Source organism: Castanea sativa, chromosome 8, assembly GCF_040712315.1.
Source record: "Castanea sativa cultivar Marrone di Chiusa Pesio chromosome 8, ASM4071231v1".
In the NCBI taxonomy this organism is placed as follows: Eukaryota; Viridiplantae; Streptophyta; class Magnoliopsida; order Fagales; family Fagaceae; genus Castanea; species Castanea sativa.
Genome location: NC_134020.1, coordinates 54,691,110 through 54,746,195, shown reverse-complemented (window position 1 = coordinate 54,746,195; position 55,086 = coordinate 54,691,110). Strand labels below are relative to the sequence as shown.

Sequence of the window (55,086 nt, the reverse complement as noted above, 5' to 3'; positions counted from 1 at the left end):
TATATTTGTTTATACAGTGGGTAGCAAAAAGGAATGACACTCCTCTTTCCGTACATGAGGCTCTTCCCTCTGTAGGAAAACTTTGCAAGCTCACAATTTGAAATCAAATCAATTCAAATTTTAGCATGAATTGCCTATCATCGGAAATTAATACCACCTTAGTGAAGTAATTTCTCCAATTTGTCAATGCATTCACTAATCCAACATTTTCAAATGTCAAAAATACCTCTAATCTAATTAAATAATCTTTATTCTTAAAAAATAAAAATAAAAATAGGGTTAAAATTGTAATTCAACAAAATTAAAAATAAAAAAAAAACTAACAGAAAATTTGTTTGTCCTAAAAATTAGCACACTCTCTATTTAAATATATATCACACACATTTAATACATTTTTTTCCTAAAAACTAACACATACTAAACCAAACTGTTTACTCCATTTCAAATTTTAAATTTTAGTTTCTTAAAAATCCCTTCAGGTGTAACCTCACTAACAATAGATAAATTTAAATTGAAAAATTATATTATAATTAAAAGAAACCTCACCACGTGTGGGGAGCGCATATAATAAGGCTAATATGTATAATAGTTAATCTTTTTCATTTTCTTTTGCTTTTTTGAGAAGAGTATAATAGTTAATCTAAATACGAAAGAGAGTTCTTAATAAATAGAGTGGACAATATAAATTCAAATCCAATTATATTTATCAAAATTATCACATATAACTATAATCAATGAATACTTTACCAATCATATTATTATTATTTTATCTTTAGATTTATAATATTTATAATTGAAAATTTAAATGGTGAGGATGCTATCCCAAAAGAAAGGAAAAGTGTGGGGTTGTGTGCTTATATGATTAAGGAGTGGTGGGCACGCACTTTTTGGGGAGGTGGTGGAGCTGGTTGGTGTGTTCTTCTAGAAATAGGATTTTGCTACTTCCAGTCAGAGGAGAGTTTGGAAATAGCAAGTTCTCAGGAAAAGATCAAATAGGTCAAAGTGGTGACAGTGACGTGTCGTGATGCTCTGGAATTAGTAAAAAAAATAATTATTAGTATTATTTTTTATAATCTCTATCAGTATATATTATAATCCTCGGTTAGTGCATGTTAGGTTTTTGATGACCAAAACGGATTTTTGTCTCTTAATTAGGTATTACTTACGCAATGGTTTTTTGTTTTTTAATTAGCTTATACATAAAGTATTGCTCATGACTTCTAACTTGGTGCATCATCAACATTTAAAAGTAATAAACAAGTATAATCTTATAATGATTACCATTCTCATCATATATTATTATCTTCTTTACTATTTTTACCGTATACTATTATTAATTAAATAAGTGAATTACATTCTATTACGTTAATAATAGTAAAAGTCATGCACATTAAACAATTAGTAACTATTATTATCTTTGATAATGCGGTAAAGTCTAAACCAAAATTAAGTATATTCTTTATACTATAAACGATTATCATGTTTAATATTCTTATGTGTTTGTTTCTATAAAATTTTTTAAAAAAAGCCCTAAACAAGTTTTAACTATTATTATATTTTCTTCTAAAAAAACTATTATAATATCTGATTAAGTGATAAATTCTAAATAAAAATGAGTATAATTTTGAAATGTCATCAATGTTGTCATACTTTATTAAATGAGTGAATTAGATTTTATCACATTAAATATTAACAATGCTAAAAGTTATAAACAATTATTAACTATTATTATATTTGATTATATGGTAGAATTTAAACCAGAAATGAGTACAATCCATATACCATAAAAGGATCATCAATGTTTTATATACTTACCACACATTATTAAATGAGTGGGTTAGATCTTATCACATTAACAATACTAAAAGTTACCATCGCACACCCTTGGTGCAATGATCACTCCACGAGTATAAGTGCTTGTGGAGTGTGGGGGGCAAGGGTTAGGGTTCAAGTCTCTAGGAGGGAGGGAGCTTTACACACATATACACTTAAATTAGGCTAGAATATAATTCTATCTTGTATAAAAAACAATACTGAAAGTTATAAACATATATTAACTATTACTAAATTTTTTTTAAGAAGAAAATCAGCTCATTTTATTGGATAAAAGAAAACCTAACCAAAATCAACTTGGAGAACAGAGTTGATGTGTTGTGGAACATCCTCATCCACACCTAAAAATCACTAACATGTTTAGCAAGCTTATAAGCAATGCTATTACCATGTCTACGAATATGTGATAAATTGAAAAGAAAAAAAAGAAGCCGAATAGAATTTGACCTTGACAATAAGGTGATCATAGGAAGAGAAGGATTCATCTTCGCAGCAAAGAGCTTTGATGATATCTCTGAGTCACCCTCAATCATAATTGATGTAAGATTGAGATCTAGAGCAAAATTGACAATTCGCACAGTAGCCATGGCTTCTACATCAGCAACCGAATGTGGGAATAATTAATTTGTTAATTTAGACTAATTAGTTTCTCAAACACAATTAATATAATATAATAAATTTTAAAGAATTTAAGAATTTCACTTTAAGTTAACTAGAGCCTTAATTATAATGAAACAGTTGCAACTTTGAAAGATCCATATTGTTTTAGGATTGGCAATATTTTTTCTTTCTATGCAAGCAGGGTAGGAAAAAAAATCCTCTTTTTTAATTTTTATTTATTTTAAGGATAAAAAAAACACACATACAGGGATAGAAGGAAGATAATTTTTTTAAAGGATAATATCTATTTTTCCCCTTGGGTAAGGACAAAACTTATCTGTTAATGGAATTAATTACATAATGGATTTTTTGTTTTTTGTTTTTGTTTTTTGTTTTGTGAGCCAAAGGAAATTTTATTTTAGTTACAAATAAATATAATCTTTGACCCACTACATCCTTAAACTTCAATATTAAACACTAAACCCATCTGTCACTAGTATTTGATAATTAAGTCAAATATGGAAATATGGGAACACATGATCTATCAGCTTAAAATAATTTAAAACAAAAATATGCGCAAACGTAATCAAATAATGTATTCATTCACACGATTGTAGAAGACTTTAGGTGAAATGATTTCATACGGTTTTATATAGTTACAATATTGTTATTCATTTTAATTTTTTTTATATTATATGTTATTATAGATTAAAATAAGGCCGACAGAACATAAGTTGAATAATTTTGTATTTGATTTTTTTCTGTCATAAAAATTATTTTAAGGGAACCATTATACATTGGGTCCAAGTTTTCTAGTGAAAAGCTTTGTACAACAACTATTATGTTGGTCTACAAGCTCTCTCATCCTTGCAATTAAATCTTGAAAAATCAATTCAAAATGGTTGCTCAACTAAATAGTAAATAGAAGACAAGAAATCACACTCAAAGAATAATGAATTTAATATGCCGAAAACAAAGACTTGGTTGAAAATCAAAACGTATAAAACTGCTCAAAAAAAACGCGGAGAGAAAAGCTGAAAAATGATCAACACAATAGCTAGATGTGCAAAATTCATGACTAATTTTTCTAAAATTGACAACCAAATGTTAAAAAGTCTGCCCCTAAAACTTAAAAGGCCTTGAAAGATATTTTAGTAAAAGATTTAAGATATTAGTTAATTTTGTACTATATATTGGTCGTTGAAATTTGTTTAACAAAGTTGATACACTTGCTGTGAAACCAATGAAATTTAAGAACCTTGAAGTTGAGAAATGAATGTTATCCAAGGAAAAGAAGAATTTTTGTGACGAAATTTTGGAGAGATCAGTATTTTGACTGGTTCAACATCTCAAAATTAGTTGAACATATTGGGAAGAGGTCTCACAGCCATAAAAGCATCCACCATCTGAAAGAAGAAAAGGAAAGAAAATTATCAATATAACCTACAAATTGAGATGTATAGTCACATCCACCATTAGAGCCTCACAGTCTAATTACATATAAGTATAACCCACAACTAGAAACGTCTATATCAAACACAATAACATTAAAGCATCAATTTATCATACAATGGAGAGAGCTTACCTCATCAGTCACAGCAGCTCGAGCCCTACGATGTCTTTCTACCAGTTTAGTCAAAACTTCAATAAGCCGCTGCTTTACCTCACCCGTAAGCATGCGTCCAGAACCATACTCCTGTAAGAGGACAACACAATTATTCTTCAAAAATAACCTAATGGTCTATTTGGATTGAGGGGGAAGGAGGGAGAGTAGAGTAGAGTAGATTTGACCAAAAATTAGCCTATTTTTAGCCAACTCTGCTCTACTCCCTTCCACTCCCCCTCCTTCCCCCCTCAATCCAAATGGGCCCTAAGCAGAGAAGTAGTTTGTGTAGTTTAGAAATGATTCAAAGATGCAGGCACTTGTATAAAACAGCAAAAAAAAAAAAAAATCATTAGAATAATTTGTAATCAACTAGAAAGAGCAACCTGACCTTTTTAGTGTGTTCAAGCTCAGCATCATCCTCTAGGAAAAAACTTAAGTACTTAATTGGTATATCAACCTGGATAATGACCAAAAGAAATAAAATTCCTCTGTTACTTTTTTTTTTTTTTTGGAGAAGAAACATCAAATAGCTTTATTCATGACTTCACTGCCAAATCGGCAAGAATTACAGTATCAATATCAAGGGGTACATCTTATCCAAGCAAGAAAGCTGGGTGGAGGAATCACATGTCTGGTTGGTTGTGCACTAGAAGGTGCATACTCACAAAGAATTTCTAGCATAAGAAATTAAATTCAGCATTGACCGCTATAATATCATGCTTGAGCACTAAAAGATTAGCAGAATTTCCATATAGCTTTCCCTAGGTAAAATAAATAATAAGAATGCCTAAATTCTGATAATTTGGGAAAAAAGGTAAGAACGGAACACTTAATAGCATGGAATCCATGAACTATAACGGAGAAATCTTTCAGAAACTACATGTCAAGCATAAAGGTTTGCATGACCTTAAAAGAAAATTTCCTTCACATACATCAGCAAAAGGAATGAACAAGAAACGTAGTACCTCAAGATTTGCTCCAAGTTGACGGTGTTTCTCTATTGAATCTTGACCACCAGAGAATGCATATTTGTTTATCTATAGATATAAATGAATGTTACAGTAAATATCATTGATATTAAAAAAAACTAATGACATATGTGCAGATCTATAAACAATATGTGCAGATATTAAAAAAGCAAATTTCCCTCTTCTTCTTTTTTTTTTGGGGGGGGGGGGAGGTCATGTTACAGTAATTAACATTGATATAAAAAATAAAAAAAAAACAAAAAAAAACTAATGACATATGTGCAGATATTAAAAAAGCAAATTTCCTTCTTTTTTTTGGGGGGGGGGGGGGGTTGTGGAGGATAGATAACAAGAAATTTTATGAGGAAAAAAAAAAAAAAGAGATTCCTCACATACATGGTGTATATAAGAGGTTCAACTAAGAATTCCAATCTAACATTCAATAGATTAAGAAAAGAAGAAGAAGCCTTACACTCCTTAATACAGGACTATGTTTAAGACATGTGTCTTATCAGGTGCATAAAATGTAGTTAGGGCAGGTATTATCCTTCTCTATGTTAACAACTGTAGAAATATTCATTATGAAAAGATACTTGTCTGCATCAACAATTAGTCCTCAACGCCACATGTTAACATTAGTATAAAGTCCATGATACCCATAACAGGGATATTGCCAAAAACAACAACACACATATATGCAAATACACACACTTCCAAAAAAATGATTTATCTTCCCCAAAAAGTTTTTTTCTTGAACCTCCAATTACAGATAAGACATTGGCATATGCATTTGATGTTCATCATGGTATGTCCATATGTTGATCTAAAAATTTCCGTATGATGGTCATGTTTAAACCAGGCAACAATGATTTTCAGATGCTAACCTTATTCTTTATGACTTTTTCAGAATCAGTGACATATATGGCAGAATTTGGATCACTAGCTGACATTTTTCCTGTCTCCCCCTGCATTTATCCAGTTTCCAGAAACAATAAGAGATGATTTAGAAATCAATCATAAGCAGCATGAAGCAGACAGAGGCAGAGACCTTAGTCAGGGTGAAATAGAAACCATGCTTAGATGTAAGAAACGAGATTCTAGTAATAGATCTATTGCTAGAAATCAGTCTTCTGATCTTCAAATATTGCATAGTTACAATATTTGTGCAATATTTGAAAACATATAATTTTCATTACAAAATCAATAAACCTGAAAAAGATGGATTGTTTTGTGATAATTTGATAAAAAATTATTGAATAGGCTAATATTCTCAAACACATATTACTAGAAAAGGCAATCAAGAAAACCCTTACAATGAGATCATGAATTCTCAAAAAATTCGAATGTTATGGTTCATATTGAATGCATCATGCCATCTTGAAGAGGACAGAAAATGAACAAACAAATCCAGTCATCATTTTTTTTGTCAGTGAAGTAAGACATGCACTCGATGAGTTTTAAATCCATGACCTCACCCCCCACCTTACTCTTACAAGGGGAGAGATGATGTCATTTGAACTGGAGCTCATTAGCCCATAATCAAATTTTTAGCCCTACACGTTCCAAGATAATCACACTCACCTTCAAGTTTTACATTACTATCATCCCATCAATTATAAATGCATGTGTGATCAAGTAAAGACGCCTTTTTAGCTCAAATTACTTAAGGGGGGTTGGCTTGTGGTCCCAACACAATTAGCCTTTGTGATTATTGGAAATAATTCATTGTAGAATTAACAAACTAAGTGTCTGTTTGGTTGTCTCACAAAAACTGATTGGCCAGATTCCCATTTATTATAGAATTAACCACCAGAAGAGTTAGGAGTTTATTACACAATCATTGCTACAATTCACAAACGGTTTTTTTGCTTGATTGGCCCATATATTAATTATCACTGTATGTTCAACAATATCATATATCTAGGCAGGTGCAAGAGTTAATTAACACTTTAAAAAAAAAAAAAAAGACACCAAATTTATATATGATTCATGTATCTTTGTGATAGTATCTCAAAACATCCATCAGCATCAACAAACAATTGATTTAGCATTGAAATCATCAAAATTGTCCCTCCTATAATCTTTAGCACACAATTGGTTCTATGCCAAATCATATGAATACCTGCAGGGCAGGGAAGAATAATGACTCAATCAATGCAGGCTTGTGATATCCGATTCGAGGTGCAACATCTCGTGTCATTCTAAAATAAGGATCCTGAACAACACAACAAAGAAAGCATACCATAAGAACAGAAAACAGATGCACACATAGTACCCGTTTGGATAGTGCTGAAACTTCATCTGCGTCTACGTTTTTTTTTTTTTTTTTTGAGAAGCACGTTTCTGTGGCTTCTAAGCTGATCCAATAGGTCCTATGCACTGTTCACGGGACCCACAAACCACTTTTTCCAGCAAAACTTTCATTAAAAATGGGTCCCAAGGCACTATTCACACATTTAAGAATTATTGTGCTACAATGTTTTCAGTTTTCAATAAAATAAGCGGTATCCAAACATACTCATAATGTGCAAACATATATAGAATTATCTTAAAAACTATAAAAATATCCAGCCTCACCACAAAATAAAGAGAACAAAACAATCATAATCATATGACATATATGAGACAATTGAATTGAGCAAAACAATAAGATTCTTGTATTAACCTAACTAAATTATCACAGACATAGATCAGATAAAAGTGCATCATCAAGATTCCAATAAACTCTATTATTTTATTCAAATTCAAATTTACAAGCATTTCTAAAAGAGTTATCTTTGTTTATTTTTTATTGACGAGGATAAAGATACTTCATGCATTCTTGTTTGGATTTCTTAAAGGATAAAAAGACATGTTTTAGGATCTCAGGTTTATTCACGCATTTCATTATTGGCGATTATAGGCAGTAGATTCTCTTTGGGAAGGATTCTCGCTGTTGATAATCTTAACAAAAGGAACATAATCTTGGTGGATTAATACTAAATTTATAAATGTAGTGTAGCACCTGTTACTTCAAAGTAATTTGTGTGTATTTTTGTTAGGAAGGATTATTTGGGTTGGGTGGCATAAAAGCAAAACTTTATGTGGAATGATAATCTTAGCAAAAGGAACAGAATCTTGGTGGATTAATACTAGATTTATAAATGTAGTGTAGCACTTGTTACTTCAAAGTAATTTGTGAGTATTTTTATTAGGAAGGATTATTTGGGTGGCATAAAAGCAAAACTTTACATGGAATGATACCACCCATTGCCTTATGTGGATGCTATGACGAGATAGAAATAAATTGAACTTTTACTAGAGTTGGGATGCCTATCTTAAGCTGAAATCTGATGATCCTGCATTTGGGACTGTTACTTATACTTTGCATGTAAACTTCATTGAAAACCTTTGATTGTAATTCTTTAGAGGTTTCTTTTGTATACTTACCATATGCTTAGTTCTCTCCTTTTATCAATAAATTTTTCTTAATATATTACAAACTTATTTATGACAAAATGTACTTAAACATTTAAAGACAGAAACCAAACTATCAAAGTCTAATAATAATTTTCTACGACCATTAATAAAATATTTCTATCCATCATTTGTAGTTCCTTAGATTTTTATCCCTTCAAAAATTCTACTAATAGAAAGAAATATAACAATCCAACTCTTAAGTACTTCTTAAATATCATGGGTAAGATATCTCTTACTCAATTTTTTATTCAAAAAAGGGGGAAAATATTCTTTTTATAGTTTTCTGATCATTTAAACTTTACATTGTAATCTCTAGACAACCTCTTGTACATCTCCCATGTAATAGGGATTCTCCACTTTCCTTTTAAAAAAATTTGCTATTACTTATGTAATTTTTTTTTTAAAAAAAAAGGATTGTTTAACAACTAAAATATTGAATCACAACTTCACAGATACAGCTTTTCAACACGCTAACTTCTGAATAAAATCTACAGTTGGTTTTATATTTATCAATATCAGTCTATCAGACCAAAAGAATATCAAACCTAACTGTGCAACATCTTCAGAGAGTGATGCAGAGTAATTACCATCATCTGAAAGAAACTGTCATGTGGTTTGCAGAGTGGTTATACTGTACATTTAGACAGAACAACTCCTTCCCTTACATATTTTTTTCTCAATTTCCACATAATAAAAAGATGAAGAAAGCTGTTGGAGACAACCTTAACATTTGTAGGATACCAACATAAATCTTGCATTACTGAAGGTCAACTTCAATTTTTGAATACCAAAGTACATATTACAAACATTAGATATATGGCTCTAAATAACTCTCATATGAAGCACAAAATATTTTCATAAGCTTGAAACGAACTAAATGCAAATTTAGACTAAAAATGAAAAATACTAAACTATGATAGGAGTCAACCTGGTCAATTGCACAAGGAATTAAGCAACGGAGATTGTCCTTGCCAGAAAATAGGTGCGGAAATGAACTAGGAAATGAGGGAGCTGCCTGCATTTACACAAATGAAGCATGTTGTATCACTTTCAAGGATATTCCAATGGTCTCTTAACCAGCCATCATAATGTCAAACAGAAATCTAACAACCAATGACAATAACTGTTGCAAAAGTTTTTGCTAAATCCTTTATTATGTTGTACATTTGCTTATGTGATATAACAACAAATAAAAATAGCATAAGCAACTGCTGATGTTCCAAAATTATGCCAAGTTCTTCCTCCACCCCCCCCCCCTTTTTTTTGGTTCTCATAATATATTTATAGTGTTAATTACAAAGGCATTATACGGTGAATGGACAGCTATTCAACTACAACCTATAGACATTTCAGGGCCTAAAGATTTAAATTTTAAACTGTTTCTGAAACTCACAACAAAGTAATGAGGTGAAATATAATAGTCAACAACATGCACATACCATTCACATGTTTTATGTAAACAAAGCAGCAAAGGTCTATTACCTGTACAGGTGGAAAACTATATTTTCCAATATGATCTTCACCGATGAAACCAAAAATTCCTACAACCTGATTACATGTTACACGCTTTGAAATTTCCACCATGTTCCTATAGAATGCACTGCATAAACAAAATATAAAAAACCAGTCTGAGGATTCTAAGTTCTAACTATGCATGTAATATGCATGAGAAAGATTCTTCCCTCACTAGCTTTGAAATGCATACTTGAGGTTTTTTTTTTTGATAAGTAAGAATGATATATATACGAAGGGTTACTCTATGCCTGAAAAAAACACAGAGCAACCGAGGAGCTACAAGAAAAAGAAAACAAAGAGAAACAAAGACAACAAGAAAATTAGAAAAGGAAAAGGGAGCAAAGAAAAGAAGGAAGGGAGTCACTAGACGTGAGTCCCCACGCGCGCGACCAATCAAAGAGAGTCCCACTAAAAAAAACAAGCAACTGTTCCCTAGAGCTATCCAAATCCTCAAAAGTCCTCCGGTTACGCTCCTTCCAAATACACCAAAGGATGCAAAGCGGGACTAAATTCCAGATCTGAGAAGAATGCTTCCCCAACCAATTCCACCAACCAAAGAGCATTTCAGGAATCGATCTAGGCATAACCCAGGCCAAGCCAAAAGTTAGGAAAACAAAGCTCCATAACCGGTAGGCCATTTCACAATGAAGGAGAAGGTGATCTACCGTCTCTCCACTATGACGGCACATAATGCACCAATCCACAAAATCCAATCTCCTCAATCTCAGATTGTCTCCCGTTAGAATCTTATTCCAAGCTACACACCAAACAAAAAAAGAAACTCGCCTTGGGGCCTTTACTCTCCAAATAGCTTTCCAAGGAAAGATAGTAGAAGGAGAATTTCTCAATTTGTTGTAGTACGATCGGATGTCAAAAGCTCCATTAGACTTCAATTTCCATCTCATTCGATCTCCAACATCCATAGGAGGGGTTATAGCACCCAACATACGAAGAAACCGCAGCCCTTCATCCATCTCCCAATCATTAAAAAATCTACTAAACCGAACATTCCAAACTCTTCTATCCTCCGCCCCCTGCCTTTGCAAAGAAGCTTCAACAGAAGCCTCCTTCACAATGGCGATGCCAAACAACCTTGGAAAAGCCAGTTGAAAAGGTTGATCCCCATGCCACCCATCCTGCCAAAACCTCACCCTGTTCCCCAATCCAACCACAAAATGACAATTTTTGCTGAAGTCCTCCCAACCCATGCGGATACTTCTCCACAAACCACACCCGTGAGCTCCCCTACCAAGTTTTGAGGTCCATCCCCCCCAATCTTCCCCATATTTTGAAGCTACAACCCGCCTCCATAGCCGACCCTCTTCCTTTCCAAACCGCCACAACCATTTTCCCAACAAAGCCTTATTAAAGGTAGTGAGTTTCCTAATCCCTAAGCCACCATTGGCTATAGGCGCACAAACTTTGTCCCAACCAACCAAATGAATTTTACTCTCTCCCCAAAGGAAATCCCTTTGCAACTTTTCAATTTTATTAGCCACATGAGTAGGAATAGTGAATAACGAAAGAAAGTAGGTCGGAAGACTAGAAAGCGTACTCTTGAGAAGCATCAAACGACCCCCCTTAGACAAATACAACTTCTTCCACCCAGATAATTTCCGCTTAGTATTTTCCAAAATTGTATTCCAAATTAAAGGGGAATTGTGAGGAGCCCCCAGCGGCATGCCAAGATACAACATAGGTAAAGAACCAACTCTACAGCCCAAGATATCAGCCAGAGCATGCACATCCCCAACCTCCCCTATAGGAACCATTTCGCTCTTATGCACATTGACCTTCAAACCCGTTACCGCCTGAAAACTAAGGAGCAACAACCGAATGTGAAGAATTTGCTCCACATCCGCATCACAAAAGAGGATAGTATCATCTGCAAATAAGAGATGTGAAACACGTTCCCCACCATTCCTCCTGCCCCCAAGATTAAAACCACGAATCAAGCCAGCTCCCTCCATTCTCCTTAACATCCTACTAAGCACCTCCATCAAGATCAAAAACAACATAGGAGATAGCGGATCTCCTTGTCTTAAACCCCTAGAACTACCAAAGAAGTCAGCTGGGGACCCATTAACCAAAACAGAGAACTGAACAGTGGATATACAAGAACGTATCCACTTACACCACTTCGCTCCAAATGCAGGAATAATATAAATTTAAAATTTAAAATATCGCTTCAAGAGGAATGACCATAAAAAATATAATTAATTTCTCAAAATCTAAAGCTCAGCCAAATTTTATAACATATTTTTAAGGTTTTCAATGCATACTTTTAACATTGGTGGAGCACTTAAACAGCAGAAAGATGTGTAAGCTTGTCAAAAACAAAAAATGTTCATTGTGTCGTGAGGTCCATCGTGTCTAATCTAATGTTTTCTTTTTTCAAGGTCAAACTTACAATTATGTATTACTCACCCTCCAACATAATCAAAATCAGAGAAGATGAAGGTTCTCCTGATGTCAAAACCACAAGCAATGATGTCCTTGGCGTTCTCCCTGGCTAGCCTCCTGCTCTCCTCCACCGTCAGATTTTTCCACAAGAACTTCTCATCATCAGTTAGTTGTATAACAAGAGGAACCTTAAAGGCCTCTTGCAAATATCTGCAGCCAAAGTCATGCACACAGACAGATAAAAATTTCTTAATAAGCATAACAAAAATTATGATTTGGTTGATCAGCTCTACAAGATAAAACAAATCCATATATTTACATCATTTTACATGCCTAAACAAGTAAAAACTTGGCAGTAAATTATTCTTCCCTTTGACCTTCAATTGTTAATAACCAAACTGCAGGAGAAGCAGTCAAACTGTTGTTGTTGTTGTTTTTTTTTTTTTATAATAAATTATTATTCATAAGTAGCATTTTTATAGTTTCTTGGAAAACAAACAGAGCAGAAGGAAGGAAAATCAACATACTGAGTGAACATGAAGGGAATCAAATGCCCTAAGTGCAAAGCTTCTGAAGAGGGACCTCTTCCCGTGTATAGATAAAACTTCTCACCCCTCTCATATGCATTCAGAATCTCATTGAAGTCCCTGTAATCCAATCATAAAAATTCCGATTGTACCCTCTATACATATGTATATTTACAAACATAAAAGTTAGAATTGGGCGGTAAGGTAATTCATTAAATGTTGTTTACTAAAATTTCACCGATGATAAAATAAAAAGGGTGATAAGGTACCGGTGGGCAAAGAAGACGCCACGGCGGAGAAACACATGGGCACGTCGAGAGGTGAGACGCTCAACGCGGTCAATGAGGGATGGGTCAAGCCTTTGACAGCCAAACTTCTCAATGAGCTTGTCGTAGTCGATCTTGCCACCGTCCTTGGCCGCCACTTCCCATGGATTCACCACTTGCTCTTGCTCTTGTTCTTGTGGTGTTTCCTTTTCATTTTCTAATGCTCCTCTCTCCACCACTTTACTATCCATCTACTACTCTACCAGAGAAAACCATGAGTGAAAATTTAAGGATCAGTATCAAAGGTCAAGTGGGGTTGGATGATTACATCATAAATAATTAAATAGGTTTTGGGTCAACAGTATGGTCGCCAGTTAAAACGCAAAATCAATTTTTTTTTTTTTTTTTAAAAATTAACTACACATGCTTCCAGTTAAAGAGGCCAAGCCATGGTACACAAGTAGGCAAAGAAAGAAATTTCTGTTTTTGATGGTATTTACTATGTATTTTAATCATGACATGGTATCTTTAATTCTTCGGTTGTGTTTTAATTCAAAGTTTTTTAGCTGTGTAGCAGATTGAATTATTTGCTGCTAATTTGATTTCACAAAAATTGATTCTCCATTCCAAATTTTGTGTCACTTGAGCTGCATTTGTACAAAACTATATACTGTCATGTTCTTAGTTTATACTCTTGAAGTTGTAGTGACCTGAAACATTCAGCTGTATCTGATTTTGGAATTGTTTTGAAACAGCTTATGGCCATGACATTCGGTCGGAAATGTAAAATTTTGGGTATGCTCCAAAAGAACTGGAGTTGCAAAAAAGATCACAGGAAAAAAAGGATCATCAACTTAGGAGAAATGCTGACCAGTTAAGCAAAGACAGCAATTCTGTTTGTGATGGTCATATGTTCAAATGTTGAAAAGTGTACTCTAAATTGATTTTTCCTATTTAAGTGATCTGAGATAAGGTAATGAGTTGTATACTTGTAGTTAAGTTAGTTAAGTGAACTCTGTATAGGATGCAAGGATATGTACTGGTTCTTGCTCATTTATGTAATGAGCTGTATTTAAATTGGTAAAGCAAACTGTGTCAAGGATATGTAACAATAAGTCTTTAGACATAAAAAAAAAAATTCACAACTACCAAGGCAGCAAGTTGTCAATGGTAAGTAAAAAAGTGATGTCCATTATGAACCCAATTAGAACCAGTAAAAACTTGCCATTATGGTTAAATTGTTATGTCTATAGCATTACTTATGCAAAGGTGTTTATGCATGTAATGAAGGTTTGTTAGTAATGAAAACAAATCAAAATCTGCAATATGCACACTGTTCATGATAAAACATAACACATAAACTGCACAAAGCCTAACATAGGCCCAGAATTTTCATTAATGACAAAATAAGCTTTTATATAAAAATATAGCTTGACTCCAAAAGCTAAAAGCATTGCTTCTTGTTGCAAGACCATAACCCAAACTCAAAAAATCAAACCATACCCAAGTCAAGAAATATCAAATCATATCCAAAAAATCAAACCATGATATATTTTAGGCAGCTCGACTCAAACAAAAACAGCATTGAAACCCAAGTTTTTTCATAACATCAAAGCAGATTAGGAAGCAAGACCTGAGAAAGAGGACACAGACGCCGGCGTAGGAGGAGGAAGACGACGCCGGTAGCTCTGCGACGGCGGTGATGGGTTGGGCTCTTCTGGCCGACGGCGGTGATGGGTGCCTCTTATTTAGTGGGGAAGTAGGGTGCCGTTTTGTAATTTTATTTTGTGGGGAAGAAAGGAAAAAAGTTTTTTTTTTTTTTAAAAAGCAAAAATTGGGCTAAACGGTGCGTTTTAAACTTTTAATAAGTGGTAAAAGTAAAGTTACTATCAACAGTGCTTAACAAAAGGATTTTATTGGGATTTTATTGAGCAAAGTGAAAACTATTTTCAGGAATATATTTTCCTAATTTTAGATGTTTGATGACAAATTATTGTTAAAATTTTAGAGGTGGAAACCATTTTCCACCTCACACACAACCCCATCACTGTAACCCACCCAGCCAATCTAATGCAATATTGACTAGACGAACCCATGACATTATCAATGAGTGTATCCCAAATTTGTTTTCTAAATATTTTCACTACCAATCAAACACATGAAAATATTTCGTAATATTTTATGTCAAAGTAAACACAATTATTCAAGGTAGGTAGAATTGAGTTTCTGACTTCTTTTTTTAAATTGAGGTATAAGAAATTAAGAACTCACTAAAATTAAAATGAAAGATGGGTGCAACCTTAATTGAATGTAATAACTGATCTTGAGAGCATTTTAAGATTTTGAGAAGTTTCCTACTCTTCTTAAGAATTCACACATTATTACATTTGCCAAATGAGATGTTGTTAGGTGTAACACTAATGGGGAAGCTCAATATAGAGTCCTAGAAACACTATAACATGATCCACACCGATTTTAATCTATATAACAAAAAGAATGTAAAAAAAAAAAAAATGTCTCCCAAAACAGCAGGATGGCTTATTTTAAATTTGCACGCCATGCTTCCCTCACCTCTGCAGCTACACCAGAGTCAGCGAGTTTGACTTTTGTATCATATATATGTCTATTGGATTTCTTAATTAATTCTAACTTCGTTTGGGATCATACAAAAGCAAGGTTTTCAGACCCGGATCGTTCATTAAACCGTAAAAGTGAGAGGTTCAAGATTTTTTAGGTCGAACCGGGGTCGAACCGTGATGACGTAATAATTAATTTAATAATTAATTGAAGCCTAAATATAGATATTAAATTTATAAAACTAGCAAAATTGACTAATATATCTATATATGTGAGGAAAATTTAATGATTTTCAAGCATATATTTAATAATTAAATAAGAAAGTTAATAAAATAAAATAATAACCATGAAAACATTAAAATTTATGGTCAATTTTTGAGGTAAAGTTGAATATCTTTGAAAGATTTTAATTAAAATTTTGCTTTATTCCTTGTAAGAGATGGATAATTTAATTAAGTAAAATAAAATTGTATTAAGTTGTTTTTTTTTTTTTAAATTGCTAAGGGGTTGGACCATGCGGTCCAACCCCGGTTTTAGGGGTTCACAGAATTGCCACATATGCCTGGTTCTCTATGCTTAAAAAACCGAATTTCTATCCAGTTTTCGGTTTTCATGGTCCGACCTCTCGGTCCGGTCCGAATTTGAAAACCTTGTACAAAAGTTGGATGGCCATGGTGGTCTTGTTAGAATATTTGTTCTAGATTCGTTTGGCTTTATACACTATTTTTTTTTTTTACTTGCAACAAGTGAAAGTAATAAGGAGACCAAAATTTTAGCTCTTTATTTCACCCAAAAAAAAAAATAGCAATATCTAATTTTCAAATACAGTAAAGTTTAAGGATATTTAACGTTCAAATGTACCTTTTACTATTATAACTATTGAATTTAAATAATAAAAAAACAATGGAATTTTTTTTCTTTTTTTTTTTATAGTAAATTACATATTTGATTCCTATCTTATTTACTATTGTAAGGACATTGGGCCCAGTAATTTATGAAGGGTGGCCCAAGAATATCTTTTGGGCTAAAAGCTCAATCCGAGGACATCAAGTGATCTAAGGGTGTGTGAATGTTAACTCATAAAGAAAATACTATGTAAAAAAGCGATAGTGTCTGAATAAATATGTCCGAGGAAGATTGTCTCCTCAGATAATGAAGCCAAGGTAATAGAAGGGAATGTTTAATATCCCCAGGCTATGTTATAGAAATTCTTATGGTTTAGGGAAGACATGGTACACGTGGAGGATAATCGAAAGGGTGATGGAATATCTAAGATAAAGCTGCTATCATCGCCCCCGCATTAAAGACTCCGCAACTGATATGCTGGCCGCATTAATGGAGAAATGAGACCTGAACATGAGGTTTGAAACTTGACCCCTATCTCCAGAAGACTTCAAGGAAAATGGATGGAACAAGTATCTAAGCTAGCGTTATAACCATGAGGTGGAAGATGAGAAGGAGAGAAGGAGGAAGTATAAATGAGAGAAGGGACCTTCGGAAAGGAAAAGCTTTCTTTGGAGAGAAAAGAAAGAATAGTACATGATAAATCTGACTGTCCACAATTGTAATCTATCTTGAGAAGCAGTACTATAAACTATCCTCGGATTGTGTCCGAGGAGGAATTTTCATTCATATTCATATAAACAACTCTCTATTTGTGTCATTGGGCCCAAAGCCCATCTTTCTTTGTTGTTTAAACCACCTTTAGAATCTAGATTTCAAGCCCACTCTCTACAAATTTATTGTAAAAAGACATTTCAAGCCCTTTCCCTTCTAATTGTGGGTCAAGAGCTCGAATTGTGTCCTTACAACCATATTTTATTTCAATGATATATTCATTGCAATTATGTGCTTGTCATTGCAATAGATTGTAAATGAATTAATATCAAATTATTACAATGGTAACTTCGATGCAATAGCTATTAATTTGAAATTTTCGTTGCAATAGATTGCAAAAACAATTTGTATCAATTTATTGCAATGATTCTTTCATTTTAAGTTATTGCAACAATTTTTCCTTATATATTAAAGTTTCTATTGCAATTCAGATTTATGTGACTACATGCATGCAATTTAGATTTTTGTTTGAATTAATATTATAAACTTCATTTGTTTTTGGCAAATAGAGAGCTACCAACAACAAATCAACTTGGTTTGTTGATGCAGAACCAACCCGGACAATCTTCAACAATTGAAAATGAAGTTCAGAGTTTAAAGGATAATATTGGGTGAGTTCCACTTTCTTTGTTTCTAAATTCAAATGGAAAGTGAATAATAAAAAAGTATTTTTTTAATTTTATTTTTTCTTTTATTTCTTGTTCGTATGAATTTGCTTCTGCTAACCTCAAATCAAAACAAAGAGTTTAATGTAATTTTTTTCTTAATTTGCAGGAATTTAGGAACAGCAAAGTTAAGTTGTTTAACTTTGCATGAACTGGAGAAGTTAGAGAGTATTTTTGAAGAAGGACTCTCCAACATTAGAGCTACTTTGGTAAAAAAAAAAAAAATGTAATATGTAAGGAAAAAATTTTAAAAATGCTAAAATGAATTTTATGACATAACATGCTAATATATATATATATATATATATATATATATATATATATATATATATATATGTATGTATGTATGTATGTATGTATGTATGTATGTATGTATGTATAACATAATATTATCTGATTTTCTTATTTTTTCAGTGCCAACAGCTGAAAGTATTGGAGGAATCTGTTGAGTCAGCACGTATATTCATTGTAGTTACATGTTTGTCAATGCAATAGATTGTAAAAGAATTAATATCAAATTATTACAATGGTAACTTCAAAGCAATAGCTATTAATTCGAAATTTTCATTGCAATAGATTGCAAAAACAATTTGTATCAATTTATTGCAACGATTCTTTCATTTTAAGTTATTGCAACAATTTTTCCTTATATATTAAAGCTTCTATTGCAATTCAAATTTATGTGATTACATGCATGCAATTTAGATTTTTGTTTGAATTAAGATTATAAACTTCATTTGTTTTTGGCAAACAGAGAGCTACCAACAACAAATCAATTTGGTTTGTTGATGCATAACCAACCCAGACAATCTTCAACAATTGAAAATGAAGTTCAGAGTATGAAGGATAATATTGGGTGAGTTCCACTTTCCTTGTTTCTAAATTCAAATGGAAAGTGAATAATTAAAAAAGTATTTTTTTTAATTATATTTTTTTCTTTTATTTCTTGTTCATATGAATTTACTTCTGCTAACCTCAAATCATAACAAAGAGTTTAATGTAATTTTTTTTCTTAATTTGCAGGAATTTAGGAACAGCAAAGTTAAGCCGTTTAACTTTGCATGAACTGGAGAAGTTAGAGAGTATTTTTGAAGAAGGACTCTCCAACAGTTAGAGTTGTCATTGTAAAAAAATAATATATATATATATATATATATATATATATATATATATATATATATATATATATATATATTGTGGGGAGTAAAGGGACCTGAGCGAGTATTTGGGCTTTGGGCTTCATTGACAGGTTCCATACCGTTTTTTGTTAAAGGCCTTTAAGATTGTAAGTCGGCCCACAGGGCGAAGGTCCAAGGACTAATCTCCCCTCGGAAAGACCTGCGATGGCCCTGGGATTCGCCAAGAAGATTATAGGCAGTGTTCTGGACGAACTGTTGGTTAAGAGGGGGGTCTAAATACCTTCTAGACGCCATGAAGTGAAAGAAATATCTCAGAAAAAGGCTGCTACCTCCACATTAAAGACCCTGCACCTACCTCCCTGGCCGCATTAATGGGGAAGTGACTCCTGAACAGTAGGATGGACCTTCTGACCACTGTTTAAAGACTTCAGGAAGGTGGTGGAAAGGAGGAGAGAGGATCTAAGGGTAAGATTTGTGTGACACGTGGATAAAGAGGGAAGAAGAAGAAGTATTTAAGGAGGGAAGAGGGTAAAAAAAAAGGGGGGAGAGAGGTAGCTAGATAAGGACTAAGAACTGTAATCTTTGAAAGAAAAAGAGAAATAATACATAAATCGTCATCGGCTTACGTCCGAGGAGGTTCATTTGCCCTACTTGTCTATTGTTTGCAAATACTGTAACATTCTTGCCTGTTCATCAAGCTTCGAACACCATCAAACTAGATTACGAACCCACGCTTTACAAATTTAATTGTTTAAGGCTCATTGGGCCTGAGCCCACGTTTGTTTTTGGGTCCAAGCGCAACTGTGCACTTACATATATATATATATATATATATATATATATATATATATATATATATATATATATATATGTAAGGAAAATTTTTTTAAAATCCTAAAATGAATTTTATGACATAACATGCTAATATATATATGTATGAATATATAACATAATAATATCTTATTTTCTTATTTTTTCAATGCCAACAGCTGAAAGTATTGGAGGAATCTGTTGAGTTAGTACGTAATAGGGTAATATGCTAATCTCTTTTTTTGTTCATTTCAATGTTCATGCTTGTCAAACTTGCTAATATGCTAATAGATGTTCTATATTTTTCGTAGGTGTTGGCTCTAGAGGAGCAGAATCAATTATTAAAATATTCATTAAAACTCCAACAGGAAGAAAAAGAAAAAAAAGACCAGGAGGTATATTATTATTATGTATTTACTTGATGAAATAACTAAATAAACTAAATGCGTATTGTGGGATTTAAATAATTTTTCATTTTTGGGCTGACTCTCATGCTTGGAAAAGTATGTTTAGTGTGTATTGGGCAAGAGAATCTTGATTTACATGTTTGTCATTGCAATAGATTGTAAAAGAATTAATATCAAATTATTACAATGATAACTTCGATGCAATAGGTATTAATTCGAAATTTTCGTTGCAATAGATTGCAAAAACAATTAGTATTAATTTATTGCAACGATTCTTTCATTTTAAGTTATTGCAACAAATTTTTCCTTATATATTAAAGCTTTTATTGTAGTTGAAAATTATAAGTTATTGCAACTTATTATTGTTGATGCAATAATTTAACAATTTTAAGTACTATTGCAACCATTTTAACTTGTAGATGCGATATTTTGTCTAAAACTACTATATACATATTTCGTTGTATTATTAAAATATTCATTAAAACTCCAACAGGAAGAAAAAGAAAAAAAGATCAGGAGGTGTATTATTATTATGTATTTACTTGATGAAATAACTTAATAAACTAAATGCGTATTGTGGGATTTAAATAATTTTTCATTTTTGTGTTGACTCTTATGCTTGGAAGAGTATGCTTAGTGTGTATTGAGCAAGAGAATCTTGATTTCTTGCAGAAAATGATTGGTTTGAATTGACATCACACAAATATGATCACAAACACTTGTTCCACAAAAAAAAAAAAATATATATATATATATATATATATATGTTATCACATATACATCAAATTTTGTGCCAGTAATATAACTTAGACCACATGCATGCAAAAACATTTCAATTTATAAAGTTCTTTCTTCACTTCAACTTATAGCCATGGCCCATGCTGCTATAAAGGCATTGTTGGCGTTAAGAAAGAAAGAAACAGAAAAAGCAAGTACAAAACGTAATAACAAGAGGAAGCGGTAAGCCTACTGCATTTTATTTCCTCTTGATGGTCGGTTTTGACAGAAAAGTGAAGGATGCAGTTCTAATTTTAAATTCTTCATTGTGTTTATGCAAGTAAACCATCCAACCAACAACAGTATCATATGTTTATGTAGTATTTTTTTTGGTAAACAGTTTATGTAGTATTGAACTTCTGTTGCTATAAGATATGAATATGTGTTTAATTAATTATTAAGAGTATAATATGGATCTTATGCTTATGTAGCAATTACGTGTTTGCCATTGCAAAAGATTGTAGAAGAATTAATATCAAATTATTACAATGATAACTTCGATGCAATAGGTATTAATTCGAAATTTTCGTTGCAATAGATTGCAAAAACAATTAGTATCAATTTATTGCAATGATTCTTTCATTTTAAGTTATTGCATCAAATTTTTCCTTATATATTAAAGCTTCTATTGTAGCTAAAAATTAAATTATTGCAACTTATTATTGTTGATGCAATAATTTAACACTTTTAAGTTACTATTGCAATCATTTTAACTTGTAGATGCGATATTTTGTCTAAAACTACCATATACATATTTCGTTGTATTATTAAAATATTCATTAAAGAAAAAAAGATCAGGAGGTGTATTATTATTATGTATTTACTTGATGAAATAACTTAATAAACTAAATGCGTATTGTGGGATTTAAATAATTTTTCATTTTTGTGCTGACTCTTATGCTTGGAAGAGTATGCTTAGTGCGTATTGGGCAAGAAAATCTTGATTTCTTGCAAAAAATATTGGTTTGAATTGACATCACACAAATATGATCACAAACACTTGTTCCAATATATATATGTTATCACATATACATCAAATTTTGTGCCAGTAATATAACTTAGGCCACATGCATGCAAAAACATTTCAATTTATAAAGTTCTTTCTGCACTTCAGCTTATAGCCATGGCCCATGCTGCTGTAAAGGCATTGTTAGCGTTAGGAAAGAAAGAAATAGAAAAAGCAGACTCAAAACGTAATAGCAAGAGGAAGCGGTAAGCCTACTACATTTTATTTCCTCTTGATGGTCGGTTTTGACAGAAAAGTGAAGGATGCAGTGCTAACTTCAAATTCTTCTTTGTGTTTATGCAGGTAAACTGTCCAACCAACAACAGTATCGTATGTTTATATAGTTTTTTTTTTTTTTGGTAACTAGTTTATGTAGTATTGAACTTCTGTTGCCATAAGATATGGATATGTGTTTAATTAATTATTAAGAGTATAATTTGGATCTTATGCTTATGTAGCATTAAACTTCTCTTGCTATAAGATATGGATATGCTTTTATTAAGAGTATAATATGAATGACTAGATTAATGCTAAGCTGGTTATGTTAGTATAATATAGTATAAATTGTATAATATGCTTGGCATCTAAAGGTGGTTATGTTTGGATTTTATCTGTTTTATGTTTATGCTATCTAATATTCATGTACTGAAAATATTCAACTATTTCTCAACTTTTTGGAGCTATGTTCGAGTGTAGCTCTAGGCAGATGTCTTTGCTTTTCTCGTTTTTCCAGTTAGCTTTAGGCATGTTTGGATAAGCAATTTCAAAAAGTGCGTTTTTAAAACACACGTTTTAAAATAACAATTTTTAAAACTACAAATAAGTGTTTCGGTAACATTAATAAAAAAAAAAAAAAAGAAGAAGCTGTTTTGGATATAAATTATCAAAAAGGATTTTACTGTATAAGTAATGTTATAGTCACAAATTATTAATGCTATAATTTGTAAAAAATCATGCAAAATTTTTTGTATCTCTAATATTACTTTTACTGTATTGTTAAAAATATCTGGTCATTTTTTATTTGATCAACAATTTTTTAAACGAAAAATATGTTAGGATCGTTAACAATTGCATTTATAATAATAATAATAATAACTATTTTTTTGGGTAAAAATAACTATGTTGTTATGTTCTTTTGCCATCTTCTAAGATATATAATATTAATTTTTTAATTAATAGGGTAATGGCAACAAGTACACTTTCACTTTAAAAAAAAAACTTTTTATAAAAAGGTAGATATTTATTAAAAAAATGAAATTACAAGTGAAAATATATAAAATGGCTCTTTTACGAACTAGTATGTACTAGTCTACAACATAGCAATACAACATTAAAGCCAATAACAAATTAAAAATGCCCTACCCCTCATGATTCTTTTTTTTTTTTTTTTGTGCTAAACCTATAGATTCAGTCTTTGTTGTACACTTAACTACTGGGTACAACAGTGGTAATGTATTTTTTTGGGATTAACAAATTAGAATAATTTAGGTCTGGAGTTGGTGTAAAAGATCCCTTTTACGCCAGCTAATCTAGAAACGCCATATCAGCTATCAAACTTAAATTTAATACACCTATTACACACAATTACAACCCACATAAAACCTCCATCTTTCCTGTTCTTTCTCTTCAAAGGATATTGAAACCTTTAGCAAAGGATATTGAAACCTGCAACAATACAGTAAAAAAGACCAATCACATGCATTTGACATTAAGGAATTCAAGATAGTATCTAAGATAAATAATTTATAAATTTCAGCAATTATAAAGAGAATCATATATAATTCACATAAGAAAATACCTATATAGTAATTTCCCATCAGTGTTTTTTTTTTTTGTAGAAAATTTCCCACCAGATTTAGAATGACATGAAAAACACGAACAAAAATCAATGAGCTTGTGATAAATCACTAACTTTTAAAATTTCAAAAGCAAACAAAAGGAACCCATACAGAGGGGAAACCCCACATACCAAAACAACAATAAATTAGCAAACCACCCCATGCCTATTTTTATAATAACCTTAAAGTTTCTAACAAACATTTTCACAAACATCTTCTGTGCAATCCAAAAATTAACGTTAAAATTAAAATGAAAGCCAAACCCAAGCAATGAATTGCTATAATATTGTTACCAGTGGTGGTGAAGCAGGTGAGAAGCACTGCCAGCAATGGTGGAGTTGGTGCAAGCATAAGCTCTGCCATAGTTGGATTTGGGCTAGAGAGAATGAGAAATCAGAGAGAACCTTAAGATAGGAGAAGGCCACAATGGCGAGCACCGCTGGTAGTGGTGGTGTGGGACTCGGTGGCATGGAGATTCAACCATGGGTGTCTCACAGAAAGGTACGATGGAAGAGAGATTTTGAAATTTGGTGAAGGTGAAGTTGAAGAGAAAGAATAGGAAAGAGAGAGGTTTTATTTGGGTTTTAATTGTGTGTAATAGGTGTATTAAATTTAAGTTAAATGGCTGACGTGGCATTTCCAAATTGGCCGGTATAAATGGGGTCTTTTACGCTCACCTCTGGACCTAAGTTATTCTCTTTGTAATTTTATTTTGTGAGGAAGAAATGAATTTTCTTTTATAAAATATTTAATTGGGCTTAAACAGTGCGTTTTAAACTTATGAGTCCTACAATATATTGTTCATACATATATAATGCAGCTTAAGTAGTAATACATTAAAAAATGTTCAATAATAACACGATCATTAAAAAAAATTATCACGTGCAACGCGTGAGTCCGCGACTAGTTAAAATAAAAGATGAGTCAAGCTCAATTGAATGTAATAACTGATCTTGAAAGCATTTTAAGATTTTGATAAGTTTCCTGCTCTTCTTAAGAATTCACACATTATTACATTTGCCAAATGAGATGTTGTTAGGTGTAACACTAATGGGGAAGCTCAATATAGACTCCTAGAAATACTAGAACATGATCCACACCGATTTTAATCTATATAACAAAAAGAATGTAAAAAAAAAAAAAGTCTGCCAAAACAGCAGGATGGCTTATTTTAAATTTGCAAGCCATGCTTCTTCTGGTACATATCCAGTGCAATTTCCGCCTCCAACTGCTTTCTCTGCAGGTTGAAGGTAGTTTGTGAATCTCAGATGGAGTTAACCGAGTCGTCATCACTGCCTTCAGTGTCACTACTGCTGCTACTCCCACTACCACTTCCACTCCCGCTGCTCCCACTTCCGCTACTGGTACTAGAACTAGAAGTTGGCTCTTCCCTCACCTCTGCATTGACCTGGGCTCTAAGTGCTTCTGCAGCATTGGGCCCCTTATCCGCTTCATCACCACTATCATCTACATCTGCAATCTCATCATCACTGTCATTATGACGTGCCATATTGTTATCAAATCCAGTGTTTTCTTTTTCTTCAGCAGTTTCATCTTCTGGTGTTGCACTACCAAAAAGGTCCTCAATATCTATATCTTGATGATCCTCAGCTTCATCATTCTTAGGGTCAGGGGAGACCACAGAAATGTTTGGTGCATCAGATGGGTAATCAACAGTCCTTTTACCGGCTGGTTTTGCACCTGTCATAACATAAATATTGCATTAATGGTTTTGTGATTCTACAAGACTCATAAAAAGGAAAAATTTACAGCAAACGACCTCAATTCTTGTTGAACTTCGGACTGTTGACGGTGAAGTATTACATAAAAAATCAATTAAATCACCATCGACATAGACAACAGAAATGATGAACCAATAAGCTGGAGAAGCTTGTAGATCCCTACCGAATCCAATAGGTAGCTGTTTAACTGCCTCTTGGTTACACAAAATGCCAAAAATATAGGCACCAATTACTGGTTTTTTTTTTTTTTTTTTTTTTCTTTTGAACTGAGTTATAGATTCATTTTCATCTAGAAATATTTTAGTCATGGGGTCGAATGCTATTGTTCAACCCAAAACAAGAAACAAATTCTATGAGTACACAAACAGAGAGAGGAAGTTTAATCAAAGGGCTCTGAAAGAGATCTGCTATAAATATTAGAAGGCCTGTCAATTTGAAGGTATGGAATCAGAGAAAAGAAGAGTTAGCAGCAGCAGCAGCATTTTGGCAAATGCAAGTGATAACAAGGCCTACCTGTACATATTTAAGTCCGCAAACAGCCTACCACTTCTAACATTATGTGAAGCATTCCACTTCAATACTACAACAGAAAACTACCCTCAATCTGAGATAGTAGACTTAAACATAAAATGTTGAAGTGGCAAACCAATTAATAAACTTATTTAAATAAAAAAAAAAGAAGATAAATGCAAAGTTTCTCCATGCTTTTAGATGACAACGATATAAGCACATGGATGGACTTAAAACAACAGCAACAATATAAGCATGCAGATGGACTAAAGATAACAGAATTGCAGCCAATGTGGACAAATGCAACAAACTACAAAGTTTGACTCAAAAGTAAAGAACCCAAAGGGTAGCAAGGATAGAAAATCTAATTTCAAAGCTGCAGTGACTGTCAGAGTAGCAAATCATTTTGAGAATCTATCCAACTTAAAATATGCTAGGTTTAAATACCAATAAAAATATATTTCAACCTAGCAACACATTGCCGCATCAGGAAAAATATATACAGGAAGAAAATATAAGCAGATTACAGAAACCTGAATTCTCTGGCTCGCCAATATCAATTCGTTCCACCTCAACCTGTACAAATCCAGAGCACATAAAAGCTAAAGACATCAGACAAGAAGGGAAAGTGTATTAGCAATTCTAACTCCTGTTTATTTCTTTTAAAGAACTAAAACAGATGAAAAAATAGACAAACAAAAACTCCCAAGCTTTGCTAAGGTTTAATTAACAATGAGAAATACTTCCAATATCAATGAAACAAAATACTTACAGATGCTCACAAAAATTTTTAAACAACTGAAGGCCTAAGTTACTTCACAAAAGTTCCAAACAATACGTAGTATCAAATAATCTTTACTGGCATCCAAAAATATATGAATGAATACTATGGACATGCTTTTTTGTCTTGAGCTTTAGGAATTGCCAAGAATTGATATTTCCTCAAGTGAGAGTCAGCACTTAGCAGGTATGAGGTTTTGGTCTAAATGACTTAGTCAGGCTTGTGTTAGCTTCCATTGCTACATTTAACTAATTTAGGTAATCAGCTGGTCCTAGAATTACAAGCCCTATTTTCTCCAGCGGTATCATGTTATGATAACCAAGGAAAAAGACAATAATAATTTTCTTTCTATCCTCCTCATGTTCTATAGTAGTCAATCTTCTCCCTTTGCTTAATGAAAAAATTGGTCAAGGATTTCATTGCAACTGGAAAGGATTATTTGATAACTTAATGTGTTATTACACCCCAATGTACAAGTATAGGATTTTAATTCTAACTTTGAGAATTAAAAGAACTTACATAATATATTCCATTCTCAAAGTTGTAATCAACAACACGTATTGTTGCTTAGACGTGGGGTAATTTTGATTTCTTCCCTATGCATTTAATTGTGCCAATATCAGTACTTAACTTTCAAAATCAAGTCAATTTTATCCTTAATCAAGTCAACTTGTGAGGAAAATATTGACTTAATTTTAAAAGATGAGGTACCAAATGCAAAGGGACCAAAATTATAGTTTGATTCTGATCATGTAATATGCCAAATGTTCTAGACTATTCAACTCAACCCAACAAGGCCTTAATCCTAAACATGTCAAACCCCTAACTACATTCCAACAAATACTAGGGACACACCCAATTTCACAACTTACTGAAGTGGTTGATTATAAGTGGCGGGCAAAAAGTGTCCAGCACTCATAATCAACCACTTCAGCATGTTATAAAATTGAGTGTGTTCCTAGATTTATTCTATTTTCCTTTCTCAATTCAAATATGGAATGAGAGTAAGGTGTTCCAAAGATAGCTTTTCACAACCAACCAACCCTTCCATCACAATTCACAATTGAAAATTCACTTGTACTTCAAAAGAATTACAAGTTATTCACACATGACTAATGGTGCGTTTGGATAAGTTGTTGCAAAACGGAGTTTTGGGTTTAAAAAAACGAGCTGTTAGGCTCCGAAAACACCTAACCAAACGGACCCTAATAACTAAATTCCATACATTATTGTGTTTGCAATATAGCTCAAAATTCAATCTTAAAAAAAACTCACCGGCACAGCTTGAAACGCGGGTTTACTCAAATGGGCCTGCGGCTGGGCCGGCTTGGCACCGCCCTTGGCAACCGGCGGAGACAACCGCGGCTCTACGGCAGGGGGCACCGACGATGCAGCGGCTGCAGCGGCGGCGGCAGCGGATTCACCTGGCTTGCGGAGGTGGCGGAGCTGCTTGACGGCACGGTGGAGGCGCTCGAGACGGAAAGACTCGCCGTCGAAGAACAAAACGGCGTCGTTTTCTTTGTACTCCTCACTGCTACCTTCGAACGTGACTTTGGGTTTTCCCGGTTGGTTGTTGTGAAATTCGACCGAAACCCTATTCTCCTTCGTCTTGTGTAGCGATCCCGCTTTAGTTTTGTCGATCGAGGCAGGTTTGAATTCATCTACAATATCAAAACCCCAAAAAAAAGAAGAACAAGAAGAAAAAAAATCAGGTTTTTTAAATTTTGAATAACCAAACAGGGCGTAGAGTTAGGGGGGGGGAAGGGGTTTATGGGGACTTACAACGTAGGGTGCAGAATTTGCTGGAGGATTCGTTTTTGAAGGAAGGGCCTAAGGTGAGGTTGTACCACCGATCTGACTGAGGAGCTGACTTTGGTTCTTCTTTTGTGTTGTTCGCCATTTGGGGGACCCACCCACCGTGTGATTACGTGGCGAGATGTGATTGGACGGGAACTGAGTTTGGAGTTTGGAGGAGGAGGAGGTGGAGGAGCTTCTAGAACTTGGAAGAAGAAGAAGTAAGAGAGCGAGGAGGAGAGGAGGGAACTGGGTACTTCGCGTTTTGCTTCTTGTTCTTTTTTTTTTTCTTTTTTTGCTTTTGTTTTTGTTTTTTTTTTTATCCTTTGTGTGTGAAGAAATTATTTGAATAGTATTTATATTTTGGCAAGAAAGTTGTTATATAAAGATAAGTTCAAATCTTCTGTCTCACTTTTTCTGTTCCACTCTATACTCCATCAATAAAAACTTGTCACGTGTTTATCTAATTAATTAAATACTATCATTAATTAATAACGGTAGCATTAATAAGTCAATAATGATAGTATTTAATTAATTAGGTGAACACGTGGCAAGTTTTTATTGGTGGAGTATAGAGTGGAGCAGAAAAAGTGGGACAGAAGATTTGGACTCTATAAAGACAAGATTATTTTAAGCACGGTTTAGTACAGGAGCTTGAGGACATGTTTTTAGTTTTTAATTTTTAAATAATATTACACGTATTTTTATAAAATTTTTTATTGATACATATTTTTAAAAAATACAAACAACGTTATCAACAGGCTCCTTATTATTTCTAAAAAAATGTATTTTTTTTAGGATGAAAAAAATATATATATCTTTATTGTAGCAAAAATTAAAAAAATAAAATAAACACAAGAAGTTGTTACAAAATTTTCATTTTTATTTATCATAAGTCAAAATAAGGTTAAATACTAAAATAATACCAAAAAGGGATTTGATTTTATCCCAAAAAAAGAAAAAGAAAAAAAGAAAAAGGATTTGATTGAGAGAATGAACAAGAGAAAACGACGGAGGAGGAAATTGGGGGTATTTATCCCTCATTCCCTTGAGTGAAAGGGTCGTTTTATAGTTATACTTTGCCAAAACTCCAAGTTCAACTAACCTTTGATACCTCTTAAACGTCCTTTCTATTTTTTTTATTTTTTTTATTTTAAAGAGGTTGTTTTGTTGATAGTATGAGATACCAATAAAATATATCATTACTCAATAGACTTGTAGTTCAATTGACATTGATTATATTTTTAAGTAAAAGTTTTAAGTTTCAAATTATCTTTCTACAATTTTCGAACTATTAAAAAAAAAAAATGCCATTACCACTTAATATCTTTTGATGATGTGTGAAATTAGTAGGCTGAATGCTCCAAATTTCAACGGCGGTTAGATGACTTGAAAAGAAAGTAAGAGACTATTGAAGGATGTCTTTGGTCTTGGATGACCCTTATGGAAGAAGACTACTTGTTATGGATTACCATCGAGAAAGTTTCTGTCTCCTCGATAGCTACTCAATCCATCGAGTTTCTTTTGCTGTGGACACCTCTCGATAGCTTTTCGATAACTCTTTCTGTCACATTTTAATTCTCGATAGCTCTCGACATCTCTCGACATCTCTCGATCCATCGAGAAACTGAGATTTCTATATAAAGGGTCAGCGCATTTTCCATTTCATTTTTCTTGATCTCTCTCAATCCTTTATGACTTCTCACCTTCCCAAACACTTCTCTCTCACTCTAAACTTCATTCCTATAAACTTTTCGGCCTAGATCAAGCTTTTCTTCTCTGGTAAGGGTCTTTATTCCTTCATTCTTCATGCATTTCACGCATTAGACCTAGGTTTTTGGGTTTTTGAAATTTTTTTGGGGGTTTTTCAAAATTGATGAGGTTTTTGCAACATTTTGGGATGGGTTTTGTGTAAATGATCCTAAATGTTCATGCATTGCATCACGTCTACATTTTTAACAATGTTCCTGCATTTTAGATGTGTGATTACTATGTTAAAATATTGTGTACTGGTAGGATTGGATTGGGCTGAGCCCATGATGCTTTTATTGTTGCATGTCGCATGCTCATGCATTTTTCATGCATACGTACCTTCTATTTTCTATCACATTGATATTAAATTGTTTGGTGTTTTTCTGCTTGTCTCCCTCTCTCTCTTTCTTTTAGTTTGCATCATTGCACCTAAGCGTAAATCCACTCCATCCCGAAATCCTCTTCATTCTGGGGCATCTTCCTCTGATTCTACTCCTTCTCATCTTTGGTTTCGTGATGAGAAAGCCCGTAAGGACTTCTCGGAGAACTTTTCTCGACAAGGCATTCATTCGAAATGCCAAGTCATCTTATCGAATATTTTCGATACTGACTTTTCCACTGTCATCACAGTAGGGGATGGAAGTCACTGTGTGATATCCCAGTCACTTTTTCTTCTGTGATCATGCACGGATTTGATTATTTAGTAACTCTTTTTGTCACTCGCGTTCAAGATACGTGCATAGTGGTCACTCCGGATTTTGTATCTGAGGTGCTCCGCGTCCCAAGGGTAGCGCATCCTAACTACACCGGTTGTGATTTTCTTGGGATTGTGTCCAAAGACGAGCTCATGTCTTTGTTTTGAGAGACTACTTCTGTTTGGGGTGATCGTCAAAACACCCGTTGCTCGGCCTTTGCTAAAGGTCCGAGATTTCTTAACATGGTGATAACATTCATTCTCCATCCTTTGTCTCGCTATAACTCTATCATTGAGTCCCGTGCTTGATTTTTGTTATCCCTCCTAAAGCATCTTACTATAGACTTCTCTTCTCACTTCATTCTCTCCCTCATAGATGTATATAGGGATACAATGACTCGTGATAAGCTTATCTTTCCTTCAGCTATCACGAGGATCCTTCACCATTTTTCTGTCTCCTTTCCTATATCAGATCATTTTCTTGTCATGTGTGCCATTGATGTGGCTATTGTCAGACGGAGTGAGGTCCAGCTCGACTAAAGCGGCCACGGACTGAGACAACGACCCCTTCAGCTTCTTCAGCTCCATCCACATCCGCTCCTTTTTTTAGTAGATGGTGTGACTCTAGAGGCGATTATGGCAGAGCTTCAGCGCATGGATGCTCGCCTTGACATTCTTAGCGATAAGTTGTGTTAGGTGAACACCCGTGTCGGTCGTATTGCACGACAACAGGCTCGCCTTGGTGGCTTCGTTAAGTCTTCTACTCCTTCTCTAGAGTCTTCTAAGGATGAGGACGACGATGGTGGCTCTAATGGTGATGAGGATGATGGTGCTAGCTCTTCTAGTGATGATGCGATGACTGCTTGAGTTACTTGCCCTTTGTCATTTGTGACAAAAAGGGGAGTAGTTTTGGTTATGAGAGTAGTCATGTACTTAGGGGGAGAGTTAGTACAGAAGATTTTTGTTAGGAGGAGTGTCTATACTTGTTGAGGGATGCAGTGAGGACTTATGTATTTTTTTTTCTTTTCTAACTTTTATAGATACATTGTTTTTTACATTATGATAGCAAACCTTGTACTCATTATTGATATATATATATATATATTGAGGTTGTTATTACATTTTCACCTATCTCTTCATGTGTTGTTTCTTTTCTCTCTTTATGCACGTGCTTTTTATTACTTGTATGCAATCTTTTATTTCTATTTCACACTAACATGCAGTGATGAGTTTTGTTTAAAGTGCTTTAGAAATATAGGTTGTCAAAGTCTTCTTGCCATGAACTCTTTTCTTACAAAGTTTTTCAAGAGTTTGTATTAGGATAGATTTTATTGTATTCAACAAGTGAGTATGAGTTTAGTGATTTATGACTTCTCTCATATGTTCATTTGTTTATTGTGGTTTTGTCACGGATTGCCAAATGGGGAGATTGTTAGGACATATGTCATTTAGAATTGGTTAATTCTTTGACAAAACGCACTTTACTTGTAATTTGGTAGATACAAGATGTTTAATACTTTAAGGAACAATGTTTCAAGTTCAAGTGTTAAAGCCATACAAATCTGTCTAAGAAACAAGTGAAGAAGTGCTGGATTTTAAAACTCGATAGCTAGCTCGACAGGTAACATCTATCGAGGTTTAAAAGACAGTTTAGCTCGATGCTCGATAGCTACTCGATTTTTAGTTCTGATTTCATTCCAATTCGTGTGTACATGTTTAAGCTTTCTTTTCTCACAACTCTAAACATATATGAGGATTATTTTAAGGGCTGTTAAAGATTGCACAGTTGCACAAGTGTGAAGCAAAGTGTTGTTTATGCAAATTGTGATCAGAGATTGAATTTGCCCTAGTTCATCTTTCTCTTGAAGAAGCTACTGTGTTTGTACGCCGTTGGGTTTTGTGACTAAGGAGTTTCGTGATCTTCATCGTGTTGATGAACTAAAGAACTTTACAGCTAACATTTTTCTCAAGTTGATGATTGTTGAGGTATAAATTTTCGGGCCCTAATTTCTTTAGCCCATACAAGCCCAAGAATTATCTTGAAGCCCACATAAATATCTCCCACATAATACTCAAATATTCTCCATGCTATTGGGCTCCCACAAATATTCCCTCTATATATATAAGCCCCACAAATTATCTTAGGCCCTCTCATAAATATTACCCATTATATTCCACATATTATCCAACTTGAGTTTTCACAAAAAATGCCCATCACCTTGCTACCAACGTTGGGCCACAAAACTATACTTCCTCCACAAAAAGCCCAAAATCATTTAACTTGTGGGCAAGACCCAAAAAGCCCAACAAAACTCTTTACTAAGCCTGTTGCTACATGACACCTTTAAACTCGTTGCTACACGGCACCTTACTAAGCCCGTTGCTACACAACACCTTTTTAAGCTCGTTGCTACATTGCACCTCTAAGCCCGTTGCTACACGGCACCTTACTAAGCCCGTTGTTACACGGCTCCTTACTAAGCCCATTGCTACACGGCTCGTCTAAGACTGTTGCTACACGGCACCTCTAAGCCCATTGCTACACGTCACCTCTAAGCCCATTGCTACACGTCACCTCTAAGCCCATTGCTACACGGTACCTTACTAAGCCCGTTGCTACACGGCACCTCTAACCCGTTGCTACATGACACCTCTAAGTTCGTTGCTACACGGCATCTTCTCTAAGCCTGTTGCTACACGGCAATATTTTTACGAAAATCTCAAACTATTTTACAAAAGCTCAAATACTAATTTGGCATTATTTTACAAAATCCTATATACTAATTTGGCACTATTTTAGCAAAAGCTCAAATACTAATTTGACACTATTTTACAAAAGTCCAAATACTAATTTCGCACTATTTTACAAAAGCTCAAATACTAATTTGACACTATTTTACAAAAGCTCAAATACTAATTTGACACTATTTTAACAAAGCCCAAATATTAATTTGGCACTACTTTACAAAAGCTCAAATATTAATTTGGCACTATTTTAGCAAAGCCCAAATATTAATTTGGCACTATTTTACAAAAACCCAAATATTAATTTGGCAACTATTTCTAAAAACCCAAATATTGTTTTGGCAACTATTTCAATTATTTCTAAAAGTCCAAATATTATTTGGCAACTCTTTCATGAAGCCCAATATTATTTTGGCAACTATTTCAAATATTTCTAAAAGCCCAAATATTATTTGGCAACTATTTCTAAAAGCCCAAAGATTATTTTGGCAACTATTTCAACTATTTCCAAAAGCCCAAATATTACTTGCCAACTATTTCATGAAGCCCAATATTATTTTGGCAACTATTTCAACTATTTTACAAAAACCCAAATACTAATTTGGCACATATTTACAAGACTCAAAAATTGTCTTAACACATATACTAAATCCCTTACTCATGGGAAATATATATACTCATCCTTCAAGAGATATTTCTCTTACAAAATTTATAAAAGCCCATGTATATCATCCATGGCAAAACTCTTAATCTTGTAGGGATAATCAAGCCCAAGGAAGCTCAAATATAAGGCCCAGCTGGACCAGCCCAGCCCATATTCAAATCCCAGTAGCTGAAGCTCACGTGAGCTAATCAGCCAAAACTCAGCACAACTCAACAGCTGGAGCCCACTGCCATTAGGTTTCAGCTTGTCTAATCGGGTCAGAATAGGACACGTGTCCATCAGAGGTTGAACCCTTCCTCCACAAGCTGAAATATCATCATTTCTCATGTGACATAAAGCTGAAACTGACTTGACATAAAGCTGAAGGACTTGATAGAAAGGTGAAGGACTTCAGCCAGCCATCTCTTCTTTCTCCTCCAACCCATTCGGTCAAACATCAAAGGCAACCATGACCAGGCCATTAAAGTTCCTAAAGCAAGCTGAAATCAGCTTTTTTTTCATGCTAAAAATGTGTATTTTCTGGTTCATGGACCAAGCACATGAACCCCTAATAGGGAAACTTAGGGAAATGTGGTTTGGAGGGCATCAAGGGGATCCCAACAGAGTTCCCAACAAAGGCTCCAAGGTTGACACCTGGCTTGGGGTGATACAACCTGCCTTAGGGAGCTCTAAATCTAGTAGCAGCACAACCAAGATCATTAGCCTAATGCATGCTCTAATCCCATTAGCCAAGCCCAATCAGCATTAATGCTAAGTCAAAATCCCAACTGTTATTACCCAAAACAGCAAGAATCTTCCAAAAGTTAAGCTTACCACTCTTAGCTAAAATCCTAAGAACGAATCTCTAAGGATTTTCTGAAGATTGGGAAAGATTTAGCAAAAGTTATTTGCTAATTACCCCCTAAAACTTAACTATAAATGGAACTCTCCATTAACGCCTCAGGGGGGGAACAAGAACATACCAAGAAATATACTCATAGAGAAAAACTCTCACTAAATCCTTCTGTTTCAGCTTCCTCTAAACTCCAGCAAAGTTCTAAGTCATAAAACTCTCAGTTTCAAGCATAGAAACTGAGTTCCTTAACTTTTAGCTCAAAAACACCTCTCATACCTCTACTAAAAAACATACAGCTCCTCCCCTACAGAAATTCCTAGCAGCCCTGCTACATACTCTTACTCATTACTCATACTACTCACAAAATGGCTTTCTCCACTCATCATATATACTACATCCATGAGCATGCCTTGGCACCATAATGGTCTTGTTGCACTAGCTGGGATCTCTCTCTCTCTCTCTCCCTTCATCTCACACTAAGTTTTCCTCATTATTTGTTATTATGGAACCCATGATATTTACTTATTCGTTTACTATTGATGGTTATGATGTAACTGTTACCATAGAATTTTTCCCTCATATTATTGTATTAGAAGACTCTTCTCTAGAGCTAACGGATGATGATTCTGAATATGGATGTTTCCCTTAATCTGTAAAATACTTAAAGTTTATTTCGCTGTACTTTACTGCTGAGTTACCCTTTTCTGCAGAAGCATATTATGGCTGGGTCATTTTCTGTAGAAGCACTTTACAGCTGGTTTACCTTTTTCTGCATAAACATATTACAGCTGGGTCATTTTCTGCAGAAGCACTTTACAGCTGGGTTACCCTTTTCTGCAAAAACATATTACGACTAGGTCATTTTTTGCAGAAGCACTTTACAACTAGGTTATTTTTTGCAGAAGCACTATACAGCTGGGTTATTTTCTGCAGAAACCTTCACTGCTGGGCTACTTCTTATAGTATGCTTTTTAACCACACTGATGTGTCTACTGTAGGGATTGTTTATCGGTCATTCTTGTAAGTCCAAATCAAGGCTTAAGGCATAAAGATACAGTGAATTGTTTGGATCTTCGTCGATAGCCTTTGGGCCGTGCATTAAACCCATTGTCAAGTTTCGGTTTAGGCCCCTGACCCAACATAAATCTCATTTGTCGGAAAGGAAACTTTTTCGCCCCTGACAATGATTAAGTCACGTACTGGGATCCGCGCATCTATTGGTTAGTCACGGACTAAGAGCCGTGTATTGGGGTAAGGGTTCAATTGTAGGTTGGTATAAGGTACTAGGATTTATTTATTTGTAACCGCTTGTTGTGATAATAGTGGATTCTCAGGAATAGTGACCTTAAAATCACTCAGTGGGGTTTTTGCCTTGGAGATTTTCCCCATTCGTAAACAAATCTCCTTGTTAACTTTATTTTCTGCTACATATTAACTTAGTTGGTGATTTGTTTATGCTACCACGCGTTTTGCATGTTAATTGGATTAATTAATTAACTTGGCTAATTAATCAATCAATTTATCATAAGAGGTCAATACATTCTTGGCCTATCAGTTTGAAGCCAGCCTTATTCAGCAAATAGCTTGACATTATATTTTTCCTCATGGACGATGTGTATAGCACATCTTTCAAAGTAAGCACACATCCAGAGGTAAATTTTAACTCAACCTCACCACTCCCAAGTATCTTGGTTTTACTAGAGTCACCAAGCATAATTGTTTTTTCTTCTTCAAAAGGAGTGTATATTTTGAACTAATTTTCATCATAGCAGACATGCCTATTGGCCCCAGAGTCTGTCCACCACCCTTCAACATATTGGATCATGTAAATGTCTACAATCATAGCCACTAAAGGCTCTTCGTTAACATTAGCTTGTGGGATAGACCCAAGTTTTCGAAATATCCAAAATTGAGCAATATGCCCACTCTTGCCATAAATAAAATATGCATTAACTTGTTGGTTATTTTGAGGGGGGTCCTTGGTTCTTATTCCTTTGACTAGGGTTGCCCCTATTGTGAGGTCTACCATAATTTTTCTTTCTTGGTCTCAATTGTGCATTTTTAGGAAAATGATCTTTGGGTTGATTATTGCTTGTAGAAGTTAAAATTACCTTGGTGGTAGAATGTCCATTACCCTCTTGCGTTAGAAGTGCATCTTGTCCTCTAGCTTCCTTCTCTACGCGGATGCGAGTGATCAAGGATTCTAGGGACGTCTCCTTTTGCTTATGTTGCATTGATTTTTGAAACTCTTTCCATGATGGTGGTAGCTTGTCGATGATACCAGCCACAATATGGTTGTCCTCAATCTTTATGCCTTCGGATCTAACTTTTTCCTTGATCATTTGAAAGTCTCGAACCTGTTCCACAACAGATTTGGTATCCACCATTTGATAGCGAAAGAAACAACTAGCTGCGTATTTCTTTGCACTAGCCTCTTCGGTGTCATATTTGCTTTGTAAAGCTTTCCAAATTTTCTTTGCAAAAGTGTATGTAGTATTATAATAATCATAGAAATGATCTGCAAGACAATTTAAAAGATAATGACGGCATTTATACTCATCTTGTTCATACTTTTTTTTTTTTTGATGATTATAGAGTTCATCTTCGGTCATGTCGTCAGTAGAAACCTTGTTTGGATTCTTCTCAATGAGGACGTAGGCTACCTTAAGAAGGCTTAGATAGAAAAGGACCTTGGCTTTCCATCTCTTGAAATGGGCTCTCTTAAAACGGAAGGGCTTGTTCAGATCTCTGACATTGTCATTTGGCTTCTCAGTTGTTGGCTCCATTTTGAATCTCCTTAAAATTGTTGGAGAAATTACCAATAAAATGATATTTTAATTACAATAAAAATAAAAATATAAACAAACAACGTCGAACTAAGGCACGAAAATCTCGCTCTCTTTAGGGAGATTCAAGCCCTCTGCGGTTGGCAAAGCCTAGAAACCGATGTAGCAAAAATTCACTTCTGACTTGTCCACAGCCCAACAGTTTGTTGTCTAGCTCGAACCAACTCTGCATAAGTGGTTGAGCTCAAAGCTCCACCAAAAGAAACACCTTTCTTTGGATGAAGGGTCTCCTACTTGGAATAAAGGGAGGATTTTCTACATAGATGCGCAAAAGGAAGTGGTGGAGGCCTTTGCAACTCAATTTGCCAAGGACATGGAGTCCTTCCTATTTGCTAGAGCACAAGAACTTGTGGTTGGAGGTCTATTGGCACTTTTCACACCTGGAATTGTACACATTTATTGGTAAAGAGCTAGACCTTCTAGGATCTTGCCTAATGGACATGGTCAAAGTGGTAAGTAAACAATTGCCTGACTTGTTATGATTTGAAGCAACATCACTTGCACTTAATTCACTACTAACATATATATATATATATATATATATATATATATATATATAATGAACGACTTGTGAAAAATTTTATATCTATATAGAGTTAGTTTAAAATTCTATTATTTATTAGGGTGCAAAAAGTTGGAAATGATTGTAATTAACCCTTCGATTAGAAATTCTAACCAGGGGGTATAACTAATTTGAAATAAGAAACAGAAAAAGGGTTAATTACAATCATTCATATGAGACTTCAAGATTTTTGACCAACACCCTAATTACAAATTAATTTATAATTTCCAATTTGCCATCCAAATTAGTATGTAAAATAATAAATAGTGTATATTTATCTTTCCTAAATTATAAATGCATTTGCAACGCACACTCTAAACCACAGAATTCTACGATCAACATCTTAATTTGGCAATAATCTACCCCTAATTTAATACACTGATTTTTGGATGATGAAGGATATTGCAAATTAATCCGAAACTAGAAAGTTTATTTAAAATTCTATTGTTTAGAATTAGGTAGCATTGCAAATGTCACAAATTTAAAGCTAAATGTCACAAATTCTATCTTGTATCAAAAAGGAAAGAAAAAAAAGAAAAGAAAGAAGCCAAATAACTACAATTATAGAACACGGGTGTAACTGAGTTTCCATTTTTCAGTGACTAATCTAGGTGGATAGTGAAATACTGGTTCATGAAATATTTCCATGTGGCATAGATCATGGTTTTTAATTGCAACGATTATTTAATGAAGCAAAAGTGGAAGCATATTGCAAAAATTATTTGGCAATATGCCTGCTTATTTCACCACCCCTAAGGAATTGAAGGAATTGATTGAAAGAAATCGACATTTCAGCTCTAAGAGAATGGAAATATTGAATCACCAGCTAAAGTCTCTTACCTTGCATAGTCCCTTAATGTGTTCTTTATACCTAAGATTTGCATTAGAAGGACTGAAGGAGTACTCGTAAAGCAGTTTGGTCCACTCTATCCTATTCAGTTTACTTTGGTCCTATTCAGTCCTCCATGTTTCCATTCAGTCCACTTTGTTCCATTTGGTCCATTTGTGTTTACTTTGGTCCATTTAGACCACTTCGATTCATTTTAGTCCACTTCGGTCCATTTTTGTACACTTGCATACAGGGAAAAGACATGCTTAGGTTGAGAGTACCTATTCAAAATCCATGTGTGTGTGTGTATATATATATATATATATCTCAAACTTGTAATATTTAAAATCTTAAGTATATAATTTATTATTGCTACACTTTTGTTGAGCCACATTAACATAGCATTTTAGTCCACTTCGGTCCGGCTAAATTTAAGTGAATGTCTTTTTAAACATTAAAGTTATGAATATACAAACCTAATGTTTATGGCAATTACTCATTTATTTTAGTATCATTACTTCTAAATGAATTGCATGAAGTTGATTATACATCCAAACAAAAAATAATAATATAAATAAATAAACAAATATATGTGTGTGTAACTGTGAGTGACCGCAACCCCGGCTCGCCAATTTTTTCTCAAACTGGGTCTAACCCGCACAAATGGGTGGGATCATGATGCCCAAAATGTCGAATTCATTGTAAAATGTACTCCCCCTAGATTAAGGGTTTTACATGGAGTTGCCACTTATTTAATTTAAATGGAAAAATAAGAAAACCTTCAATATAAAAAAATGCTTCTGTTGTATTAATATATATGACAATTTATATCAATTGTGTAACAAAAATTTACAATGCTTTTTGTCCTAGATACGATCTAAGAAAAATAAATTACATTGCTTTATTTTCTAGTTACATTCTAAAAAATGTGAAATTGCATATACAATAGCATTGTCTAGAACCCTTGATCTTGGTTCGGAGGCTAATTTACAAGATGGGAAGGGATTAAGCACCCATCTCGCTCCCAACACCATGTCATGTCAAACAAATACAAACAATATGTCATACAAACACACAAACATGTTAATTTGCAAGAATTATAAGCAAATATGTGTTAGGGGAATCTGACATAAAAAGAAACAAAAAAAAAAAATTGAAATTTGTTAGATAACAATTTTAATGTAAAGAAAGCATGAAGGTAATGGCATGTTCATCCAAGAAATCAATGTAAACAAAGAACTCCTAGCCTAGATATGTTCATCTAAGCATGTGAAGAAAAAAACAAAATTGTCATGTTATTTGTCATCAACATAATTGCAAAGAGAAAAAAAAAAAAGATAAAACATTTAAACATTTAAACATATTTGATCATCCAAGCAATTATGAAAAAAAGTAAAGGAAAATCCCTTAGACATGTTCATCTAGAGAAATCAAAATACTTAGACATGTTTGTTCAAGCATTTAACAAAGTGAAACAACTACCTAGACATGTTCATCCAAGTATTCAAGAGAAAGTTGTATTTTAGTCTAGAAGTGTTCATCTAAGCATTCAAGAGAAAATTTGTGTATTAGCCTAGAAGTGTTCATCTAAGCATTTAAAAGGAATATCAATGAGACATATAGGTATGTTCATCCAAGCATATCATGAAAGAAACAAATAATGACTTGTTAAGCATTTATTCAAGCATGTGTGGAAAGTTAAGAACATAATTAACTACTTACCAGCATAGAGAATAAATTAAAAGGGAGAAGTGATCACTTAAAGGGCAAGGGAGAAAGCAAGAAAGTACTCAACTACAACCAAAGTAAAAACAATGGTTGCACAACAACTTTTCTTTTTTGCTTTTTCACTAGCTCTCCAAAGGGAATTCGGGGTCCAAAAAATGGAAGAGGTCTTCTATATATATAAGGGAATGGATGGCTTAGCTTTAAAGCTAAGTTATTAGCTTTCTTCTAAAACTAATTTAGGAGATAAACCTGTTTAAATGAGCTGGAACGGAAATGGAGTTGATCCCCGTTTGAATTTTGAAAGGAAGTTGAAGATGATGTTGAACGTGTGTTATCTTTTGCACATATTTTGTATTTTGACTCTAACTTTCTTCTCAAATTTCCAATTGATTCAAAATTAGTGTTTTCTGAAAGGGAATTCAATTATCTACAACTTTTCCAGAAATAGAGAAAACCAAATTTCAACGTTTTCCAGGCTAAAAATGCGATTTAAGTTGCCGTTGAAAATAGTAACGTTTTTTTAGCGTTTTTCTATTTTTTGAAAATTTTCAAAGTATGTATCTGTTTTCCTATCCAACTTGTTTTTCAAAAACTTTCTTCTGAAGCTAACGGAGGGAATAAGCCTATTAGATAAGCTTGATCAGATTGGGTGTTGATCCTCATTTGAAATTGAAGATAATGCTGAATCTGTGTTATCTTCTGCACCTGTTTTGTATTTTAGCCATAACTTTCTTCTCAAAATTCCAATTGATTCGGGGTTGGTTTTTTTTGAAAGGAAATTTAGTTCTCTACAACTTTTCCAGAAATAGAGAAAATCAAATTTCAACGTTTTTCAAGCCAAAACTGCGATTCATGTTGAAGATAATAACGGTTTTTGAGCATTTTGTTTTTATTTATAATAATTTTTCATGGATCATATCTTTCTCTCTCCAAATTTTTGTTTCAAAAGAGCAGATAAGATGCCATAATGGAAAATATTTTTTATTTAAAAAATAATAATAATAAATAAAATGAAATCCAATCAAAATTCACACTTAATTAATTTTAAATTAATTCTTGTTGGAACCAATCAAAATTAAGTGTTTAAGATAAGACGTGATTTGGCTCATCATGTAAGTGAGCTATAATCATTGAAAATTGATTGTATGATAACTTTTGATCAGGTGGTCCGATCAAAACCCATGACATACTATTATGATCGTTAGAGTATCAAGATTTGTTTTGTATCACAAATCTGAAGATCTACCGGTTGGTTAAATGCAAGTTGTAAAATGGGGTGTCTACAGTAACTAGACTAAATTGACCAAATTGGACCGAATAGATCTAAGAAGACCTTATGGACCAAAATGAACCGAATAGACCGAATAGATCTACTTAGACCGAATTGGCCAAATTGGACCGAATAGAGCTTGGTGGACCAAATTAGACTGTATAGATCGAAGTGGACATAATGGACTGGATTGGACCGAACAGGACCGACTTGAACAAAGTAGACCGAACTGGACCGAATTGTCCAAGTGGACTGTATGGAGTCATGGACCAAATTGGACAAAATAGACCTAACTGAACCAAATTGGTCAAATTGGACTGAATAGACCTAGGTGGACCGAATGGACTATATGGGACTGAATAAACCTAAATGGACAAAATGCACCAAATTGGACCGAATAGACTTAAGTGGATTTTATGAACCAAATTGGACCTAATAGACCTAACTGACCTAATTGGCCAAATTGGACCGAATGGACCTAGGTTGACCATATGGATCAAATTGGACTGAATAGATCGAAGTGGACTGAATGGACTGTATGGACTATGGACTGGATTGGACCAAATGGACTAAATATGACCAAATTGACCAAAGTAGACTGAATGGGATTGAATGGCCCGAATTGGATCAAATAAACCCAATTGGACTAAATTGACCGAAGTAGACTAAATGGACTTCATTGAATTGGATTGAAGTAGACTGAAGAGAGAGAGAAAGAGAGAGAGAGAGAGAGAATAAAAAGAAATTTATAGAAAATAATATGAGAAGAAAAAAAAAGTAAAAATAAAAAAAATTGTAAAAACACCAAATTATCCAAGTCATGTTATGTTATGTAATAAAATAGCATTATATTTTTATATACTATCTTTATATATAATGCAATAGGATAATATTTGTGGAATCAAAAAGAAGAAAAAAGATAACAACTTAAAAATATAACTTAATCACATCAACCGAAAGTAGAGATTCAAGTAATTACAAAACTTATCAACTTAAAGTAGAGATGCAAAAAAAATATTTAAAAAAATGACAAAAAATTTAAATAAAAAAAATTTGAGAGAGAGAAATAACCTTATGTTTGTGGGAAAACTATGTATGGAATGAAATTGAGAATTGTAAATTTATAGTAATAGAGGGAATAAGAAAAGCCAAAAATAAAGAAAGATAAAGAGATTGAGGAAAAGTGATATTAAGACAGACAGTAGTGGGGAGATGAAAAGATAAAAGGGAGGGGAAAAGTTGGTGAAAGTATAACATTAAGTTGGGAAATTAATAAGAGAAAAAAAAAAGAGTTAAAAAAAAGAAGAAGAGAGAGAAAGTTGGAAATTGGTGGATGATGTGGCTGCTGATGTGGCTCAACAGGAGCGCAACAACAATAAATACTACGCTTTAGCTTTTAGATATATATAAATTAAAGCTCGATTCACACCATTATATTCGATAAAAGGAGGGAAGCTCCAACAAAAAATTATTGGAAGGTAAAAATACTTCAGAAATGTACTCATTCCTATTCAACTTTTGTTTGCCACTAAATTTGGTCTGCTGAACCATTCTTTGCCATTCATCACAACTAGGGATAGAATTATTTCTAGTGCTCCTTACAAACGTTTCATCCTCTATATGTTTTGAATGGTCTAAAGAGGAAGCAAATATAAGTAAATCTATTTCTTATATTACCAAAAAAAAAAAAACAAGACTTTAATAACGTAAGAAAAATATCATTTTATCAAGAATTTACCAACATTATGCTGAGAATTTGAAATAATAAATGAATTAGCTCCTCTTTTCACACAGAAACGTAACAACAATAAATACTATGCTTAAACTTTTAGATATATATAGATTAAAGCTCGATTCACACCATTATATTTGATAAAATGAGGGAAGCTCCAACCAAAAATTATTGGAAGGTAAAAATACTTCGAAAATGTACTCATTCCTATTCAACTTTTGTTTGCCACTAAATCTGGTATTGCTAAACCATTCTTTGCCATTCATCACAACTAGGGATAAAATTATTTCTAGTGCTCCTTACAAACGTTTCATCCTCTATATGTTTTGAATGGTCTAAAGAGGAAGCAAATATAAGTAAATCTATTACTTATATTACCAAAAAAAATAAAAATACAAGACTTTAATAACATAAGAAAAATATCATTTTATCAAGAATTTATCAACATTATGCTGAGAATTTGAAATAATAAATGAATTAGCTCCCTTTTTTACACCAATCTCTCTTTCCAAAGAATGACTGATGTGGACTAAATAGATCAAATGGACCAAATGAATCGAGGTGGACCGTAATTAACCAAAATGGACGGAACAGACAAAAACGGACTGAAGTGGAATTGACCAAAATGGACCAATATTGGACTGGACTTGCCGCATCAAAGATTCAAAGTACCATGGTTGTCAAAATCGCGATCCAGATCGTAAAATCGCACGATTTTACGATCCCACCTCAGCAAAAAGTTTAAAATCGTAGCAGGATCGCAAAAATGTTAGGATCGTATAGGATCGTAGGATCGTATGGGATCCTACCGATCCTACCATTTGGCTTGAATTTTTTTTTTTTTTTTTTAAGTGGGATTCATTTGGGTAAACCTAAACCCACAAGCCCAACGGGTTTTAGAAGCCCAATAATGAATTGAAGTCCCAAATTTGCTCTTATGTCAACATAAAATCTCAAAAAAAAACCTATGGTATAAGTTTAAAGTTTTCAAAAACAAAACCTAAACTATTTAGAAACACAAAGCTCCAGCACGCACCTCTGTCCCGCGCCTCCTCAGCCCTCTGTCAAAAACCCAGCACCTCTCAACCCTGTTAATGGTGAGCTATCACTGCCTTTAAGCTTTCTTAACTTAACTTTAACGTTTAAAAAAAAAAAAAAAACCCAATAAAAAACCCAGCACCTTAATCCTACACCTCCTCACTCCTCTGTCAAAAACCCAGCACCTCTCAACCCTCTCAATGATGTTGCCATAAGCCATCGCTGCCTTTAAGCTTTTTGGTAATTTGCTTTGGTAGTTAGTATTAGTAGTTTATCATTTATTTGTACTTTGATAGCTTGATTCCATATTGTTGTGTTGTGTATATGATTTTGACAAAACTTTTAAGGTTTTTATTTTTCTATTTTTTTAAACTAAATTAAGTAAAATTTGAAAAATTATGAAATAGGATCTTCATTATTTAATTAGCTAGTTTACCTTAGATTGAAAATTCTCTTTTGGATTACATATTGTAAAATTGTAGTTAGCTAGTTTTTATATGCTAACTAGCCTAACTTATTTTGGATTTGGAACTTAGAATTTGGAAAACATTTTCCATATGTGTAGATAATATTTTGGTACTTAGTTGCTAATTAAACATGTATTGAACTTTTTAGATACATTATGTCAAAAGTTAAATATATTTTGCTTCGTTAGAATGACATAAGAACGATATAGTGCGTGTAAATTACATTTTATGATACAATTTTTTTTTTAAATGGATGGATTCATATTTTAAGTGATTATATAATATACAAAGTCACTATCAATAGGTTTTTTGCTTAAAATATGAAAATCAGTAGGATCTTACGATCCACGATCCGATCCTACCATCTCCGATCCTACCTACGTCCCACGATCCTACGTAGGATCCCGATTTTGACAACCTTGCAAAGTACTATATGGGTAGGTCAAATAAAATTTGTAGGATACATAGTTACTGATTGATTTAAGGTGGTGGACTCTTTCTTTATTCATTATTATTTTTTTAAGTAATGTCACACACACAAATTTTCATATCATTTTTCGACATGTGATTCTATCCAAAATGTATTTGTAAGAGCAACCACATCAGCTCTTGTATAAGTATGTATAATAAAAAAAATGCTCAAATTTACACATTTTTGATAAAAAACAACCCACATCAGCTCATGCATAACTGTGTATATTTTAGAGGCTCCTTCAAATTGCTACAGTACCTTGTAAATTTACACGGGTACTGTAGCTCAGTTATCCAATTTTTTAATAATTTTCCGTTCGCTCGTTTTTTTCTCTCTCTTCTCTCAATTAACTGCTCATCCCCACGCACAAACAAATCCACACAGATACACTTGCTAAAAAAAAAAGAAAAAAAAGACAGATACACAAATACGGAGCTCGTGGATCGTGGATGGTGGATCGGAGCTCGGGACAGAGTGTTGATGGTGGATCGGAGCTCGGGACGGAGTGTTGATGGTGAATCGGAGTGTGGATCGTGGGTCGGAGCTCGGATCGGAGCTGTGGATGGTGGATCGGAGCTCGGATCGGAGTGTGGATGATGGATCGGAGTGTGGATCGTGGGTCGGAACTTGGATCGGAGTTGTGGATGGTGGATCGGAGCTCGGATCGGAGTGTGGATGGTGGATCTGTGGTGGATCGTCGGATCGGAGCTCGTCGCTCGTCGCTGTGGTGGATCGTCGGATCGAAGCTCGTCGAAGCTGTGGTGGATCGTCGGATCGGAGCTCGTGGCTCGGAGCTGTGGTGGATCGTCGGATCGAAACTCGTCGGAGCTGTGGTGGATCGTCAGATCGGAGCTCGTGGCTCGGAGCTGTGGTGGATCGTCGGATCGGAGCTCGTCGGAGCTGTGGTGGATTGTTGGTCGGAGCTCGTCGGAGCTGTGGTCTGGAAAATGGGTACAGAGAGAGAGAGAGAGACAGAGAGAGAAAGAGAGCAATTTCAGATGGGAGAGAGAGAATGAGGCGGGTACGTATATAGGTAGTTAAAAGAGAAATAATAAAATATTTGATAAAGTTGATTATTTAATTAAAAGTTGGTTAAAATAGATGAACTGATGTAGGTAGTGATAGTGTAAAATAGAAAAGGTAGATTTTTTGTGTAAAATAGAGGAAATTTTTAAAAGAGCTGATGTGGTTGCTCTAAGTTTGAGAAGTTAATATGTTAGAAGCGGAACCCTTAAATAAAAAACCTAGAGGAGGAAGAAATTTAAAAAGAGTGTTGCTGGAACAAATGAAAAAAGGTGGGTAGGCTCATTATATTTTGAGGTCTAATGTGATAAATTTTAGTATATTTTTTAATATATAAATATCAATTATAATTTTTTTCTGGATAGAATATCAATTAAATTTTATTTATTCAATTTGCTATTTTTTTGGGAATCGGTTTATAAAAAGTATGGTATAAAAGTATGACTTTTTTTTTTTGGGTTGAAATTACTGTATCACCAAATCTGAGTGGGTTTGTTGACTTTTGTATTTTAGAGTATAGATTGCAAATGTCCTTAGGGTGGATAAGTGTACAATAATCTATTAATTTGGACGGCAAGGTAGACACAAAAAATTAATTTCAAATTAAGTTGTTGATTGTAGAATTTTGAAGTTTATGATGAATGGTTGTAATAAATCCTGATTTTTTTTTTCATTTCTATTTCAACTTATTGAAAGTCACACCTTAGTTTATCCAGAATTACCACAACAAGGGTCAAGGAGGAAGAATTGAAAATTCTTTTACTCACCACTTTGGCCATATCCATTAGGCAATATCCCAGAAGGTCCAATTCTGTACCAGAAAAGGTGTCTGAGCTGCTCATGACATTAGGGGCAGTAGGTTTGATAACTGCTAGTAGCCCTCCAATGACAAGCTCTTCTGCTCTAGCAAAAAGGAATGACTCCGTGTCCTCTGCAGAATTGGGTTGCATACGCGTCCACAACTTCCTTAGGGGCATTTGAGTAGAAAATCCTCCCTTTATTCCATATAGGAGAGAACCTTCATCCATAACTTCTTTAATCTGGGGACCTTCTACAGCCAATTTAGTGCAAAAGAGGTGTGAATAAAAAATTGCACGTAGATTGAAAATAACATGTCAGCTGTTTCAGAGCTTGAAACTCGAGTTATAGAGACTTGAGATGCTGTTTTAAAATTTAGTTTCAAAAACTTGTCAACTAATGAAAATTTTAGCAAAATCGTGTTAAATGGCAAAAAAATCCCAACGAGTCCAATCCCCATTTCTTTTAGCCTTCTATTTATTCTCTCTTAAATTCTGAATTTGCTTCTTCTTCTCCATCTCTCAAACACTCTCTCCCTTACAAATTTCAAGAATAATTGAAGTTGAAAACAGCCAGGTAAAGGTAATCTATTTTTAAAAAAATTATCAAAATCACCCTCTAATCTGTACCTCAATCTCTCTACAAACATATGTGGGTTTTTTTTTTTTTTTTAATATTTGATTTTTTTTTTGAGTGAAAACACAGTGCTTTTTACATTTAGCTGAACTGTTCTAAAGCTAGTCCAACCATACTGGATTTTGGTTTTTTCAATTAAACAACTGGTTTTTCGATTATCTCTACTTTTTATGTAATTTTTTATTTTTAAGCATAATCGGACCAAATTGATGCCTGGTTTCCGGTCAAACTGGCCAGTTCGGTTTTTAAAACCATGAAATCTTGACCTTTTTTATTTTATATATTTGTACTCTCCTCTCAGTGGCGGCTCTAGGAATATTTTTCAGGGTAGTCATTATTGACCAAAATTTAATATAAAGAGAACTTCATATATTGACCAAAACACACATACACATAGTTTGACAATTTTCTTCTAGGAATTTTTTTATTTTGAAATCTTTGCACGATAGTCTCATTATCAATATTGCAAGTTACATCTCTTTCAAAAATTTAGTTAGATAAAAAATTTATTGGGAGTTTTCTTTTTGTTTGTAAGGACCTAGTATATTGTTAAAGAGGCCAAAATTTAAAGAAAAAGTTTGACTACAAACTTAGTTGTAGTCTAAGATTACAATTCTCATTAAACAAATTAACATGACTATATATTTTGAAAATTTAACCATTAAATTGCATGTTCTTTATGTTCTTAAAACACATAAAATTTCACGTCAATCGGATGTTATTTATTATTTGATCTATAAACTTAAATTTTTATGTAATTTTAGACTACAAAAACTCAAAATTTAAAGATTTGATTAATGACATAACTATTGATCTTTGACTTTCTTGAAATTTTGCAAATATGGAGGATATAAGAAGAAAATGAAATCCAATTTCCAATGGTGAATTTTTTCACAATTCATATCTAATAAAAAAAAATATTGAGTGGAGTTGTAGTTTTAGTCTACAATTAAGTTAGTTGCCAAATTTTGTCCAAAAATTGATTATGTTGAGCATAAAAAATTTTAGAGCGCTCACAAATATTTTTTAAGGATAATAAAATCATAATTTTTTAAAATTTATATATAATAATTAATTTTTTTTACCATGTCAATGTGGTCCTATGACCACCATGTGGAGCCGCTCCTCTCATCTTATTTGTGATCCATTTGTTGTGATACATTTACGAAAATTTCAATTTGTTTGTTATTTTATGACCTATAATAGAGTATCCACACAACAACAAAAAAAAAAAAAAAGAGAAAAGAAAAGAAAAGACATATAGCATTATTGGATTCCCTTTAGGAATGGCAAAAGGTCAGGTTTGGGCCGGTTTTTTGATACTCGAACCTGACCCGCAACCCCAGACCCGGCCCAATTGTTAAAAAGATTTTTTTTGCGGGACCCAGACCCACCCCGTCGGGCCCTACAAGCCCCGTCCAGCCACTTCTGCGGCCTATTCAGAAGCCCGATCCAATCCAATCATTAAAAAAAAAAATTACAACCACAAAAATCACAACCACAAACTGTTTTGATCATAAACATAAACAGAAATACAAATCACACCTATCAAAACAAAAAAAATACAAATCACAAATAGAAACTATTTTCAATCTTTAATATGATATTGTTTTTGAAACGAAACAATATCATATTGAAGATTGAAAATAGTTTCTATTTGTGATTTGTATTTTTTTTTTTCAGCACGTCATCAACCAATGACTGATTAGCAAGATTCTACAAGTCAAAATAAGAGTTTGAAATGATAAATCAAGTTTTGCTATCAGTCACCAGACATATTATAACATTTAAATTTAAATAGGAAAGAACATTGCTCTGTGTGTGTGTGTGTGCCAGTCCTTAAACCATGGACCCTTTGGTTTGCATTCATCACAAAAAGCCAACAAAATACCAAATAAAAGAAATGGAATCATCAATTGAAAAAGAGCTCTCGCATTAGAAATGTATTGTACAGGGATCTGCATCCAAACTGAACTACATATGAGACAACATAGTATAGAACTAAAACGATGCTACTTCACAAGGATAATCACCCCATGGCTAAAATAAATTTAAAAAAAAAAGGATTTGAAGGCTCTATGCTACAAGTTGAAGCAACGAAGAGATGAGATTGTTGAGAGGCTTTATGCTGCAACAGCACCATTTCAGTCTTGTTGTCGAATTTGGATTTGTATTGTGGTTTGTTCAAAGATTAGCAAAAGTAGGTGGCCGGCAACAGTGTGTGGGAGCCTCTGTGAGAGAGAGAGAGGGGCGGTTGAGAGGTAAGGGTTAGGGTTTGTAGGTGGCCGACGGCAGTGTGTGAGAGCCTCTGTGAAAGAGTGAGAGAGAGAGAGAGAGGGGCAGCTGAGAAGTGAGGGTGAGGGACTGAGGGTTAGGGTTTGGGAAATGAAATCTGATAGGAGAAAAATAGTATTTATATTTAGGTTTTTAAAAAAAAAATATTGTATATGTATACAAGTCGGGTTTGGGCTGGATATGCATAAAACACGGACCCGACCCGGACCAGTTCCGAGTTTTTTTTTTTAAATCCATATCCAATCTTATTATTTATTGAACCTGGTAAAATTCGGTCTATTAGGGTTAGACCAGGCCGAGCTGGACCGAGTACCCGCAGGTTAGGCTTTTATTGCCATCCTTAATTGCCTTGCTCAGGATTTTGAGTAACCATGTGCAACAGACACAAACGGAAATGAAAGCAAAAGAAGATTGGCTAGAAAGGTAGGAGTAATTCTTAGGCATTCTCGGAGCACGGAGGATAGTGTTCTCTTCTCTCACATTTATGGTGGGACCCGTTTATTAAATTCATGGTGAGATCTACCATAAATGTAAGAGAAGAAAGCACAATTTTACTATACTCTGAGACTACCTAAGAATTTTTAGTTAGTAAGTTAATGTCTGTCAGTCAGTACTGGGCAATAGCTAGGCAGATTCTAGTGGAATTTGTGGCATGAGAAGGGCCAGGTATTCAAAGAAAAAAACAAAAACAAAAAGGTAATTGGAAAGGTTTCTCATGATATTTGCTCAGACTAAATCCAAAAAATATAAAGAATTTACTTTAGAAAAAGGAAAAAGAAGCAAACTTTGAAAAAGAAAATACAATTAAAACAACCATGGGGCCTAAATTTGTTGGCAATGATGGCCTATTACTAGCCAAGGGGTGAGAGTTTCTTAGGAGATGTTTGGTAGAGTAGTTTGAGATAAATTTTTTGTAGTTTTTTAATATGAGTGAAAAAGTGTGTAAAATTGTTTAAAATGTAAAAATGTGAGTTTGAGATTGTAAACCAAACGGGCCCTTAGCGCTATCTAAAAGCAAGTTTTTGATTTTGAAGCATAAAAATACAATTAACATCAATTTTTCTCTAAAGCTTAACCCGGTAAAAAAAAAAAAAGTGGATTTAGTTTACATTACTCTCCATCATTGAAGTATATATTGATTCAAAAAGCAAAACAATCTATATATCCTCCTCACTTCTGAAACCCATTGCTTTATTTTTTTTTTTATAAATTTATTTAACAAGAAAGCATGGCAGGGGCTTTCACATTGTTGAATTATTAACAATGTGGGGTCATAAATGACATTTTGTCAAAAAGCAAAAAAAGAAAAAAAAGAGTAATAAAGACATTGTTGAATTATTGGCAATGCGGGGTCACGTCAAACACACAGTAAGGTGGTCCCATGTGCAACTATGAATGCATGAACCTAATCTATTGACTAGAAGTGCATCTACTCTAATTTGTTATAAGAGTATCTACATCAGTTCTTTCATTTTACACATCTACTTTTACACTAAAAATTCACTTTTTCTATTTTACACATCTAATTTTATAAAACACCCATATCAGTTCATCTATCCTACTACATTTTTTAATTAAATAATCAATTCTCTTCAATTTTTTATTATTTTCCTAACTAACCGGATATAATTAGCGTGCTCTCTCTTTCTTCCTACTCATTTCTGACTTTTGCTCTCTCTCTCCATACCCATCTCTCCAATTCTTTGTCTCCCTCTCCCTCTGCCTCTCGATCAACTCCCTCCTCGATCACGAGCTCAAACTGCCTCTCCCTCTCCGATCACGAGCTCCGATCGGCGACCCGCGAGCTCCGATCGCTATCCGCGAGCTCCGATCGCCGATCCGCGAGCTCCGATCGCGATCCGCGAGCTCCGATCGCCGATTCACGAGCTCCGATCGTGATTCGCGAGCTCCGATCGGCGGTCTATGAGCTCCGATCGGCGGTCCGCGACCTCCGATTCAGTGTCTGTGAGCTCCGATCCTCGATCCACTCTGATCCACGGCAAGACCCACGAGCTCCGACCAATCAAGCACCGATCTGTGATTGTGTATGTTTGTGTTTTTTTTTTTGTGCAAAGTGTATCTCTGTGTATATTTTGTGTTGAGAAAAAGATGAGAGAATTGAGTTGGTTGAGCACGGATTAGAGAGAAAAAAAAAAAAGGAACGAAGGAGAAATGATAAAATATTGTATAAACGAGCTACAGTAGCCGTGTGTATTTACACGGTTACTGTAGCTCGTGGATGGTTTTGAATGATTTTACACAGTTTTAACTCTATTGATGTAGGAGATTTTTTGCTCAAAATATGTAAAATTAAAAAAATTTTACATTATATATGATTATCTACCAATTGATGTGAATACTCTAAGTCCTAATAACTGCACAAGCTTTCACACCACAAGCAACAGCCAATCTCTTTCAGTTTTTTTTTTTTTTTTTTTTTTTGGCTTTTTGAGAAAATGTCATTTTATGACCCCACATTGTTAATAATTCAACAATGTGAAAGCCCCTGCCATGCTTTCTTGTTAAATAAATTAAAAAAAAAAGAAGCAATGAAGACATTGTCGAATTATTAGCAATGCGGGGTCAAGCCAACCACACGGTAAGGTGGTCCCATGTGCAACTGTGAATGCATGAACCTAATCTATTGACTAGAACTGGAAAATCTAGCTTCACAAATAAATGCTATAGGTCTGAGGGAAGGCGTTGAAGGGAGATCTTCCCATAGAGTGCCCACAACTTCTCTGGTAGATCCAGAGACTATAATTTACGGAAGGGATGATGATGAAAAGGCAATAGTCAACTTGCTGCTGTCAAACGATGTAGCAAGCAACAACCACTCAACTGGTGTGATCCCCATTGTGGGCATGGGTGGGGTTGGAAAGACAACCCTTGCTCGGCAAATCTACAACAACCAAAAAATCATAGAACATTTCAGCCTTAGAGCATGGGTTTGTGAGATTGGCTTATCATAAATTCACCTTGAGGCCTATCATACATGTGAAAGAAAAAAAAGAAAGAAAGTACAATTTCACTAAACTTCGACACTATTTAAGGATTTTTTGAAAAATAGTTCGTAAGGTAATGTCTGTCAGTCAGTATTGGGCAACAGCTAGGCAGATTCTAGTGGAATTTGTGGCTCTGAGAAGGGCCAGGTATTCAAAGAAAAAAACAAAAACAAAAAGGTGATTGGAAAGGTCTCTCATGATATTTGCTCAGACTAAATCCAAAAATATAAAGAATTTACTTTAGAAAAAGGAAAAAGAAGCAAACTTTGAAAAAGAAAATACAATTAAAACAACCATGGGCCTAAATTTGTTGGCAATGATGGCCTACTACTAGCCAAGGCGTGAGAGTTTTTTAGGAGCTGTTTGATAAAGTAGTTTGTGATAAAATTTTTGTAATTTTTTAAAATTTGTGTAAGTAAAAAAGTGTGTAAAATTGTTTAAAATGTAAAGATATGAGTTTGAGATTGTAAACCAAACAGACTCTCAGTGCTATTTAAAATCAAGTTTTTGATTTTGAAGCATAAAAATACAATTAACATCAATTTTTCTCTAAAGCTTGACCCGGTAAAAAAAAAAAGGTGGATTTAGTTTACATTACTCTCCATCATTGAAGTATATATTGATTCAGAAAGCAAAACAATCTATACATCCTCCTTCTCACTTCTGAAACCCATTGCTTTTTTTCTTTTCTTTTTTTAAATTTATTTAACAAGCCACATTGTTGAATTATTAACAATGTGGGGTCATCAAATGACATTTTGTCAAAAAGCAAAAAAAAAAAAAAAAAAAAGTAATAAAGACATTGTTGAATTATTGGCAATGCGGGGTCACGTCAACCACACGGTAAGGTGGTCC

At 33.9% G+C, this 55,086-nt stretch overlaps 3 protein-coding genes across 4 annotated transcripts; all 3 read right to left on the bottom strand.

Moving 5' to 3' along the window:
* Nucleotides 1-3,492: 3,492 nt before the first annotated feature.
* Nucleotides 3,493-14,953, bottom strand: LOC142605706 (tryptophan--tRNA ligase, cytoplasmic). 2 transcript variants are annotated; one of them, XM_075777139.1, is made up of 12 exons: nucleotides 14,811-14,953; nucleotides 13,181-13,431; nucleotides 12,912-13,031; nucleotides 12,409-12,594; nucleotides 9,949-10,066; nucleotides 9,395-9,481; nucleotides 7,130-7,222; nucleotides 5,892-5,972; nucleotides 5,005-5,076; nucleotides 4,428-4,496; nucleotides 4,019-4,129; nucleotides 3,493-3,839 (listed from the first exon to the last, which is right to left on the bottom strand). In XM_075777139.1, the coding sequence occupies exons 2-12, from the start codon at nucleotides 13,426-13,428 to the stop codon at nucleotides 3,789-3,791; spliced, it is 1,236 nt and encodes a 411-aa protein (XP_075633254.1). In that variant the 5' UTR covers nucleotides 13,429-13,431; nucleotides 14,811-14,953; the 3' UTR covers nucleotides 3,493-3,788. The 2 variants fall into 2 exon arrangements, with proteins under 2 accessions (XP_075633254.1, XP_075633255.1); XM_075777140.1 differs by having other exon boundaries at nucleotides 13,181-13,436; nucleotides 14,811-14,950.
* A 9,996-nt stretch (nucleotides 14,954-24,949) lies between these two features.
* LOC142608357 (uncharacterized) lies at nucleotides 24,950-29,194 on the bottom strand. The gene is made up of 4 exons (XM_075780116.1): nucleotides 28,829-29,194; nucleotides 28,322-28,707; nucleotides 26,799-26,841; nucleotides 24,950-25,714 (listed from the first exon to the last, which is right to left on the bottom strand). The coding sequence occupies exons 1-4, from the start codon at nucleotides 28,944-28,946 to the stop codon at nucleotides 25,278-25,280; spliced, it is 984 nt and encodes a 327-aa protein (XP_075636231.1). The 5' UTR covers nucleotides 28,947-29,194; the 3' UTR covers nucleotides 24,950-25,277.
* Nucleotides 29,195-37,283: 8,089 nt separating this feature from the next.
* On the bottom strand, nucleotides 37,284-38,316 carry LOC142606568 (uncharacterized). Its single transcript, XM_075777885.1, has 2 exons — nucleotides 37,642-38,316; nucleotides 37,284-37,457 (listed from the first exon to the last, which is right to left on the bottom strand). Exons 1-2 carry the CDS (start codon nucleotides 38,314-38,316, stop codon nucleotides 37,284-37,286), a joined length of 849 nt encoding a protein of 282 aa, XP_075634000.1.
* Between the last annotated feature and the right edge of the window lie 16,770 nt (nucleotides 38,317-55,086).

What these genes read in the sequence shown, in the direction of transcription:
- LOC142605706 (XM_075777139.1), bottom strand. Translation starts at nt 13,428, where the DNA reads ATGGATAGTAAAGTGGTGGAGAGAGGAGCATTAGAAAATGAAAAGGAA. An exon ending in AAAAAGTCATAAAGAATAAG is followed by an intron (nt 5,077 to 5,891) that starts GTTAGCATCTGA and finishes TTATATCTATAG; the next exon opens with ATAAACAAATATGCATTCTC. An exon ending in AACTTGGAGCAAATCTTGAG is followed by an intron (nt 4,497 to 5,004) that starts GTACTACGTTTC and finishes GTCATTATCCAG; the next exon opens with GTTGATATACCAATTAAGTA.
- LOC142608357 (XM_075780116.1), bottom strand. Translation starts at nt 28,946, where the DNA reads ATGGCGAACAACACAAAAGAAGAACCAAAGTCAGCTCCTCAGTCAGAT. An exon ending in CAAATTCTGCACCCTACGTT is followed by an intron (nt 28,708 to 28,828) that starts GTAAGTCCCCAT and finishes TTGATATTGTAG; the next exon opens with ATGAATTCAAACCTGCCTCG. An exon ending in CCGCGTTTCAAGCTGTGCCG is followed by an intron (nt 26,842 to 28,321) that starts GTGAGTTTTTTT and finishes GGATTTGTACAG; the next exon opens with GTTGAGGTGGAACGAATTGA.
- LOC142606568 (XM_075777885.1), bottom strand. Translation starts at nt 38,316, where the DNA reads ATGGAGCCAACAACTGAGAAGCCAAATGACAATGTCAGAGATCTGAAC. An exon ending in ATGGACATTCTACCACCAAG is followed by an intron (nt 37,458 to 37,641) that starts GTAATTTTAACT and finishes ATTTATGGCAAG; the next exon opens with AGTGGGCATATTGCTCAATT.